We start from the raw sequence: 72,089 nt of genomic DNA on the forward strand, positions 1-72,089 counted from the left end.
GACATCAACGGCTCATCCATTGTCAACCGTTTTTGTCACCTCCTCAAAAAATTCTACCAGATTCGTAAGGCAAGACCTCCCCTGAACAAAGCCATGCTGCGTATCCCTGATCAGATCGCAACGCTCCAAATGTTCATACATCCTATCCTTAAGAATTTTTTCCAACAACTTTCCTACCACTGAAGTCAAACTCACCGGCCTATAATTACCAGGGTTATCCCTACTGCCCTTTTTAAACAGCAGTACCACATTAGCTATCCTCCAGTCCTCTGGGACCTCACCTGTGTCCAAAGAAGAGACAAAGATTTGCATCAGAGGCCCAGCAATTTCATCTCTCGCCTCCCTAAGCAGCCTGGGATAAATACCATCAGGCCCCGGAGCTTTATCAGTTTTTATGCTGCCTAGAAACCCTAACACTCCCTCATAATGGATATTTCCTTCATCTGGTCTACAGCTCCCTCCAAGACATTACAAGACACCAAGCCCCTCTCCTTCATGAGTACCGACGCAAAGTATTCATTCAGGATCTCCCCCATTCCCCCAGACTCTATGCACAGTTCACCTCCTTTGTCCCTAAGAGGACTGATTTTCCCTCTAACCACCCTTTTGTTCCTAATATAAGAGTAAAATGCCTTCAGATTTTCCTTAATCCTATCAGCCAAAGCAATTTCATGCCCCCTTTTCGCCCTCCTAACTCCCCTTTTGAGCTCCCTCCTGCTCTGTCTATATTCCTCCAGTGCTCTCTCCATTCCCAGTTGCTTAGACCTAACATATGCCTCTGTCTTCTTCCTGACCAAGTCCTCAATATCCCCTGTCATCCACAGCTCTCTAATCCTGCCTTTCCCATCCTTCCTCTTTACTGGCACATGTCTTTCCTGCAACCTTTTCAGTTTGCCCTTGAGAGCTCCCACTTGCCAACCGTGGACTTATCCGCTAACACCCTCTCCCAATCAGTGTCCTTCAGCTCCTTCCTAATCCGGCTATAGCTCGCCTTCCCCCAGTTCAGCACCCTCCCCTTTGGACAGCACTCATTCTTTTCCATTTTTATCCTAAAGTAGACAGACTTGTGGTCACTGTTAGCCACATGTTCACCTACTGCAACCTCAACCACCTTACATGACTGAGGACTGATGAAGATTGGGTCACACTAATTGACTTATATTGATTTTTACTGGCATGAAAAATAATTTGGACAATAATCGTGCCACATTCAAAAGCAAACGCTTTTCAGATCCAATCTTAACTTCTGTACTCAGAACAACTTATGTTAACTTCTCCAGTTTCTTTCATCAACTTCATCAAGTCATCCACATACAAAGGATAATATCAGTGCTCCTTAACAGTACACACTAACTGGAAGAAAGCATAAGTTTTATTTGGCATTTAGTTTCGACATCAGCACCAAGCTTATTTCTGGATTTTTCAAAAGAAGTCAACAATTTCATTAAGGTCCCTTTCGAATACAGAGATAATAATCCATTTATCTTCTTGGGAGATTCAACTGACACACCAGCTTGATTGACCCTTCTGCTATTAGTTTCCTGTTAAACTATAGATATTTTGGGCAAGATTGGTGAATATCATCAAGTGTGGGATAGGAAAATGGATCTCCAAATTTTCCTGTCCCGCCCCAACAGTGCCTGTCAGTGCCAGGGTGGGATAATCCCACCCAACATTTCTCAGTTATGATATTAAAGTTTATTTATTAGTGTCACAAGTAGGCTTATATTAACACTGCAATTAAGTTACTGTGAAAATCCCCTCCGGCACCTGTAAATCAAAATGGAGAATGTGTGCATCAATCCCACAACAATGCAAAGCGAGCGCTCTACCATTTGAGCTAATTCTCCTTGAAACATCGTGGCATCAGCCAGGAATCGAACCCAGACCTCTTGCATGGTGGGCAAGAATTCTACCACTGAACCACCGATATGGAACTGCAATTACCCTTTCTATGATTAATAGTTAATTACGTTGTATTAAAAATTGTTCATGATGCTCCCCAGAAAGAATCAGCTGTTGCAAGTATTCATTCATGTAATACTCTTACATAAAGATTATCATAATTATTTCAGACACATATGGACAAAGAGAAAATGTTATTCCTCAACCAATAATAAAATAAAGACAAAGGAAAGTTTTAACAGGTAAAATTGGTTGTGGTCTTTCTAGTAGAGGCAACTTGAGATCTATGTTGTGATAAATCATGATATTGAGGTTAGGGGTTTTTGTTCTAATTGTGACCTACTTGGGTACAAACTAAAAAAATGTAAATGTAAATTGGAGTTATTTGCCTGTTCATGGTCTGAAAACATTTTTTTTTGATGGGGGGTAGGGCTGATAAAAGGTGATCATGACTGTGTTGTGGGAGGATGAAAATGAATCGGAAATCCTTTCTGGTTGGAGCTTTACGTCACTTCAGTTCTCTTGAAGAAAATTCCTTTTCATAAATTTCCCCAAGATGCTGTGAGAGAATGATATAAAAGCAGATTGCAATCTCCTCAAATCAGATCAGCTGTACGGTCTCCTGCGTGCTGACACTTGTTGCGATAAATTGCTAAAATGACTCAGGCAGTCTACACCTGCAGGAATCTGACCCTGGCGACGTTAATGGGACTGTTCATGCTCAATATGATGGGCACATCCCCATTTGCAGGTGACTATGTGCTACTCTTTTTGTTAATCTTTCACCTGAAATCATAGCACCTGTTTTATGTTGACAAGTCATTTCTTTTCTAACCAATCTTTCTCATTATTGTCCTTTTTTTTAAAACACAGATGCCCAGTCTCCAGTAGATTGCTGTCTTTCATACTCAAAGAAACCCATACCTTCGAGACTCATTACAGGCTATGTGAGGCAGTTTGCAAATGAACTCTGCACCATCAATGCAGTCATGTAAGTGCAACTTGTTAAAGAGAGAAAGATGTTTTAAAGTTATCCTTCTGCTTTGTAAATATATTTAAAAATACACAACATATACAGCAATCTAACAATTTAACCATGGCTCTTTTAAAAATAATTCTTTACAGATTTTATACAGTAAAAGGCCGAAAAATTTGTGCAAATTCAAATGAGAATTGGGTGCAGAGGATTATCATTGGTTTTCTGAAGTAAGTAAATAGGTTATTTCTGTCTATGTACAAATTTTTATTTCACTATTAAGTGCATGAATATCTTTTTTGAAAATAATAAGCTGTGATGTGTTAATTTTATTTGTCTAAGAAAATCCTATAAATTTGAATATGCTAAAATGCAAAACTTTACCAATTATTCATTTTTGTCAAATATATTTACCAAATGAAAAACACAAATGAAACTTGAACTAATGTAGAAGTGCTGGCAGGACACTCTAGAACTTCCTCTCTTCTATATCAGTATTGTTTTTAAAGAGCATGGGGAATATTTTACCATATCGAGCATGGGGAATATTTTACCATATATCAGTGTTGTAAGGCATGGGATCAACACATCTTACCTTACTATTTACATTATTTTAAAGCATGTTCACCAAGAACAAGCCATGACAACTGAAGGAAAAAGCTGAAGTAATCAATTTACTGAACTTGAATGTTGAAACTGTCTTTGCTTTGATTTTAAAAGCAACTGTAGCTCATTCCCTTTTCATGTTTGTTTTCAAGGAAAGAAATGAAAAAGAACTGAAAGACTCAACTCTCTTAAACCCATGGTTAAAGGACAACATTGCTTCTTTATAATGTGGAAAAATACATTTTTGTTAAGTTGTTGCTCACTTAAATGTTATGGTTGATGCACGTCTTACCAATTGCTCAAAAAGCATTCAGCTGTTAAGCTATTACATTCTCCAAAATTAATTTTATATTTCTACATATATTGACAGGTGAATTGTAACTCGTTGTGAATGTTTTTGTAAATTATGAATATTCAGAAACAAATGCATTAGACAGATCAATAAACAATGCTTTTGAAACAACATTTTTGATCTCGGTTCAATATTTATCTGTTCATATACATATTAAAGCTGTTTTTTAACTGAGGTTGAACTGTCGTGATCTTTGCACCAAATGGCTAAAGATCCATGTATAGGCACACAAAACTTATTTGGAACAGATTTTCTGGTAGGACAATGATGTTAGCATAGGATCCATCAGTGAAACAACTGCCTCACCAAAGTAAAATCTGATTTTCTCTCCCACCAAATTTGTTGGTTAACATTTTTTCTACTAATCCTTTTCTCCTCTTAACCAAATAAAACAATTATAGGACAGGAATAGGCCATATCACCCTTTGAGTCTGTTCCACATGAGATCATGGCAGCCTAATTCTATATACTCATCTTTGCTACATATCCCTAACTACTATTGCTAAACAGGAATTGAACGATCACAGTTATAAATTTAACAAATGGTCTGACTTCAAATACTGTTTATGGAAGATAGTTCCAAATTTCTACCACACTGTGCATGTAAATGTGTTCCCTACTTTTACTTATGTAAAGTCTCTCTAAATTTTTTACTATGTCCCTTAGTCCTACCCTTCCCAACAGGTAGAAATAGTTTCTCTCTATCTACTCTTTCTGTTCTCATGAATAGCTTGACAACCTTGAGTAAATGATTGGGCCTTCTAAGATGCAAGGAATGCCACATTAGTTTGTGTAATCTTCCATCAGAATTTAGCACCTATGGTAAATCTACACGATGCTCTCTCCAAGTATCTTAATTACGTTCTTCCTATGTGATGACTGGAACTGCTGATGCTACTCCACATGTGGTTTGACTAGACCAATTGTGTAATCCCTTGCATTCTAGTCCTCTGGACATAAAGCCCAGCATTCCATTAATCTTTTTGATTATTTTCTGTACCTATTCATGACATTTTAATAATCGATGTACCTGGACTCCCAAGTGTCTTTCAACCCCCACTATTTCTAGCTTTTCACTGTGAGAAATAACCCAATTCTAACCTTTGAAGTTCCAAAGGCTTCAATTAGCTTTATTTGCCCCAGTTTTGCCTAGTCATTTAATCCATTAGTAGTTCCTTATAATTGTATGCTTTCATCTGCACTGCTTACAAGGCTTAGCTATCAGCAAGTTTGAATATGTGGCATTCTATCAAGCCTCTAATTTGTAAATAAATAAGATTAAACCTGGGGGGGTGGGGAGTGGTTGTGCGTTTGTTTTGATAGTTTGGAGAGATAAGGTATCTCTTTGGAATGGTCGCAGGACACCTTGGGGAAGGTAGGGTGCCCTTTGGGACAGGTTTGGTGCCACTTGTGATTGCTAAAAGTATTGGAATGAAACAAAAAGGAGAACAGGAGAAAAGATTAAGTTTAAATCAGAGTTGTACTTTGGGAACTACAGTTCCAGTTTGTCCTTAGGACTTCTGTGCATGCGTTGGCTAGGAAAGAACCACACATGTGCAGTTTGTCCATTTTCACATCTTTGGGCCAGGAATTGTTCACATGTGCAGAAGAAAAGGAAGTAACAAAGTGAAACGGTGTGAAACAGGTAAGGTGACATGAACTGGAGTGCCATTCGAGAGGTGTCCCAGAGGGAAGGACATGGGGAGGAGGACAGGGGTACCGTCTCAAATCAAGAAGACGGACCCAAACCAGACAGGGACAAAGACAGGGATTTAAGATAGATCCCACTGAATCAAAATGAATGACAGTAGCAGAGAAAAAGGCTCCTAGTTAAAGGAAGAGCTTGGGGAGCCGATTTCAAGCTAAGCAGGCTTGAGAGAAGCCTTGTAGATCTAAAAGGACAGCTGAATGTTGGTGACTCTGTGCTGTGGGCCATTAGGGCAAAGGTATCCTTTGGCTGTTCTTCTTGGCATGACTTAACATCTTAAAATGTGTTTGGAAGGTGAAACTTGAGTGTGAGCAGAGATCCAGAGAAAAGGAATCGCAGAAATCAAAACCAAAACCCTGGAGGGTAACCCTTACTGAAACCGTCTGAGTAGGGGCAATGTTTTGGAGGAAATTTCAAGGTCTGACCTTCAAATACATAAGAAAGATAGAGGGGTTGATCTTATCAGCTCGTCATGCCGATCGATGGGCAGGCTGAGCCAGTAAGGTCACACGAAAGACAAAAGATCAGGTTCATGCCCAGTTTCTCATCTCTGGCAATGTTACTGGCCCCAGATTTCAGGTGTGATCAGCCTCATGTAAGCGATCGCGAGCTCACTTGCCTTAAAGGTCCTCATCGATGAGGACCATTTATAGCCCCCATCAATACGGAATTGGCGTGATGGTCTTGCCAGTAAGATAGGAGACCATTGAGGTCTCCTCATTGGTCGAGGGAAGGGATGCAGTGCCTCTTAGGCTATGCCACTGGCACTGTCAGCCTGGCACTGCCTATCGGGCACTGGCAGTGTCAAGGAGCGGGGCCATGATGGGAGCTGGGCCTAAGGGGAGGGGCAGAACCACGATCGGGTGGAGTTGGATGGGAGGAGGGTGGGGGAAGTTATGCATTCTGCAAGCAGGGATTGGCTTGGAGGTGGGGGTTTGGGGGATGGTGGAGAGGGGCAGCTGCGCACTCTGCAATTGCTGATTGGCCAAGGCAGTGATCAACTGGGCAAGGGGGGGTTGATATCCAGGGGTGTGGGGACTTGATTGGCCAGGGATGCTAGCAATCGGAGGGGATTGGGCAATATCTGATGGAGTGGGGGAGGGTGCGAGCAGTAACTGACACATCATTCTGTTTTATTGCGCAGAATAAAAAGATCTGTGCACGCATGAAGGCACTCTTTAGTGTGAGTAATCTACTTTCTGGCAAGCGTAGGCTTCTCCCCCTCCTGGCAGGGATCAGGTTGTGCACCATTTTTTGTATTAACTGGTGTAAGATTTCATTTGTGGCCTCACCAAAAAAAATTCTAAAATTCTCCCATTTTCATATTTGTTTGATACTTAGAATTTGTTTGGTAAGATTGCCCCCAAAGTTTCAGGGAGACCGGGTGGCTCACAGTATTACATGCAACTGGATGGGTTCTTGAAAAATCCATAGAAGCTGCTTTGGCTGCATGTGTCATTTATTGTGGCATGCCTGATCATAATTCGCAAATTTGTCCACATGTACTTTACACTTACATTCAAGTGTAAGATAAATGTGGTAAATTGTTTTTTTTTCTGAATTTCTATGTGTCTGTAAATATATTGCTGGGGTGAAGAAATCTTGAATATTTGAATCATTTTCTTGCATTTATATTAATACCTTTTTAATCTTTTTGCTTGATGTAATATAGCTCAATTTTCATATTTAATTTTTTTTTGTTAAATGTTAATCTGCAAATTCCTGTGAATTTATTCAGTAACTTACCTCTATGGTTTCTTTAAAAAAACTAAAGCTAGAATCTATCAAGCAAGGTTTCACTCTGAGATTTGACTTATTCAGTAGTAACATCTGCTGATATGGTAACGGTAGGCAGGAATCAGCATAATAAGTGCCTAATGGAACTATGAAGCTCATTGGAAGTGTCAAGATGAACTGTCAAGAGGAGCTGTCAAACTATTTTAAATTCCAGACTTTTAACTCTGAAGAAACTGTCTGGAGTGTTAAAAGAGTGTTAAAAGAGTTTGTGAGTTTACTATCAAATAAACTGGTTGGACTTAAACCTGGTGTTGTCAGACTTCTTATTGTGTTAAAAGAGAATATTGCTTGCTATTTCACTCTGTCAGCTTTCAAGTTAGTATTAGTGGATCAGAGCTGCCTGACTGATTTCCCTATGCTCAATCTTTGCCAGTTCACAGTTTGGCTGATTGCTGCCAGTGGTAATAGATTCTTTGAAGGAAAGCTGTGAATTGCAATGTTGTTTCATGAAGGATTATGCAACTAGATGAAATGTTTGTTTTAGGAGACAATGTCATTGAAGGAATGTAAACACATTAAGTGGGTTTTTACGAACAAGGGCGCTTTTTGAAAATAAAATCTGCAATAGACACTTGGAATTTTATTTAATCTCAGCATAAATTCTGAAGTCTGTCCCAGGTGGATACTGAGTGAGTTGACATGGTAGCTGACCAGCCAGCAATGACTTAAGGTAAGCGGCAGGAGATTTAGAGGGGATGTGAGGAAAAATATTTTCACCCAGAGAGTGCCAGGAGTCCGGAACTCGCTATCTGAAAGGGTGATGGAGGCAGAGACCCTAATAACATTTAAGAAGAGTTTAGATGTGCACTTGAGATGCCAAGGCATACAAGGATATGAACCAAGTGCTGAAAAATGGGATTAGAATAGCTGGGTGTTTTGCCTTTGACTGACACAGACATGATGGGCAGAAGGGCCTTTTTCATAGAATCATAGAATCCAAACAGTACAGAACAAGATGGTTTAGCCCGTCGAGTCTGTACTGACCACAATCCAACCCAGGCCGTATTCCCATAACCCTCATTTACCCTGCTAATCCCCCTGACATTAAGGTCAATTTATCATGGCCAATAAATCTAATCCACACATCTTTGGACTGTGGGAGCAAACCGACCACCTGGAGAAAACCTACACAGACAGGGAAGAAAGTGCAAACTCCACACAGACAGTGACCTGAGGCTGGAATTGAATCTGGGTCCCTGGCACTATGAGGCAGCAGTGCTAACAACCGTGCCACTGTGCCGTCCCACTGCTGAAAACCTCTACAACACCAGGTTAAAGTCCAACAGGTTTATTTGGTAGTAAACGCCGCTAGCTTTCGGGGTTTCCCGTTTGTGGGAGTGGGAGTTCTGACTTTAACTTTAATCTGGTGTTCTGAGACTTCTTACTGTGCTTACCCAGTTCAACGCTGGCATCTCCACATCATGTAAACCTCAACGGGCAGGATTTTATAGCTTCGCTCATCCCGAAGCCTAAAACCCCACCCAAGGTCAACGGGTCTTTCCATGATGTGACTCCCATGATGGGCGGGATGGTAAAATTCCAGCCAATGACTCTATGACTTGTATTGCAGACACCCAGGGTAACACTCCTTGGATCTGAGTTTGAATCACACCATGACAAATGTTGGAATTAACAGTCTTCAGATAACCATGAAACCACTGTTGATTAACATAAAAATCCACCTGATTCAGTAGTGTCCTTTACGGAAGGAAAACTGTCATCCTTCCATTGTCTGGCCTACTTGTGACTCCAGATTCACAGCAAAATGGTTGACTCTTAACTGCCCTCTGAAATGGCCTAGCAAGCCATTCATGTCAAGGGCAATTAGGGAAGGGTAACAAATGCCCTTGCTTGTGATGCCCACATCTCGTGAAAGAATAAAACACCTCAGATGGGATTTTTGTGGAGGCAGAGGGCAACTTATCAGTGGCCACTGGCAGGATCTCCTAGCCCTGATGTTGTCAAGGAGGTTTCCCATTGAATTCACCCCTTACTGTTGCGAAACCCGTGGTGGCGGTGTGCTATTAGTGGACCATAAGATCCAGCTGGCTATAAAATGCCATTGCTCAATTTTAAAATTTCGTCACTGTTTTCAAAACCATGGTCTTGCACCTCCTCCCAATCTCTGTAACCTCCTCCAGTCCTACAACTCTTCATGATGTCTGTTCTCCTCCAGTTCTGACATCTTGCACATTCCCAATTTTAATTACTTCATCACTGGCAGCTATGCCATCAGCTTCTAAGGCCCTAAGTTCTGGAATTCCTATTTTTCTTTCATAGACTCCTGTGACCTACTGAGGAAGTCCTGCACTGCTGAAGGTGGCACCTTTCAGCTGAGAGATAAAACCAAGATGATATCTGCCCTCTCAAGTGGAAGTATAACATTCTAAGGTACTACTTGAAGAAGAGCAGGGAAGTTGAGGAGAGGCCAATATTTATCCCTCGGTCAACATAAAAAGTAGATTTATGTTTCCTCTCCTAATGCAAAACTGAGCTAGCTGCATTTCCCTGCATTACAGCTGTACTGTTGTAATTTTGGACTTGCTGAAGTCATAAAATATGCTAAATAAATACAAATCTTTTCTTTGCGATATCTTAATGGAACTATTGTTTTCTTTGGGTCACATGTGTCCCCTAATGAAGCATCCAAAAAAAGCCACTGTCCACCCACTCGCAAGTAACTCAAGCAATCAGCACCTCTCAACAAAACTAAATGTAAGCGTAGATATATGCACTCAGTTCCACTGCCAGTTGTCGGAGAAATCGTTTGCTAATGGTCAGAGAATGAGTAAGGAGGAGCGAGTCAAGATGGCAGTGGAAATGCATGCTGGGACAGCTTGAGCACTCCTCAGATGCAACACAGCTTTGGTCAGAATTATGTCAGCGCTGTATGAAGTAACAATTGGAAAACCAGCAGCAAGGCGGTTCCCAGAAAGTGGGAAAGCTGATCAAAGTGGGAGCAAGAATGAAAAAAACAGGATTGTCATGAGAAAATTTAGAATCACAGAATAGAAGGTGGCCATTCGACCCATCTAACCTGCACCAACACAATCCCACCCAGGTGGGATAACCCCATAACCTTACGCATTTACTCCAGCTAATCCCCTAACATTAAGAGACAATTTAGCATAGCCAATCCACCTAACCTGCACATCTTTGAACAGTGGGAGAAAACCAGAGCACCCAGAGGAAATCCATGCAGACATGGGGAGAATATACTAACTCCACACAGAGAGTAATCCAAGTCAGGATTTGAACCTGGGTCTCTGGAGCTGCAAGGCAGCAGTGCTAACCACTGTGCCACCGTGCTGAGAATCTGCAAAGTAACCACCATTGAAAGCTAACAGAACTTGACAGAATGGAGAGAAACCTATTAGTTTGGCAGTTTTGTGAATGAGTATGCAATGGACATACATTCATTTTCTGTTGCCCTGATGCTGGTTCCATTTTGTTAAGTTCTATTCTGCATTTTAGATGAGACCTGTAAAAGTGCACTATGTTTCTTTAGTCACAAGTTCTGCTGGGATGCATTGTGGAAGCAGCTCCCGTATTCAGTTGTTAGTTCCTGTTAAGAAACCATTTTTGAGGTGAAGAAACTCTTGTTGCTGAGACGTTGCATTCATTCTTGTAGTGTTAATAGAACCTATATCCTCTGAGTGTTTGGGGGGCATTAATTAACATGACAAAGTAGGTTTATTCTTCTTTGGAGACAGGCAGAAATAAACAAAATCACACACAGGTTTATGTTATTTTATCATGCCAGAAATATCATATTGTAATTCAAAGGTACAAAACCAAGTAACCTCCTCACACTTACTGGAACCCTTTTTGACAATACACAGTAATACATAGTTATAATTCATTATATAGGAACATAAAAAAGCATCAAAATGAAATGGCTTAGCAAGCCACACGAGTATATTAAACTGCTACAGAAAAGTTGAATCAACGTAAAACCAGACACACCACTGGCATCAAACTAGGCACTGAAAATGACAAAGACACATGTTGCCCAGTCAATTCTACAAACTCCTCCTTACTAGCACCTGGGGACTTTGCCAAAATTGGAAGAGCTGCCCCAGAGATCAGTCAAGCAACAGCCTGACATAGTAATTCTCATCGACGTACAGACTGTAGTCTCAGACACCATCACCATCCCTGTATATGTGCTATTCCACCAGCAGGAGAAACCCATAAGAAGTGGTGGTATAATTTGGAGGGAGTGGCCCAGGAGTCCTCAACAATGGGAAGAATTTAATGCCCTTCCCCATGGCAGCTTTAATGCCACAGGAAGCATCCCAGCGCCTTGCAATCTCCATTGAAATTAAGTCCAGGGTGGGAAGGATCATGGACTGCCTTTGCTCCCTGCTGCCAACTGAGACCTGCAATTAAGTGGGCAATTAATACCCAGTTAAAGGCCTCAACCTGCCACCTAGCAGTGGTCAGGGAGTTTGCCATGCACTGAGAGCCACCCCCTCACTCCTGCATTTGCTGCTGACCCCTCCCTCCTGCCATCACTTAGCTGTGGCTTCAAACCAGCAATGATAGTAGGCCTCAGTGAATGTAGCAGCAGCCACCAACTCACTGTGGTGCTACCATTTAATAGAACAGCTGGTCTCTGATTAGCTGGCAGTTCTCAGTGGGCATTGATCCCAGGAAAGGTTCAGTATTATCCACTAAAGTACCTGAGTGGCATTTTATTCAGAGAGCCATTCCTAAAAAAGGCAATGCAGGGCTCTCTCTGTGCAGGTGAGATTCATGTTGCCTCCATTAAATACTGCTCAATGATTCCAGAACGCATGAAGTCTCATGGAATCAGGTCAAACACAGGCAAGAAAACATTTCATTGATTACTACTCATCGGCCTCCCTAGATCAGATTTTGGGATGCTTGTACATAGTTCAGCATCCTTGCAGCAATTGAGATGCTGAAGCAGTTCATGCCTACATGCAGCAAGAGCTGGTCAACATTCAGGTTTGTGATGATAGGCAAGTACTATCTCCAACAAGAAAAACTATTACCATCTCCCCTGTCATTCAGTGGTGCTACCATCACTGAAGCCCCAACCTCAACTCCTGGGGTTAATGCAAACTAAATTCTTTGAAGGTAACATTTCCAAAGTTAATTCCAAATATAACCACACATCTTCAGAAACATGCTATTAATCAGATTAATATAGATGCAGTTTGAACAACAGCGAAGACTATAGAATGGCTTTTATTAATTCTAAGTACTTAAGATTTTGCAGTAAAGAGAAGCTATACAATATCTTCATAGAATGACAATAAAGACATCAGTTAATTCTTGCTGGTGTAGTTTGAACAGTTTTGTTTTTCTGGGACATTTTTTCCAGCTTCCAACTGCAAATCAAAAAATATTCCATCTTAATAATACTACCTTCAAAATATTATTGCACCACCTATCCCACCTTGACCCCTATGTATGGATAAGACATTATATTCCTCACTGATTGGAATTTTTGGCAACATATTCATTCTACGCAGCAAATGATTAACTAAAAGCTGAAGTCAGCAGACTTAACATAAATTACATCCAAAGGGTGTACTGATTTAAATAGTACTGACATTGGGAGAAGGCATTGAAATACCTAGATAATCAAAGATCCTATTGATTGGTCTTTGGGAGGAAGAAATCAAAGTTTATGCTTTTACCTTATATAGTGAAGTACACGTTTCACCCACAGATTTTGTGGATCTGCACAAATCCACCGACCTTTCACAGTGTACAGTCTGTTAAAGAAGGAAAATATTAACTTCTGATTTGCTTTAAATGAAATGGCGGCATTCAGGAATGATTTGTCTTGTGGGTCGTTAATTCTACTCACACAATTGCATCTATCTGGCAAACCTCATTGGACTTCTGTTCCACATAGCCAGCAATGCGCTGAAATGGTAGAGTTCCTTTTGAATATTTGAGGCAGCAGTCTTTCATTGATAGGCTTACTGCAAAAAAGAAATCCACAGAAGTGTTACAACTCTGCATATACAAAGTAACACATTACTATTAACAGTTTACACTATGGATTGCAGATGACCTATGCCCCATCTCTCCATTCAGTCTCCGCCAGCTCTACTTGGTTGCGCTTCTTTATTCCTTGACTGCCATCTTTGGATCCCCTTTCCCTATTCAAGCAGCAAGAACACCAACCAAAATGTTTTTACTGGATGCACATAACATTCCCAAATGTAACATTAACACATGGCTTGAGTGGAAAACTTGCATTGAGTTTCCTGCCAGGCCAACTAAGTGAAGAAACAGATCACAGAATGCACATAAGTGTATGCTTTAACCATAGAATCCCTATGGTGCAGGAGAGGCCATTTGGCCATTGAGTCTGCACCAACACTCTGACAGAGTATCTACCCAGGCCCTCTCCCTGTAACCCCACATATTTATCATGGCTAAACCTTTAACCTACACACTTTTGGACACTAAGGGGCCATTTTAGCTTGACCAATCCACCTCACTTGCAAATCTGTGGACTGTGGGAGGAAATCAGAGCACCCGGAGGAAACCCACACAGACACAGGGAAAATGTGACAGTCAGCCAAAGCCGGAATTGAACCCGGGACCCGGGAGCTATGAGGCAGCAGGGTTAACTGTTGTGCCACTGTACTGTACGTTTCTATAAACATTTTTTCTTACTTCCCTTGTGGGGTCAATAGCAACAAGACTGAATAGGAACTCAGGCTTCTATTGCTGCAGACTCTCTGACCCCTAATTGTGAAACTCTCAATGGAGCTGGCAGCCAGTCCCATTCCCTAAGTATTCTAAATGGGTAACATCTAGAATTTAAGAGGGATGAAACTGGCCAATAGCATTTAAAGAAGTCAAGGAGTTAAAATTCCCCAGATTCAATTTCTGGATTTTCTAACCCACAACATGCCGAAAACTGACCACACAAACCTTTGGAGTGTATTACTGACATTCTTTAATAAATGAGGTGAGCATCACTGCTCCCGTAACTCTAAAGGAAGATGATTATGTGTGAAATTAAAGTTTAGTTTTTTCAGTGCTCTGCCTTAATAAGTTGATGCCAGTTGGTGAAAGGGACTTATCCCAAGTGATCCTTGGCCTTGGAAGACAGAAATAATCAGCTGGGATTTCCACTTGCTGTTCAGGGATCCATCTTGAGTTTATTTATTAATGTCACAGGTAGGCTTATATTAACACTGCAATGAAGTTAACTGTGAGAATCCCCAAGTCACCACACTCTTGAAATCAATTGAAGTAGTTCAATGCTCAATTGACCCAGATGAAGTGCACAGTGGAAAGTGAAGAAAAGTGAATGGACGTATAAATCTAAATGGAAAGAAAAGTGGGTGGATGTGTCAGGGGCATTGGATTCTCTCCAACCAAATTTTGGCTGCCGAGCTGAGAAAGTAAATTTAACTGCAAAAGACTATCTTCAGGATAGGAAAGGAAAAAAAAGATCTGTACCTTTCATGACCTGTAGATTTCCTAAAGTACTTTTGAAGTGCAGTCACGGTTTTAATGTAGGAAACACAGCAGCCAATATTTGCATAGCAAGCTCTCACAAACAACAACGAGATAATGGCCTGATGTGTTTGTTATGATACTGATTGAGAGATAAATATTTAACGAGGACACTAGAAATCTGCCCTTCTTCAAAATATTGCCAAGGCATCTAATATGGCCACCTTCACAAACTGGTGGGACCTCATTTTAGCACCTCCTCTGAATACTGGCACTTCCAACAGTGCAGCACTCCCTCAGTGCGTCACAGGCGTATTAGCCTGGAATTTGGTGCGCAATGCTCTGAATTGGCCTTTAAATCCACAACCTTGTGCCACAGAGGTAAGAGTGCTACTACTTGAACTATGACTGAAAATTCAGATTTCTGTCACTTATTTTCATTGCAGTCATTATCCAGCAAGTATTCTCGAGTGATTGCATTTTAAGTTCAAAACATGATCTCTTTTCAATTGTTAAATGATAATTCACTGAGACAATAATTATAACTTTTTATCTTAATATTATGTGACTAGATGATGAAATAAAAACCTACACAGAATGAAATGAAGGGTATTATGGGACTTACTTGCAGAAGATCCATAAATCCAGAGCATGCTTAGAATCACCAGAGATTTCCAATGAACCAAAACTGATGTGTTGTGATCCATTATTTTCTCTCACTCCTTGGCTCTTGATTGATCAGTTCAGGAGGATGAAGTTGAAGTCTATTGTTAGCTTCTGACATAGTATTTGTTTTCCAGCGAGTCATTTATAGATACTTGCTCAATGCAGCATTCACCACAACAAGACATATCAGTGACGAAATGTTGCCTCTGTAATTGCGAAAAGTATGTACTGATTTCCTGTTCAATTTTCCTCTCTTTGCACCTTATAGTTCAATGTAGGTCACAAAGTCAAAGTGTGAAAAGAAAATTACAAACATATTATTTCACACCTAATCAAACTTCCTCTGAGTTTTCTGCTGTTTGCAGAACATGGAAACTTTCTGCAATTTACCAGCCCAAAGTAGCACAAGCTGAAAGATACGGGGTGGCACGATGGGCGAAATGGCCTTCTTCTGCACTGTTAGAATTCTGCGATTCTGTGCTGAAATAAAAATGTGCAAGCTGCATTGAAAGATTCTACACTGGCAAGGTGAGGACTCTTCTGGTACATTGTGAATGTATCTCCAGTAAAATCAGAATCTTGAGAGCTAAATTTTCTTGGGGCCTCAATGTCAAAGTAATTTCAATGGGGCAGTAGGCTAAAGGATATCAATGCACAGCCAATGAGTTTCAACGGGACATTTTCCTCTGTAATCTTGTGCTCCTTGGAATTTTTTTTTGTTACTTGCTCAATTTACATAAGAAATTAAGATTGTCAGGCTGATACTGCTGACAGTGCTGGGTGAGGGCTAAGTCGGCTTGTTTGTGAGTTAAAGAACTGAAAGAGGTTTAAATGGAAGCCACCTTCTTTTATTTTTAAACTTAGCAGCTGTTTCATAAAATTAGACTGCAATCCATATAGTGCGTACAAAATAATATGGCTATTGCATACTGTCTCTGTGCCTTTCATAGACTAGAGAGGACTGTTGTAGTTCCCCAGCTCTTTACCTCTGAATTCAGGTAAATCTGCATCAGTCAAGGATCAAAAGCCTATTATGGGGCCTGTGTTTACCCACTTGACGTGTTTTTGAAATATTTTAAAATCTGTCTGAAGGTGTTTAATAAAATGCATGTGCAATTGATGTATGTGCAGACCACATGCACTCACACAGACAGTTTTGTCCCTGACTGCAATGTATCTATATTGTACTATATCAGTTTATTACTTACATTGAAATTACATATGCAAGTCTAACACATCACATACACAGAGAAATTAATTTACCTGCTGCAGCTGGAGCAAGTCAAGTTGTCTTCAGTGTATATGAAGTGTAACGGGATGTATAAGAATCGACAATGGGCTGGATTTTATGGTCCTCCATAGGCATGTTTGAAAGACAGGGTAGCTCATAAAATACAGCTCAAGGTCTGCCCACCATCCTCGTGCTCACCCTCAGGCCTATTACAGATGATTAATTGCCAGTTAAGTGCCTTATCCCATCCCATCCCCAAGGTATTTTTCCTGCATTTGGGTGATGCTCAGGCCAATCAGATAGCCCGGAAGGTATCACTGGGTAAGTTCAGGGGACCTCCTTTGGGGCAGTCCTGTGCCACCATTAAAGTCATTAATCCCCTCACACTTCACCTTAACCCTCTCTTCCTCATCCTCTCAAATCTGGCCACCCAACCCCTCACCCGTCACAGGGGTCTGCCAGCCAGGCCCTACTAATACCTCAAACTTAGCCTACTCTTCTTTGGGGATAGCCTTTAATCAAAGAGTGGCCACCACTTAAACCTGATGCTGCTGGGAAAACATAACTGTAGGCCCATTAGATTAGCCGGTAATTAACTATGGCAGGAATTCTTCTCCAAATGGGTGCAGAAGCCTTGCTTTTTGCCAATTACCAGCTCAGCAAGGGTAATATAGTTACCGGACAGCTGCCATTTTTGTGGGCACACTCCTGACTGACTTTTTAGTCAGGGAGGCAACAAAAAACATGATACTTTATAAAATCCAGACCAATGTGATTGAACTGGCCCATAGTTACCCACCTTTTGTCTACTTCCTTTTCCAATCTGCCAGAACCACACAAGTGTCCAGTGAACTTTGGTAAATTACTACAAGCACTTTAGCTATTTCCCCTGCCATTTCTTTTAGTATGCATTCCATCAGGGCCAGGAGACTTGTCTACCTTTAGCCCCATTAACTTGACCAACACTATCTCTTTAGTAAGAATGATCATTTCTAGATCCTCACCTAACATTGCCTCCTTCTTATCAATGTTTGACATGTTATTTATGTCTTCCACTGTGAGTACTGACACAAAATACATGTTCAATGCCTCGGCCATTTCCTCATTTCCCATTGTTATGGTTCAGGTCGAAAACTCCACAATGTTTTATTAAGCCTGTCTGGATCATAAGTTTTGCACCTTGAAATTGCATGATATGGTTCACCTCCGGTATGATTCAAATAACCCACCAGGGAGCTTTTATCAAATGAAGTTTATTTAAGAATATAGTTAACATGTATGGAAAGAAAATTAGTAGTAACCTTTATCAAGTACAAACAAAAACAAAACAATCACAATAATGTATAACCCTTAATGAGTATATCTAAGATGTTCCAATCAAAACCAAAACTTCCTTTAGAAAAGAGTAAAACTCTTTTCACAGGTTTAACACAGCACAGACTAATGCTCACATGGTACTAGAATTGAGTTCTTTAGATGAATTCTGTGGTTCTCTTGATAGACTCAGAACAGCTTGAAGTGAGAACAGCTTCCCATAACAGCAGAGATAGACTCAAGGCAAGCCATCACCAGCAGATTTTCTACTCCAGAAAGGCTTTCAGCTAATCAGCAGAATTTCCAAATCAAACAGGGAGAGAGAGAAACACTTCTTTTCAGTTTGCTGTCCCTTCTAAAATTTCAAACCTGCAGCTCCAAACTGAAAATGAAAGTGTTCCTGTCACCTGACCTGCAATCCTCTTGACAATGCAGAGTCATAAACATCCCAGTAAAAATAAACAAACCGCCATTTAAGCAGTAATTGAAGGACATCTCCAGACTAGCCGGCAACCATGACATCATATGAGGCTGTGAGCATGATTTTAAAAAAAACACTAAAGTCACACCATTATTAAATCCCCATTCTCATCCTCTAAAGAACCAGTGGACTTCAGCCACTCTTTTTCATTTTATATATTTGTAGAAACTTTTTCTGTTTTTATATTCTGAGTGAGTTTATTTTCATTATTATCTTACTTTTCTTTAGAGCTTTTTTCGTGGCTCTCTGTTGACCTTTAAAGACTTCCCAAACCTCCAGTTTCCATGTAGATGAATCCTTCTCCCCACATAACCTGCTGCTTTGCTTCCTAATAACCATTATACTTCCCATAGGTTTACCCTTCCCTTTCCCCTCTTGCTAGTTTAATGTCCTTGTGATCACTCTATTTATTCTTTCCGCTAGAACACCGGTCCCAGATTGGTTCAGATGAAGCCCATCCCAATGGTACCGATCCCTCCTGTTCCAATACTGACACCGGTGCCCCATGAAATGGAACCCCTCTTTCTTGCACCATTGCTTTAGTCACATGTTTACTTCCCTAATTTTCTTATCTCTATGACAATCCACACATGGCTCAGGTAGTAATCCAGAAATTATAACCTTTGAGGACCTGTTCTTTAATTTAGTTCCTAGTGCCTAATAATCCCTAAAGAAATCCTCTTTCTTAGCCTTGCCTATGTTGTTGTAAGACGACCACAACTGGATCCTTCCTCTCACACGCCAACATCCTTTCAAGCTAGTCTGATGTCCCTCATCATGATACCGGGCAAGCAACATACCATGCAAGACTTTCAATCCTGTTTACGAATGATGCTATCAACTCCCCCTAATTGCAGAATCCCTAAGAAGTACACTTGTCTTTTTGCTCCCTCCCCCCTTGAATGGCCTCCTGTACCTTGGTGCAGTGGTCGGCCAGCTCATCCTTCTTACAGCTCTTTTTCTCATACTTGTTGGACAAGTCAACAACTGAGGCTCTTCCATTCCTGAATTCAGGATCCCTCCAACTACCTCAATTGCAGTCACTCATGCTGTCTCTGACCACTGACCAAATTGGAGGTTTTTAATCTACCAGGTGTGACTGCCTCCTGAAACAAAGCATCCCCCTCTCTGAACTGGTCGCTACAGTTCACAATGCTATCTGCCAGCTCCCACATCTTACAATGACAGCACGTCATCTGCTCAGCCATCTCGGCTTAGTTATTAATTTATTAATTAGTTTAGCAATGTTTTTTGGAATTTCGCATAGACTTTCTATCAGCCAATCAGGTCACAATGTATACTCACAGTGCTCTGCACAGCCCTCCAACTGCTCCCTGGAGACTAGGCCATGGATCCCTGAGATAAGTTAGCTTATATACTCACAGTGCCCTGCATCGCCCTCCAACTGCTCCATGGAGACTAGGCCGCAGATCCCCAAGGTAAGTTAGTTTATGTACTCATAGCACCCTGCACCACCCTCTGATCGCTCCCTGGAGACTAGGCCACAGATCCCCGAGGTAAGATAATCTATATACTCACAGTGCTCTGCACCACCCTCCGACGCTCTCTGGACACTAAGCTGCAGATCCCCGAGGTAAGTTAGTTTATATGCTAACAGTGTTCTGTACCACCCACCGAGTGCTCTCTGGAGACTAGGCCACAGATCTCCAAAGTAAGTTAGTTTATAAACTCACAGTGCTCTGCAACGCCCTCTGACTGCTCCCTAGAGACTAGCCCATGAATCCCCAAGATAAGTTAGTTTATATACTCACAGTGCTCTGCACTGCCCTCTGACTGCTCCCTGGCGAGTAGGCTGCAGATCCCTGAGGTAAATTAGTTTATAGGCTCACAGTGCTCTGCACCATCCTCCAACCGCTCCCTGGAGACTAGGCCGCAGATCCCCAAGGTAAGTTAGTTTATATACTCACAGTGCTTTGCACTGCCCTCTGGCTACTCCCTGAAAACTAGGCTGTGGATCCCCGAGGTAAGATAGTCTATATATTCACAATGCCCTGCATTGTCCTCCGATCGCTCCCTGGAATCTAGGCCACAGATCCATGAGGCAAGTTAGTTTATATATTCATAGTGTCATGTATCACCCTCCGACTGCTCCCTGGAAATGAGGCCGTGGATCCCCGAGGTATGTTAGTTTACATACTCACAGTGCTTGGCACTGCCCTCCGACTGCTCCCTGGAGACGAGGCTGCAAATGTCCAAGGTAAGTTAGTTTATATACTCACAGTGCTCTGCACCACCCTCAGACTGCTCCCTGGAGACTAGCCCATGGATCCCCAAGGTGAGTTAGTTTATATACTCAGAGTGCTCTTCACTACTCTCCGACTGCTCCATGGAGACTAGGCTGCTGATCCCTGAGGTAAGTTAGTTTATACACTCACAGTGCTCTGCACCACTGTCCGATCGCTCCCTGGAGATTAGGCCGCAGATCCCCAAGGTAAGTTAGCTTATATACTCACAGTGCTCTGCACTGCTCTCCGACTGCTCCATGGAGACTAGACAAATGTTCTAGCCCTGACCTCATCAATAGGGAAGGCGGTAAAAGAGGTGGAGGAATAGCATTGTTAATCAAGGATAGTTTATTGGCTGCTGAAAGGCATTTCGAGGGGGGGTCTGTCTACTGAGGTAATATGGATTGAAGTTAGAAATAGGAAAGGATCGGTCATGTTGTTAGGAGTTTTCTATAAGCCCCCAAATATTATTAGAGATGTGGAGGAGGAAATGGCAAAGTAGATTATCGATCGATGTGGAGGTCACAGGGTAGTTATCACGGGTGACTTTAACTTTCCAAATATTGATTGGAACCTTTATATGTCGAATAGTTCGGATGGGACACTTTTTGTACAGGAGGGTTTCCTGACACAATATGTGGATAAGCTGACAAGAGGTGGGGCCACATTGGACTTGATACTGGGTAATGAACTGGGCCAAGTATTAGATTTGTTTGTGGGAGAGCACTTTAGAGATAGTGACCACAGTTCGGTGTCCTTCATTATTGCAATGGAGAGGGATAGGGCCATACAGCAGGACAAAGTCTATAATTGGTGTAGGGGTAATTATGATGCGATTAGGCAAGAATTAGGGAGCGTAAGATGGGAACAGAAACTGTCAGGTGTGGGCACAAATGAAAAGTGGACCTTGTTCAAGGAACAAATACTGCGCATCCTTGATAGGTATGTCCCTGTCAGGCAGGGAGGAAATAGCCGAGTGAGGGAATTGTGGTTCACAGAGGAAGTTGAATGTGCTGTCAAGAGGAAAAAGGAAGTGTATGTAAGGATGAGAAAACAAGGTTCAGTTGGGTCACTTGTGGGTTACAAGGTAGCTAGGAATTACTTTTAAAAAAGGGCTTCGGAGAGCTAGGACGGGGGCATGAGGAATCTTTGGCAGGTTGGATAAAGGAAAACCCCAAGGCTTTTTACTCTTATGTAAGAAATAAAAGAATGACCAGGGTGAGGTTAGGGCCGGTGAATGATAGTAAAGGGAACTTGTGCATGGAGTCAGAAGGGATAGGTGAGCTGTTGAGTGAATACTTTTCTTCAGTGTTCACTAAGGAAAGGGACCATGTTTTTTGAGGATGAGTGTGATACAGGCTGATAGGATGAAGGAAGTAGATGTTCTGAGAGAGGATGTATCAACAATTTTGAAAAACCTGAGGGTCAGTAAGTCTCCTGGGCCAGATGGGATAATTCATAGGCCATTTTGGGAGACAAGGGATGAGATGGTGAAGCCTTTAGCTTTGATCTTTGGGTCCTCACTGTCCACAGGGATTGTGCCAGAGGACTGGAGAGTGGCAAATGTTGTTCCTCTCTTCAAGAAAGGAAATAGGAATGATCCTGGTAATTGTAGGCCAGTTAGTCTTACTTTGGTGGTCGGTAAGTTAATGGAAAGGGTCCTGAGAGATAGGATTTATGACCATTTGAAAAGATGCAGTTTAATCCGGGATAGTCAGCACGGTTTCATGAGGGATAAGCCCTGCTTCACAAATTTGATTGAATTCTTTGAGGAGGTAACTATGTGTGTAGATGAAGATGGAGCAGTTGATGTCGTATACATGGATTTTAGTAAGGCATTTCATAAGGTTCTCCATGGTAGACTCATGAGAGAAAAAGTTGTTGGTTAGAAGGAAATTTGGCCAATTGGATAAGTAACTGGCTATCTCATAGAAGACAGAGGGTGGTGATGGAGGGAAAATTTTCAGACTGGAGGCCAGTTTCCAGCAGTGTTCCACAGGGATCAGTGCTGGGTCCTCTGCTACTTGTGATTTTTATCAATGACTTGGAAGAGGGGGCTGAAGGGTGGGTTAGTAAATTTGCTGATGATACTGAGATCGGTGAAGTAGTGGATGAGGTGGAGGGCTGTTGTAGGCTACAAAGAGGCATTGATAGGATGCACAGCTGGGCTGAAAAATGGCAGATGGAGTTTAACCCTGATAAGTGCGAGGTGATTCATTTTGGTAGGACAAACTTGAATGTGGAATACAGGGTCAATGTGGAGGAATGTCGAGGAACAGAGAGATCTTGGGGTTCATATCCACAGATCTCTGAAGGTTGCTGCTCAGGTGGATAGAGCTGTGAAGAAGGTTTATAGTGTGTTAGTGTTTATTAACAGGGGGGGTTTGAGTTTAAGAGTTGTGGAGTTATGTTGCAACTATATAGGACCTTGGTAAGAACACATTTGGAATATTGTGTTCAGTTCTGATCACCTCACTATAAGAAGAATGTGGAAGCATTAGAGAGAGTGCAGAGGAGATTTACCAGGATGTTGCTTGGTTTGGAGGGTAGGTCTTATGAGGAAATGTTGAGGGAGCTGGGGCTTTTGTCTTTAGAGTGGAGGAGGATGAGAGGCGACTTAATAGAGGTTTATAAGATGATGAGACAGATAGATAGAGTTGATGTGCAGAGACTATTTCCTCGGGTGAATGTAGCTGTTACTGGGGGCATAACTATAAAGTTCATGGTGGGAGATATAGGAGGGATGACAGAGTTAGATTCTTTACTCAGAGAGTGGTTGGAGTGAGGAATGGACTGCCTGCTGTGGTAGTGGAACTTTAGGAACTTTCAAGCGATTATTGGATAGGCACATGGAACACACCAGAGTGATAGAGAGTGGGATAGCTTGATCTTGAATTCAGACATAGCTCGGCACAACATCGAGGGCTGAAGGGCCTGTATTGTGTTGTAATGTTCTATGTTCTAATTATGCACCCATGGATTTTGTACAGTTTTCTGTGATAGGGCAGGCCTGATTCATGTAGTCCACCTCCCATCCAGGCACCATACTGAAAAGGCACCCAACATATCTGTTAAAATAGATAACATTTGGTTAATGCATTTCTCCTTTAAAACTGCACATAAATATAAGCCTAGAACAGTACATAGATAAGGGATGGCACGACAGTACAGTGGTTAGCACTGCTGCCTGATAGCTCCAAAGATCTAGGTTCGATTCTTGGTTTGGATCTCTGTTTGTGTGGAGTTCGCATATTCTTTCTGTGTCTGCGTGGATTTCTTCTGGGTGCTCCAGTTCCCTACCAGAATCCAAAGATATGCAGGTTAGGTACATAGGCCATGCTAAATTGCCCCTTTGTGTCCCGGGATGTGTAAGTTAGAGGGATTAGTGGGGTAACTATGTGGGGTTATGGGTATAAGGCCTGGGTGGGATTGTTGTTGGTGCAGACTCCATGGGCCAAATGGCCTCCTCCTGCACTGTAGGGATTCCATGATCCTGGAGCTGGGTTTAAATCTATATTCCTCTGCCTCACATGCAAGGATGCTATCACTGAGACAATGCTGCCTCTTGAATTACATTTTGTTTTCAGTTATTCAATGTTAATCCTCAACTTGAGTAATGTTATGGAATTATGGATTGAGACAGGGACAGGCAAACTGTAGTATTTACTCTCAAAAGCTGAAGGTGCTTTGGATTCTTCTTAAAGCGTGCTGTAATATATTTTCCCACTGGTTTGTCAGGTTCAATTTATTAAAATCATACAACAAAGTTACGTTATGATTAACTCAGAATGTTTATTTCACATTCAAAACCCAAGGGGGAAGTTTTTGCAACTCCCTGCTCCACTGCACACATACACAGTAACGGGGTCAGGGCAGTGGGGAGGGTGGGGGAGGGGGTTTGTAAAAGGAATTTTACAACTATGGGTAGTAATAATAAAAAACAAACTACCGAAGGGAATGTTAGTACACTTGATTTCCAGAGTCCAATAAGTGCAGAGGTGTTTACTTGTTGGCTGTTTGCAATCTGATGACTTTCTGATTGAAGACAATCAGCGTATCTTTGAAACAAATCGCACTGCAACGTAACAGGCGTTCAGCTTTGACCACTTGGCAGATGTTGATTAGAGACTTTAAAAAAATCAAGTCACTTTCATGAAGTTGAGAGATGGTAACCAATTGCTTGCTCAGCTGTGCTGCTTGACTCCTTTCCAGTTGATTTTGAAACAGCTGTCTGCCTGTGAGACCAAAGATGTCATGCTGAAACTGTCAAAAAGGCCCAAGGTTTTGGTCACACTACATGGCCCATTAACAGCTCATTGCAGCTTCGCAATCTGTTTCTGTGCTTCTGGCCAGAATGCCATTGCTGCTCCCTGTGGTCGAAACAAAGTGGCTATTAACATCTCTACCGATATAGTAAGTTTCCGTCTCTTTCTTTTATGATAGTTTCAGTTGGGGAGCCCGTTGGTCTGCATTTCCTCTGCTTTCATTGATTACAAGATGTGAAACTCCATAGCCTGAGGGAGGATTCATTTTTCGTGTGACTCTTGTTGGTAGTCTCCAGAGCAAAGGACTAATCCTGTAATCATGTGACTTATAATAGCCATCTTGAATGTTTCAGCAGCAAGTCAGTTTTGTTAAACATGACAGAGGAATAAACTTTTGGATTTCTTATCTTGTCATATGGACCCGACAGAGGATATGTGATTATTTTTGCTATCTGTAATTGCTGGGATGAATTAATTCCATATTAAGGCACTTTGAACTTTTCACCACAATGAAATATGGTCACCTCCACACTTCAGCTCTATGTTAATACCTTTAAGATCATCAGTGTGAATGTGTTTAAAGTGCCTTAATTCTCACAAGTTTGGATACTGTATATCATCTACTTCATTATTTTGTTTTTTCTTGCTTTTTTAACAGGTTTAGGTTTTTAGCTGAGGCTAAAGCATCATATTCTTGCAAATATAGTGAGTTAATATATTCTATATTGTAATCAGGTTTTCTGCTCATATTTCAAAATAAAATACCTTCCACCATTGTTTTTTTCTGCTGCGGCAATTGAGGACATGCTCTATAATTTTGTATCTACATGCTTGTTTCATTGTTTCTTTGGTTTCTGCAGCAAAATAATGCACCAGAGGTTGACCTGTGGTCATGCGGTGTGGCATTCAGTTCAAGAATATGGAAAGTAGCCATTATTTATTTACCTGATATCTCCTTGAACTGCAACCGCTGCACAAATCCCTTCCTGTTATGTTAAGTAGGATGCAGTCTGATACTATTGCCTGAAAACCCAAAGCCTCAGTAATACTGCAGAGACCTCCCTCAGCCAGTTCTGTCGGCTGTGGTTCACTGGCAGCATGCTCTCACCTTCCAATCGGACACTTGTGGGTTTAAGTCCCACTTCAGAAACTTGAGCAAACAATCCTGATTCTGCCTGACACTTCTGTACAGAGGTGGGATGGCACCTCACCACATACTCGCCCCCACCATCGCACCATCCCTAGCAAGCAGCCAGTCAACTTCAAATGAGATTCAGACCACCCAACCAGTTCCAATGGTACATGAATTTAGTGCCTGCCTTATCATTTAACTGAGACCTGATACCAGGAATGTGGCTCCACCAACTTTGCACCTCTTTTGGGAGACAGAGCTTTTTTCAGTCAGAAATGTTACCAAGTCAAGAAAACTTAAGTTAAAATAACGAGGAGAAAAGTTGCTCATTTGTAACAACACAGATCTCCCTTTATGACGAGATGCTATGCCTGTGCATGTTGAAAAGGTGACATCCTACATCTTGCACATCAGTGTTCTAGGCAGTTCAGTGCTTAAGGATTGTTCTGTATTCCAATACATTACAGCAATAATGTATCCTCCAGTGAGGGCACATTATTAGACTATTATATTTAGACTCACTGGTATTGCAGGAAAGAAATTGGTGAATATTTGACAGAATGTAGATAGTGCATTATACAACATTGGGTATGATGCTGTGTGCAGCCCATGGCTGCTTCCTATTATAGCTCTTAGCCTTAATAAAATGTTAATTGATGTACCTGTGTTTGTTATTTTCAAGCACATCAAAAGTATAACATCTATATAAATGTAAAGATGTAAAGCTCTAAACTCCAAATTCTTTTAGCTCAGTGCAGATATGTTTTATTTGGGTCATATCACATTTTAGCACTGAGTCATTAGAATCCACCTACAAGTTTAACTGTTTCACTTTACAATTACCATGTTTGAATAGTGAGGAGTGTTGAACATTACTGATAAAAGTACTTAAGAAATGAGCAATGCTGTTTTCAAACTAAACGCAGTTGGCTGATTCAATAAATCTTTTGTCATGAGAGTTTCCATTACGTGTTGGAAATTTAACAAGTCTCCCCCAAACTATAAATGTCCCCATCGTTCTCTGGGGGAGAAGAAATTTAGGTTTTCGAATGCTATTGATAAAACATTTGTGAATGAATGACACCGTATTGGTACCACGAGTGAATTAGATTCTCAATTAGAAAATCCAGTTTTGAACAGGACATTTACATGTGGGTATCCCTAAAGGATTCAATTTGCACACCTTGGTCAGGAATACTGGGATGAGTAAAATAAACTCTTCCATGGAGAGATCCCTAGCATTGCAGAGAAGCCTAAATGAAGACTACTGTACACAGTGAGGATGCCTCCAAAGTTGAAGAGAATAATGGAGAGAAGGAAATGAATCAAGAAATAGCATTCGAGGGAAGTGGTCAGTTTTGCAGCTACTGGAGGTTCAAGGAAGAAATAGTTCATGAGTCATAATTATAACAAATTGAGGAAGCAGGGAGGAGGATGGTATAGTTGAAGAATGGAGGAACAAAAGTTTAATGTTCCAAGCACCAGTGTAGTATTTATAAAAACAGAGACAAACAAGAGATTGAGAGAGAAAGAAGGAGATTAGATCAAGAGATGAGGCATGGACTATCAGAATAAAAGCTGTAACAGCTCCTAATTGCACAAATGACATTTGATTAATAAGTTTACGGATGACACAAGATTGATGGATTTGCGAATAGCGTTGAAGACCATCAGAGGATACAGCAGGATATAGATCAGTTGGAGGCTTGGGCAGAGAGATGGCAGATGGAGTTTAATCTGGACAAATGTGAGGTAATGCATTTTGAAAGGCCTAATACAGATAGGAAATATACAGTCAGTGGCAGAACCCTTAAGAGTATTGATAGGCACAGGGATCTGAGTGTACAGGTATGCAGGTCACTCACTGAAAGTGACAATGCAAGTGGAGAAGGTAGTCAAGAAGGCATACAGCATGCTTGCCTTCATCAGCCGGGGCACTGAGTTTAAAAATTGGCGAGTCATGTTGCAGCTTTACAGAACTTTATAGTGTTCTTTAGCAGCTTTATAGAACTTATAGAATATAATGTTCAATTCTGGTCGCTGCACTACCAGAAGGATGTGGAGGCTTGGGGGACAGTACAGGAAAGATCTATCAGGATGTTGCCTGGTATGGAGGGCATTAGATATGAGGGGAGGTTGAAGAAATTTGGTTTGTTCTCACTGGAATGATGGAAGTTGAGGGGCAATCTGATAGAAGTCCATAAGATTATGAGAGGCACAGACAGAGTGGATAGTCAGAAGCTTTTTCCCAGGGTGGAAGAGTAAATTACTAGGGGACACAGGTTTAAAGTGCGAGGGGCAAGATTTAAAGGAGATGTAGAGGCAGAGTTTTTACAAAGAGGGTTGTGGGTGCCTGGAACTCGTTATCAGGGGAGATAGTAGAAGCGGATACGGCAGTGATTTTTAAGTAGCATCTTAACAAATACATGAATAGGATGGGAATGGAGGGATGGGGATTTTAGTTAAGTCGGGCAGCATGGCGGGTGAAGGCTTGGAGGGCTGAAGGGCTTGTTCCTGTCCTGTAATTTTCTTTGTTCTTTGAGATAGAGACAGTTATTCTTCCTTATCAAATATTGCATCCATATTTGTAGATCTAATCTCATTATCAAAGTCATCAATGGCTCTAACGAACATAAGTCCTAGGGTGATTGGATCTAACTCATCTCCAGGACACAATTAGTACAACAACATAAAGGCAAAATATTGTTGATGCTGGAATCTGAAACAGAAACAGAAAATGCTGGGAAACTCAACAGGTCTGACAGCTTCTGTTGGAGAGAATAGAAGTGGAGATGACGGCGTTGGATGGGGGTAAACACAGTAAGAAGTCTCACAACACCAGGTTAAAGTCCAAGAGGTTTATTTGATAGTAAACGCTGATCAGAGTTCTGATCAGAACTCTTCACTCACCTGACGAAGGAACAGCGTTCCAAAAGCTGTGGCGCTTACTATCAAATAAACCTGTTGGACTTTAACCTGGTGTTGTGAGACTTCTTACTGAGAGAGAATAGAGCCAAGGGTTTGAGTCTGGATGACCTTTTGTCAGGGCTAATTAGTACAATGCTCAGTTTGAACACTGTCGCTCTCTGACATTAAACTAATTGTGAAGTTTGCTCACTCTGCCTTTCATCTACTGGACCACAACATGAACAAAAGCTCTCTCCTGGTAGTGGAATTCTTCCATTTTGAAACTACGTGCTGATGCAGGGGTAGAAATGTGGACTGTTTCCCTTTTGGAAGCCAATAGGAAACACAGCAAATCTTCCAGCCCCAACCTAATTAATTATGCACTCAGCTGTTTCACACTGTATTCAGTGGCAGGGCAGGCCTTGATAGCATGGAGCCCACCATGGTGTCCAGGTGCCCGAGTCAAAAAGCACCCAAAGTCACTGACCCACTATTGAAGAAAGAAGGTGGACCACTGAACATGAAGTTAGATCTCCGTGAGCACTCTGACACCAGATGATGGACTCCAGAGAGAGAATACAGATCATCAGTAACATTCTGAGGCTGGAAGATGGACCCCTTCCCCGATACTGAACCTGGAATATCCACCAGCAAAAACACCACTGACCCACTGGTGTGATATTCCAGGGTCCAGGGTTGCGGGCGGCCTCCATCTTGGACTCTGGAGGCAGCCCCAGGCACTGTTCGGATGAGCCCTGACATCTGCATGCGACCTTGTTCAAATGTGTTTGACACTGGCATGCTCTCCTGTTGGCATCACGGTGAACCTGGCATGGAAAGATGGGCCTTCAATGGTGATTGAGGTTCACACCAGTCTTTGGTAGATTTTCCAAATCACAGTGGTAGGTACCAATGGAAGATGCCACTGTAAATTCACGCCGGCATGAAATTGATTTCTTGGCCTCTGGCCACATTTTCGCCCAATGCCCACCATTGAACATGGCAGCGAGGGAATGGGAGAATACTGCCCTACAGGGCAGAATTTTCCATCCTGCACCCCCCACCTCCCCCGAGACATGTTTTGAAACGGTGGAGGCAGCCCGCTAATGGACAGCAGTGCGATTTTCCAGAATCGCTGCTGTCAATGCGGTTTCCCTTTGTTCACATTCTTTGCCACTGGAGAATCCATGAAGATCCATGAAGCAGGAATGGCTGGAAAATCCCATTGTCGGCACCCCCACGTCATGTTTCGCAGTAGCAGAGGCAGCCTGCCATTGGCCAACAGGAGGATCTTCCAGTTCTACAATTATCATTGGGATTTTACCATTGTTTGAATCCTAGTACGACAACATAAAGGCAAAATATTGTGGATGCTGGAATCTGAAACAGAAACAGAAAATGCTGGGAAACTCAACAAGTCCAACAGCTTCTGTGCAGAGAATAGAAGTGGAGATGACAGCATTGGACGGGGGTAAACACAGTAAGAAGTCTCACAACACCAAGTTAAAGTCCAAGAGGTTTATTTGATAGTAAACGTTGATCAGAGTTCTGATCAGAACTCTTCACTCACCTGACGAAGGAATCGAAGGGGGTTGCCATTGACAGAACTGGAATATCCCCCCATCTGGAACAACCAGAAAATCCCACCCTATGCATTTGTAAACACAATTTAGTGTGTCCTAATGCCACAAATGTTATAATTTTCAGCTGTTGGTTTCACAAGTTAGAGCTGGTTAACCTCTAAATATAGGTATGTAGGATGTGTTAACCTCCAAATCTACACCATGAAGCACACTTAAATGTTCTTCAGATGAGTCAGTGAAATAAAACTTCTCCTTCAACAACAACAACTTTGTGAATTACTGTATTGGAGAAAAAAATTACAGAAATACAGGCCAATGTCAGCACATTATTTTTGCTGTTGAAAATAAAGGAACAAAGTGGCTTGATAAAAATGAAAGGCAGAATTAAAAAGGGGAAAATCAAGAAATGACGTCCGAACATATAGAAATGGAGGTTAAAAAAGGATCAGTTGGTCCATCAAACCTCTTTTGCACAGGGTGAAACTCACTGAGCTCAAGTTTTATTTCAACTCATAGCTAGTTTCAACTTTTTGCCTTTCCTTCCATCCCCCCACCCCACTCCACCCTCCCCAGCCCATTCTCCACAACAAATAATTGCACAATCTCTTGAGAGAGGGAGGCATTTAGGAACCTTCAACACATTTAGAGAAGGAATAAGTTGAAAATGTCTCTGCGCCCCTCAAAGCTAATCAAGGGACCAATACCCCACCTACCTCAATGCACAGTGGTGTCAGTGGTGAGGAACTTGGCCAGTTCCCTTTTGAGAGTTTACAGTAAATCAGCACTCACTGAACAAAGTGAGATGTTTTTGAAATGAACTTTGGTAAATCCAAATCTGAGTTAAACAATCCCAATCCACTTCCATTTATTGCAAAATAAAGTATACCTTCTAACTTAACTCTGGAAAGGTCCTGTTTATATTTTAACCAAGGATAACTTTAGATTCAATTTCTTTCCAATTGGCCAATATTACAATTATATGCAGGTTAAATCATTAAAAGTTGCTGTGCAGCAGCGATTAGTGGCTTTGACACTTCTCAATTGCTCCAAAGTCAAACCACAGGAGCTATTTCTCGCTGAACATAGTGTGGAAGTGTGAAAGCATTTACTGCTGTGTTCCAAAACCTTAACCATTCTTTGCATTACTAAACATTAGTCTTAGTACCGAGTTATAATTTTTTAACATATTAATTTTAATCCTTTTCACCCTTTATTGTTCCAAGAATTGTTTCATGTCTAATGTGGAAGTATTTTAATAGTTCGATCTTTCTTTGATATAAATATGTTGAAGTTTGTGTTGGAACATTGCCTCCCTATCATCATTAAATGATTTGTGATATATTTTGGGGGTGATTTTCTGACTCAAGATAATTTTAAATTAGCACATGATACATTCTACTTAGTTTGGATAAGGTTGTAATCCGTGCAATTGAGCTAAATTTATTAATAAATAACATTTTCATTTACATAGTGTTTTATCATGTTGAAACGTCACAAAGCACATCACACACTGAAGTATGCCTTGAAGTGTAATTACTGGTGTTCTGTGTTAGACAAACACAAACAGAGCAGCCATTCTAATCCCTTTAGGTACAATAGAGCAAATTAAATAATGCCTTAATGTATTTTATACAAAAAAGCATGTATTCAATGCTAATATTTGTCATTGGATCATGCACTACATCCAGCTAGAGACTTCAATATGTGCACAAGCTCTCTTAATATTGCATTCCATTCTGAATACATGCAGTGAAAATTAATGCAAAGGCAACATTGACTTGGAGGAAGTAATTACTCACTTCTACCTCTTAGAAGCAGAGACAGCCTCCATCCCAATAGGAAACAACAATTTGGAGCTGTATTCTCATTTCCCAGTTTTTACTGTTTTTTTTTCCTTCTGGGATGTAATTAACAATGTCAGGACTCACAGGACTGGTCATTCCATAAAGTGCACTGAGGGAGTTAACATGTTGAAAGGAACATTCCATGTTTGAGTTGTTGGTAAGACTAATGAGAGGTGAAAAGACACAGCTAAGAATGAATGCTGAGGAAAATACCATAAATAATTGAAACCTTAACCCACAGCACAAATGTTGATAGATCTTTTGTGCTATTCATCCTTTATATATGCCTGCTAAATATTATTAAGTAGAATTACATTTGTATAACTAATATTGCATACATAAATGTAAACCATAATAGAAAACAACCTAATTATATCCATTACAATTTGAGATAATGAATATAAAGGGAAGGATGTTATGTATTTATACAATATTCTTAATACTGCATTAACTCTGACCAGTAATTTAAAAATACATGCAAAGGTTCATAGCAAATAAAATCAGTGGTATTTTTATATACCATTGCTTGTTCTAAAATTATGCCTCATTTTTATTCTCAGATTTGGAGAGCTTTGAATCACTTATCAGTGGAAAGACCTGCCAGAGGGATTGGAAGTCACCTCATACAATGAAAAGTGAATACAGGCCCCAGAACTAGCTCCAGAAGAACCTTCTTGGAGGGGGGACGATTTAAGTGAAGAAGGTTGATTGCCTAGAACAATGTGGATATGAGTTGCTGACCATTTTTTTCCCAGTCTATAAATGTTTTTGGAACATCACATTATCCTTTCACAGTAACTTCATTGCAGAGAATGTAAGCCTACTTGTGACAATAATAAATAAACTTAACTGGTTCAGTAATTATGCCATTTTAATACTGCTTCTGAAAGCCCATATACAATAGTATGGCCCTCTATGAGGGCAAGGAATGTAATATATTAATTGTTTATAGTCTGGGCTAGAGGAATTTCCAGCAGATATCCAATATGAAAGTACAGGCAAATGTGTTCAGAAAGTTCATATTTATTTATCTGCACTATTGGAATGCAGACTAATTTCTAGGTCACTGACTTCTGTAACTTCAGACTTCACCCGTCGTTAAAGTACTCGAGTTGAACTATTTGTTTGAACTGTCTGTGTGGAGTCTGCACATTCTCCCTGTGTCTGCATGAGTTTCCTCTGGGTGCTCTGGGTCCTCCCACAGTCTGAGAGATGTGCTGATTAGATGCACTGGTCATGCTAAATTCTCCCTCAGTGTACCTGAACAGGTACTGGAGTGTGGCGACTAGGGGATTTTCATAGTAGCTTCATTGCAGTGTTACTGTAAGCCAACTTGTGACAATAATAAATTAACTTAAAATCTTAAATAAACTTAAAAACTATTGTATCTCTTACTATCCTTACCATTGTAAATGTTATTATACCAGACTAATTAAGATTGCCTTTGCTTCAAATTTCCCCGAATGTGTGCTCATGATTTTATCGGAAACAGTTGATCGCTGCGTTAAATTTGTCTTCCATTTCTGCCTTGTTTCTTCTGTACATATTTATCCTTTTATGTTAAACATTATTGATACAGTATTCCTCTTCCACATTGTAATGCAACCTTTGATTAAATTTAGGATTAATACATAAATTGTATTAGCTGCCAGGATGGGTGTGAACATATTCTAGTGCGGGATTGAATGGTTTAATGTGTTGGTTGAAGAATATTGCAATTTTGAACACATATTGCATATTGGCATGGAACATCTTGAAAATTTGTGTACCAGTTTAAAGTGTTGACCATCAGTCATAAACTGAATCAAATTCCAAACCCAAGTACTGAAATGACATTCTGAGCTAAGTTATAAATTACTGAATTTTGTCCAATTCAGACTTTATTAATCATGACAGCCCCAGTTTAAATCAGTCAAACATAAAACTTCCCATGATTACTGTTGGTGTGCTGTTTAATTAGAACTGAATCCTTCTATTAAATGAATATATTAAATGAACAAATACATTCTAAGCTTTCTTTTGCAATTTTTATTTAGAGTATTGCAATTTGTGTAATCAACCCATAAACACACATGAAAAATCATTAAATGCAAACAGATGGTTTTTTTTAGTGAAATGCATAAAAGCCATAACATTCAGTATCTAAGTTCACTATCTAATGTGTATTAATTTATATACAGATCACGTGGTATCAAATCAATAGTTCAATTTATTCCAGTAATATATCTTCTCAAGACTAATTAGGGATATGCAATAAATGCTGTCCTTTCCAATAACTCTCATGTCCCAAGAATACAACCATTATATAGATCATAATTTACTGTGCTATTTCAAACAATCAATAGATATTCAACCTGATGTTAAATGTATTTTTTTGCTGCTTCTTATGGAATAGGTCATAATATTGGTGTACTTGTTTTTTTCTGCTGTTGATTAGGCACATGAAGCAAAGACAAATATAGGGAGTTACATTGCCAGATCAGCCATAATCTCATTGAATGGTGAAACAGACTTGAGAATGGAATTGCTTATTCCTGTTCCTGAAAGATACATCTTAACACAAATCTTTATAGAGTAAAAATCTTAAATCATTAGCTTTTCACTCCAAGGTTCTGTGCAATATCATTACCTTTTATATCGACCAAAATCTTAATGGCACCATTGACAAAACAGAAATCATGAAATATAACCCAAGGACAATATCTTATCTTCTGCACACAAAGTTGAACTCAAATCAATTGCACAGTATTGTGTCCGGTTTTTGACTTTTTTTCCCTCCAATTTTCTCTGAATTTTAATCCTGAATTTAATGTCCAAATGGTGGAATATTGATCTATTGGTGACACAAATATATGAACATATATATGAATTAGGAGCACGAGTAGGCCACCCACTCCCTCAGGCCTGCTCTGCCATTTGGTCAGATTATGGCTAACCTGAGCGTGGCCTCAACTTGACATTCTGCCTGCCCCCAATAATGTTTGACTCCCTTTTTAGTCATGAATCCATCTACCTCTGTCATAAAAATATTCATTTACCTTGCCCCCACCGCTCTCAGGGGAGAGTTCCAAGACACACATCCCTCTGAAAGAAAAACATTTTTTGTCATTTCCGTCTTAAATGAGAGACCTCTTGAGGGCGATATTCACAAAAAAAATTGAAATGTTACAAAAGTCTGCTGGTTTTCTCAGCAAGCTGGCCTGCGCAATTTTCCCACTGTCAATTTTTTTTGGCAGTCGGATGTTTCAGCTAGGCATGTGCCCTGATCTCCTATATACTGTGTACAAGTGAACACAGTATATGCAAGATCTGTGAACCTGCCCTCTCCCCACAGACATGGGGCACTCCCCACGGACAGGGGGGTGGGGAGGGAGGTGGGGGCTTCAATAGTTTCTGGTCCTATTGGCGAGGCCATCACACCTGAAGCCTATTGGTGGGGACCATCTGTGATCCTCACTGGTGAGGATATCCACTGGCGAGGTGGGAAAGCTCAGTGAGCCTGGACCATTACGTCCCAGGCTCAGTAATGATGTTAAAATAAGCTAATACATATTAAAATCAGCCTCACATGAAGCTGATTACACTGGCAAGCCAGGACCGATAATATGACGAGAGGCAAGAAATTGGGCACGAACCCAATTGCCTCTCGCTCATATTTCCTGCTATTTAACCAGTGCAGTGAGGCAGAAAGGTCATGCCCCTTCTTTTGAACTGTGTTAAATTGTAAACCAGCTGACTTGTTGCCTGCTCTAAGGCAGAGGTTAATGAATTGTGCTCTGGAATAAGAACCTCCCTTACTTTTACCTTTTTCTAGTCCAGAGACGCAGAAAAGCCAACAGCCTAAAGAGCAATCTCATCCAATTTAAACAACCACAGTATAGGCCAAAAATTGTGGTGGGGATTGAATTTGTTTTTATCCCTGCGTATAGTGTTTAACTGGAAACCATTAAACCATTGGGTCCTTTCCTCATTAATGATTTTTCTCACGTGAAAATCCTTTCAAACTACGAACTGGGGGTGAGGGTATGATGAAGGGGGTGGGTGTTCAGGCTCAGGGGTAATGCTCGTGCAAAAATATCCGTGCACTAAAATGCTATGCCATAAAATGGTAGGAATTTTCCTCTGAAGTGAATTTCCATACGGTAAGTGAGGTTGAATGGAATTAAGGGCATGTTCCCCACACAGAGAACAAAGACCAAGTGTAGCATTCGTAGCACCAAATAAGGCATCAGATTAACCAGCTTCCTGCAGCCTGTGCCAGTCATTAGTATTTCTTTTCTTAGAAGATTGCGAACATGGTGGTACTGGTTAAACGGGTAATAAATTGGAACTGTCATGAAAATGAATGCTTTTTATAGATTCCTGGTGGAATTTTCTTAAACCCACGTTTACTTCTCTTTCCGTAAGCTGCAATCATTCTTTTCAAAATACTAATGAAATTTCCACCCATTGTGACCTATTTTTCTACCCCTCTTTCACTGCAAACTTAAAAGGCCTTTGCTCCAGAATTTTTATCTTAACTTTGCTCTTAGTAAGAGGTGTTCATGTCTTGTGGGGGGTGCAAGTATTTTTTACTGTCAAATATTTATTCGAAAAAGTGTTACACAAGATGAAAAATGCCTTTTTAACGGGATATGAATGGCAAAGAAGCCAGAGAAAAACTAAGAGCCTATTTTTATACATCTTCTTAAGATGAGGGGGCATGGTGGCACAGTGGTTAGCGCTGTTTCTTCATGGCACCAGGGACCCGGATTCAATTCCACACAGCCATGGATCACTGTCTGTGTGGAGTTTGCACATTCTCTCCATGTCTGCATGGGGTTCCTCTGGGTGCTCCAATTTCCTCCCACAGTTCAAAAAATGTGCAGGTTAAGTTGATTGGCCATGCTAAATTGACCTCAGTGTCAGAGGGTTAGCAGGGTAAATGATGGTGATGGGAATAGGGCCAGGGTGGGATTGTGGTCAGTACAGACTCAATGGGCCAAATGGCCTCCTTCTGTACTGTAGGGATTCTATGATTTTATGAAAAACCCAACTAATTATAAGCATAGAGAAAACAAAAGTGTTTTAAAGAATGTGGTTAAAAAACGGAATGATAAAATGCAGGCAGGTGATTTTCACACAATATTTAGGTGAAACATAACTAAGCAAACAGATCCAGAAAATATCAGAACACTATGTCATATTTGTCAAACTCAACATTGACAACATTTCTAGTTTCTTCTTTATCTCTGTAATCATTGCAGGTTGTTGAATGAAGTTCTCAGAGTTGACCTATTACGTAGTTTAGAGTTGACTAATCCAATCCAAAATCAAGTTGATTTAGTGGAAAGGATCAAAATGATCTGCATAGACATATTTTTTAAGGTATTTGATCCTGGGTTGTAGACATTGCTGAAACTGCTGCTTTTATTACCTATTCTTCGTAACCCTCAGAAGGCTATGGTGAATTACTACCTTGAACCAACAGACCTATAGTGATGGTGTTCATACAATAGTTGTTAATTAGGAAATCACGCAACCTTGACCCAGTACCAATGAGAGAATGGCAATATGCATCCAAGTCAGGATAGTGTGTGACTTTTTTAAAAATTTGTTCATGGAATGTGGGCGTTGCTGGCTAAGCCAGCATTTATTGCCCACCCCTTGTTGCCCTTGAGAAGCTGGTGGTGAGTTGCCTTCTTGAATTGCTGCAGTACATGTTGTGTAGATTCACACACAGTGAAGTTAGGAAGGGCAATCTAGGATTTTGACCCAGCGACAGTTAAGGAATAGCGATATATTTCCAAGTCAGCATGGTTAGTGACTTGGAGAGGAATCTCCAACTGGTGGTGTTCCTCGGTATCTGTTGCTCTTGTCCTTCTAGATGGTAATGGTTATGGGTTTGGAAGGTGCTGCCCCGGTAAGTTCCTGTAGGGAATTGTAGATGGTGCACAAGGCTACGCAAGGTGAAGAGAGTTTTACATCCATTAGGAGTGTTTGATACCGTCATGATGGAATGTTTTCGTCTCATTGCACTTTTTTCAACTTGATAATCAAAGACATTTCGGGCATGATGGGAAAATTTGGAAAGCCATTAAAAGTTAATTATGGCTCTCCAAATTTTCTCTTCCCTCCCACAATGATGCCCATCAGTGTTGGGCCGGAAAATTCTGCCTAAAAGCAATTAGTCAGAAGATGCTTGTGTTTCCAGTTCTTGTATTTGGCCATATATGCAGAGCAAGAATTTTAGAAATGCTTCAGTATTACACCACTCTGTACCATGAGAAGCTGTGCCAGTATCAGATCTAAGGTCACTGGAGACAGTCCCTTCACTCTATTTTGTTGATGTGTTGCCCTTAACTGATCTTTTAGCTCTTTAAACTAAACTTTCAACTTCCTAAAGTTAGACATTTTACGAACAGCTGGAGATCAGTGAGCGAAGTTCTGGTTTCCTAAGCAGGGCTAAGGCAGCAGAACCTGACAATATCTGCTACACCAATCACACAATAGTGCCAGTTCCCAAGAAGCAGAAGCTGCAATATGAAACACACAATCCTAACTATCTGATTTTTCATCACGTGCATCAGTGGTAAGAAGAAGCAACAGGAAATTTGAGCCAATTTTTAAATAACAGTACAACATTTTTTAGAATGGGGAATAACGTCTTAACAATAAAAAGTCTGACAACACCAGGTTTAAGTCCAACCGATTTATTTGATAGTAAACTCACTATCTTTCAGGTTTGTCCCTTTGTCAGGTGAATGGAGAGTTCACCATTTTTACTGTGTTTACCCCAGTCCAACGCTGGCATATCCACATCATGAATAACGTCTTGCCAGCCATGTATTACCATATCCTGGGAGGCCTCCAGAACAGGTCAGAGTACAGTTCAACATAAAGACAATTTATTTTATTAATTGAGGCACTTGTGTTTCTCAGTATTTTCATGGTGAATAATAGTACAGATCACTGAATTGAACCATTACTGTACAGAAGACCATTTAGCCCATTTTTTGTGTTCTGGCTTTCCAAAGGAACAATTCACATAACTGCCACTCCCCTGTCCTCTCCCTACATCACGACACATTCCACCTTTTCAGACATATAGAAAGTCCAGAAAATGTTGAAAAATTTCTGGTATGGAGGAAGCCACTTTGCCCAGCATGTCTCTGCCAGTCGAAAAATGAGCCATTCAGCCTAATCCCATTGTCCAGCACTTTGGATGTGTCTTTGGAAGTTACTGGACTTCTGGTGCATATCCACACATCTTTTAAATGAGTTAAAGGTTTCTACTTCCCCTACCCTGTCAGGGAGTGACTCTCACTGCCCTCTGGGTGAAAAATGTTTTCCTCAACTCCCCTCTAATCCTTCAACCAATCACTTTAAATCAATGACACCCTAATCACTGACCTCTCTGCAAAGGAAATAAGACATTCCTGTTCCCTGCATCTAGACCCCTCACAATCTTGTACACCTTAATCATTTCTCCCCTCAACTTCCTCTGTTCCAGCCAATCAAACCTTTCCTCATAATTTTTCAAATCTGGAAACATTTCTCGTACATCTCTTCTGCGCCCTCTCTTGTGCAATTGCATCCTTTCTGGACTCTTCAGGTGGAATTTTCCCATCCCCACCCGTCACAGGAATCGTAGCGGGCAGGACAGAAAATTCAGCGGACCGTACAAAGTTCCGTTGACCTTGGGCAGGACCTTCAGGTCTTGGGGCGAGCGAGGCCAGAAAATCCAGCCCTATGAGTATTGCTGTTTCTAAGTAATTCTCCATCTTTGATATTAGGTAGGCCTAATGGAGGCGTTGAATTTCCTCTTTGCATCAACTAATATTTGAGCAGCACTGAGACACCAGGACCTGTAATCCAAAAAATAGGCTGGATATATTTATAATGAGGTAGTATAGTTGTATGATAACCTATATTCACTTTTCATCATTACACTGCAGATAAATGACTCCCACATAAAACAGGTGTTCAGTGTCACTAGGCACGAACTGAATGGCAGATGTATATTTAAAGATCTCAGTTGCTGTAATAAATGATGCATGAAACTTTACAGCTTAGTCAATTGCATAGTATTTTTATTTGCTGATAACAGCTACTTCACCATCTAGTTTTGTGTCATCAGTTCTGAATCACTCAAGTGTGCTCCTTCCTCTAACTGGAACCAAAGAAATATCAATAGTTTGGACAGGAGCAAAGAACAGCCCCTTGTCAGTTGTAAGAGACATTTATGTCTAAACAATAAGGACTTTCCTTGACTACTGCCATCATGAGATGCAGATACAAGGTTAAAAGATGTCCAGAAGGAAAAAACAGGGAAATAAGAATATTAGTTTAAACTAGTCATTTATGATCTAAAATAGAACACCGGTGTAAACTAGAAAATAAGAACACTGGTCCAAACTCTTTTTTTTATTGGGTGGCAGAAGAAAGTTCATTTCAAGTGAGGCTATGGAATTGCCTTCCATGGCACACGAGTTCACAAGGATTGGGAGCTGAAGTTGAATTCATTGGGTACAGGAGCTTAAGATTACGATCAGGAATAAGCCATTTGACCCTTTGAGATTGCTCCTCCAGTCAATAGAATCATGGCTGATCCAGTTGTGGCCTCAACTCCACTTTTCTGTCTGTCCTCCATAGCCCTTGACCCCCTGATCTATCAAAAACCTATCCAACTCTGCCTTGAATAAATTCAATGACCTAAGCTCTATTGCATTCTCGGAAAGAGAATTTCACATATTCATACCGTCTGAGAGAAAAAGTCTTATCATCATTGTAAAATGGAGTGCTCTTATAAACATGTGTCCCAGAGTTCTATTCTGCCCACAAGAGGCAATATCCTTCTGATAGCCACTCAATTAAGTCTCCTCAGGATCTTACAAGTTTCAGTGAGATCACCTCTTGTTCTTCTAAACTCCAACTGGTATAGGCCCAATCTGCTCAACCTTTCTTTATAAGACAAGCCTTTCATCTCAGGAATAAGTCAAGTGAACCCTTTTTGAACTGCTTTCAATGCAATGCTGTATTTTTTTCAAATAAGAAGACCAAATTCTCCATAGTACCCACATTTGGTCTTACAGCTGCAATAAAGCTTTCCTACTGTTATATTCAATTTCCCCTTACAATAAATGCCAATGTCCCATCTCCCTTCTTGGTCATTTGCTGTACCTGCATGCTGACATTTTGTGATTCACATATCAGGATACCCAGATCCGTCTGTATCACCAAATCTGCAATACCTTTCTGCCTAAACAATGCACTGTTTTTCCATTCTTCCTGCCAAAGTGAACAAGTTCACATTTTCCCACATTACACTCCTATATCCCAAATTTCTGCCCGCTCATTTAACCTGTCTAGATCTTTTTTCAGACTCTCTGGCTGCAATTCTCCTGGAAAAGTTCTAAGTGTCAAATTCACGGGAAAACTGGTGTAAATAACACAGTTTTTTTCAATACGACTTCAGACAAGAATTTCCCACACTCCGTGCAATGCAGAGGTCACAATCAGGAAATCATTAAAAGCTCAGGGGAGGGGGGGGGATGTGGGCAGAGCTGACAATTCCAGAACTCAGCGTACGTGCAGTGGTCCCAATCTGTCAGCCTGTAGTTTGCTGGCCAGCTTAATTGCTAGCCAGCCCACATCCTCGCACTGCTGTCCCTCCAACCTCCCTCCCTCCCCCATGGCACGACCACAGCCCCCAACAATTTCCAGTCCAGCCCCAACACACTGCCCATTCCAGAGTGCCCTGATCTCCAGCACCTCCCCACCCCAATAGCAGTGACAATCCCCCCCACCTCCCTCTCAGACAGACACGCCCCCAGCACACCCCCTGGCTGACCATCACCCTGACCCCCCAGGCCACCCTGATTGCTGGCCTCCCTCAAGCCCCAAGCGATTCCCATGCAGAGCGGCAGCAGGACTCCCCACCCCCATGGATTGCCCCTAGGCCCCAGCCCCAGCTGGCTTTGGTCCCTTGGCCCTGTCCCCAGATACCCTGCTCCCAATGTGCCCTGCCCCCACCTACTGTGGAAGAGGCAGAAGAGAGGGGCATACTGGAGGCGATGCCTATTGGGGGGATGCTCAGTGGAGGGTGGGGGCCCGCTGTCACTCTGCATCTGGGACTGGCGGGGGAGGGAATGAGGGGCAATCAGAGCTGATATCAGGGAGCGGCCTCTGGGCTAGCCATTGGTGGGAGGGGGGGAATAGATTGGGGATGGCGCAGTGGGGGGTGGTGGGGGGGGCAGATCAGAGCTGGCCTGGGCAGGTCCAGTAGGCCAGCAATAAGAGGGGTTGGGAAGGCTGACGATGGGGAAGGGGGATGGGAGGCCAGCGATCAGGGTGGGTCTTTGGGGAATAACAGGAGGCCAGCGATCGGGAGGCCAGTGATGGGGGTTCCATACACATGCACCTATCTCCTCACTGACAAATCGGCGCACACACAGTAGTCCACTCAGTTCTATGCTGCTGGCCTCTCAGGCTGGATGAAGCCCCCCGAACCCCCATTGCACAGACTGTCAAAGATTCGTGGAGTACTGTGTGCAGTTTTGGGCGCCGCACCTGCGCAAAGATATTTTGGCCTTGGAGGGAGTGCAGAGGAGGTTTACTAGGCTGATACCGGAGTTGAGGGGGTTGAGCTATGAGGGAAGGCTGAATAAACTAGGCTTGTACTCGTTGGAGTTTAGAAGAATGAGGGGAGATCTCATTGAGACGTATAAGATGATGAATGGGATGGATAGGATAGAGGTGGAGAGACTCTTCCCGCTCAAAAAAGACAGTAGAACTAGGGGGCACAGCCTCAAGATAAAGGGGGGGCGGTTTAGAACGGAGTTGAGGAGGAACTTCTTCACTCAAAGGGTGGTGAATCTCTGGAATTCTCTACCCGTTGAAGTGGTGGAGGCTGCCTCGCTAAATATTTTCAAGAAGTGGGTTGATGGGTTTTTGATAAGAGAGGGGATTAAGGGTTATGGGGAGAGGGCCGGAAAGTGGAACTGAGCCACGACAGATCAGCCATGATCTTATTGAATGGCGGGGCAGGCTCGAAGGGCCAGATGGCCTACTCCTGCTCCTATTTCTTATGTTCTTATGTTCCATTAAGTATGCCCAAAAATGGGCAGGAAATTCTCCTGTTTTCCTACCCATTGGCAGTTACTTTTGTTTTGGGAGAATCCAGGCTAATATCCTTTCTTAAGTAAAGCAATTAAAACAATGAACATTATTCCAGCTCTAGTCTCACCAATGCCCTGTACAACTGTAGTAAAACTTCTCATTAGCCTTGACCAACTTTTCCAACAGTTTTTAGCACAATTTTGTTCAACTCAGTAGAAAGATTTATGGCAAAACAATTTGTGTTAACTGTAACTCATGTTTGAAATTCCACCATTTTTAGGGCTCGTTCAGACAATTTCAGGCAGGGCGCATTAAAAAGAAAACAGTGAAATGAACATGGCACAATATGAGGTTTGTTAACGTGTAAAGAGGTTACAATAGGCTGCAAAGGAAGTGAGGTTTCATAGTTAATTTGTAACTAGCAGATGCCCTCCATTTTCCCATTTCAGGACTGCAACTTGTTGACTGTTTCCTCATCGTGAGAGTGAGAGGGCAGAGGTTATTATGTTCAGCACCTGTGGCAAGTCACTCAAGAAAAATGCAAAACACAAGAATGCCCCTCAAATTACCGCACGATACAGTGAAAAGCAACTGTTAACACAGAGGAAATAAGAATGATAGCAGATGCATGCAGGCAACGTCATATCAAGAGAAGTTTTCTGTGACTGTTATGCATTCATGTGAATAAAGTGAAGGTTGGGGGTGCAAAGCAGCCTACAATATTTTCAAATGACTAATGGTAAGCTTTTGAAACATTTTCACTCATTGAGTAGGAGTGGATTGTAAGTGACATATTACATAACTCTGTGGCCACCTAGGGTGAACTTGACCTCCTTTGGTCTTGACCTCATTAGGCCAGTGAAATTCTAGTAGCTATGAGTTGTCAGGTGTAGGATCAAGACACAACAGGAAATATAGGTTTCTGTAACACATGGAATGGCTGAAATGCACATGATAGACAACATAGATATCTGTGAGGTGTATAATACAGAACATGCGCATCTAGCTATCTAATTTTGAATGTTGATCACTAATCCTGGAAGTTAAGCCCACCAAATCCTCAACCTTCTCAGGAGACTAAGGAAATTTAGCATGTCAGTCAAGACTCTCACCAACTTTTACAGATACACCATAGACAGCATTCCTTCTGGTTGTATCACAGCTTGGTATGGCTCCTGTTCTGCCCAAGACCACAAGGAACTACAAAAGATTGTGAATGTAGCCCAATCCATCATGCAAACCAGCCACTGACTCTGTCTACACTTCCCATTGTCTCAGCAAAGCAGCCAGCATAATTAAGGACCCCACGCACCCCGGACATTCTCTCTTCCACCTTCTTCCTTTGGGAAAGGATACAAAAGTCTGAGGTCACGTACCAACCAACTCAAGAACAGCTTCTTCCCTGTTGCTGTAAGACTTCTGAATGGACTCACCTTGCATTCAGTTGATCTTTCTCTACACCCTAGCTATGACTGTAACATTACATTCTGCACTCCCTCGTTTCCTTCTCTGTGAACAGTATGTTTTGTCTGTATAGCGCGCAAGACACAATACCTTTCATTGTGTGTTAATACATGTGACAATAATAAATCAAATCAAATGAAAATCAAATCACTGTCGTAAACTTGTCATTCCCTTACGTTATTAACACCCCTTAGAAGGACATGTATCGAAACACGTAGAGGAGAGATTAATGGCAAATGTCCGATGCAGCAGCAATGGCCCCTGCTTTCCGACTGTTTTCCTGCTGGTAGCAGGTCTCTAGGGCATTTTATTTGCTGGGCTTGCAAGAACAAATAACTAACCAGCAGCAGCTCAGAGGAAGTCGTGGCCAGCCACCTTTTGGAATTTCCAGTCTGAGGGGGCTGGGTGTAACCTTTAAGGGCCATTTGCTGCATTTGGTCTTCCACCATGTGGAGATAAAGGCAGATAAGGGAAGTAGTGTGCTTGCCTGTCATCAAAGCATTTGAATGATCAAAGCGACCAAAGGCACCATGGTGCCAGGCAAAGAGTTGAAGCTGGGTGCGGGGCTTGTGGTTTTGATATACTCATTAATTATAGCAAACAGACTCAATTTACTCAGCAAACAGTTTGCAAAATATGATAGGCTATGAAAATCAGTGTGGGTATAGTCATCCAGATTAACCTGCATGAAATCCTTCTGAAGTCGAGAGTACAAAGTTTTCTGACTATTTGACCATTTAAATGATAGTAATGTGCAACCCTGTGCTGATTGTGCAGTTGAGTGGCTGCATGCCTCAGCAGGAGCAAGGCCCAGGATCACGCAAGGCTAGTACTGCTAGGCTGCATCTCTTAAAGGGGAGGTGCATTCTGGCTGCAGCAGCTCATACAAGTGACTGGGGAGGAGTTTCTGACCTCTAAGAAGAGTGACAAGGCACCACAGGGCAGAATATATGCTCCAAGGTTCTCTGATCAGTGCTGAAAGCCTCGATACATGTGATGGACTAGCAAAGAATGGTACTTTACCCATTAAGAGGCCAGGAGTCTCTCCACACAAACTTCGCCAAGGTTGGACCAGAACGCCATCATTGTTAATGCAAGCATTGTAACTGCACATCTGGATACAACACAGAAAGAGGGTTTAATAACTTCTCACAAATGGTCAATGAAATCACCCTTAAATGCAATGTCTTCACAACTAAATCACTAGCCTCGCACAGTACTCAATTCATCATCCCCTCTGCGCTCACATAAAATCACAGAATTGTTAAGGTGCAAGCCCATCATGTCTGGACTGGTTCTCCAAATGAGCATCTCGACACAGTGCCATTCCCCTGCTTTCTCCCCATACTCCTGCACATTGTTTCTATTCAGATAATTATCTAATGCCCTCTTGAATGCTCGATTGAATCTGCCTCCACCACACTTCCAACAATCTCTGCCTTGAGAATCTCATGTGAACGCTTTGAAGGAACTCTTTGAAAACCATGAGGCTTAGTAACGCCGATGCAAGATTAGGCTAAACTGTGAGTACTAAAGAATACCCTCCTGTCAAAATACCATCAACATGTCTTCCACATCACCTCAAATGCAGGACATTGTTCACTTCACTGCCATGTTATTCTGCAATTGAAGTCAACTTTTCAAAGATGAAATAAACAAATGTGCTTCCTTATTTGTGTGTTTTGTTTGAGTGTGATGTTCATTGTCTGGTGTGTTTCCTGTGTGGTGTTTACTTTTCAAACTCAATTTACTCCTTCGCCACGCCAGGGATTGAGTTTGTTGGCTTGTAACTAGGTCTCATCAGAAGCTGTTCAAAGCACATCACTGTATGTTTGACAATAGAATCTGAATCCAGCTCCCACTGAGAAATCACTGCAATTGCCTCTACTGTATGAATGGAAATGTTGGCTAGCAAGTGTTGCCTGCTTCTAGCACATCGCTGACATTTGGGTAAGGGGCTGGATGGACTAGATGTTGTCTTGAGAGAGAGCTGCCCCAAGTATACCTCCAGTGCATTGCAGTTAGGGCATTAACTTGCATTAGAGTATGTACTTGGATTGCAGTGAAGGTGCCATAACTATCTCCTTTGGACCTGATAGTATGTCAGAGCTGCTCATGAATGTCACTATAAATTGTTAGGCCAAGATCTCTCACACAGCAGACTCAACATTCATGCAAGTGTGACTGTGCTTAGGATCTCTGCCACAAGGGGATGCTATTGGAGTTGCCAATGTCCGAAGCTGACTGCTGTGTTAGGGCTGGAATGTTATCAAGAGGCAGGAAGTCCTGCTGCCAGGTCAGAAAGTGAGCCCTAGAACCCACATGGGCAGATGGTGCGACTCCAAATAGTGTGAGCAATGAAAAGGCTGCTGCCAGGATCACTATCCAATTGAGAAAATTAGCCCACTGCTCATAACTGCTAGTCCAATTAGACTGCTGGCAGCTTGGTGGCCTTGGCAGTGCTATCGACGGTGCAGTCCTCTGCTGAGGCTGCAGGGAGGCTCCATGTTGAGACATTCTTGAAGATCAGGTTTTTTTTTAACTATGCTGGGGCAATCATTGGCCATTGGGTAGAAAGGAGGGTGGTGGGGGGAGGAGGGGTTGGAGGTGGGAAGAGGGACTGCATGGATGCTGGGGTTCTACTCAAGCACGCAGGAAAAAAGGCCTCACCCACGAGTCCCAGAAGCCTGTTGGAGGCCGCAGTTGTTTACCTGGCAATGTCCCCAAGTAGCGGGGACTCATCCCAAAGCTATTAAAATGCTATTAGGGGAGGAATTTGCTAATTGGTCAATTAGTTGTTTTCATTCAATGCCTACCTGTGTCGCCAGTTTGCCAGGCCACTGATGTTCCCATCATTGAGAATACCCTGTGAGCAGCTGGGCTCCTTGAAAGCTTCTGTCACCATTTTATAAAATTTCCTGGTGCCTTGTGAATCTCCAGAGGACTGCTAGATTTCAATCCAAGATGGCTCCTTGCAGGATTGAAGGCATCCTGCAACTAGTCTATTTCTCTACATTGTTACCATACCGTTATCCAAACCTTGTGAGATACTTTGTGAAATAACTCCTCAGAGGCCGATGTCTCTTCACCAGATTCCCTTTATTTACAAACTCAATTTCCTATAATAGAGTCACATAGGACAAGGGGCCATGGACTTAAGGTGAGGGGGGAGAGGTACAACACAGATATTAGAGGGAGGTTTTTCACACAGAGGGTAGTGGGGGTATGGAATGCTCTGCCAAGTAAGGTGGTGGAAGCAAACACGCTAGAGTCCTTTAAGAGTAACTTAGACAGGCACATGACTGAGTTGGAGATGGGTGGATATAGGAGATCCTTTTAAATAAGGGTCATTAGCATTGGGGTGTCCCTAGAAATGTAAACGGGTATAGTATGATAATGTTTTTCTCTTTTCATTCACAGGTTTTAAGTCGGTCCACCTCGTGTCCAATGAGGGGCATACACGCGATGGGTCGTACTGGGGCTGCTCTTGGTTGTTTGAGATTGGCCTAGTGCTTCATGTCGTTAGTGTGTGCCTAAACTGGGCAATATACTGGGAAAGATGACAGCTCAGTGACTATCGCTGATTGCTGTGCAGACACATGGATTTGGGCCGGTGTCTGTGGGAGTTTGTGCATTCTCCCCGTGTTTGCGTGGGTTTTCTCCGGGTGCTCCGGTTTCCTCCCACACCTCAAAGATGTGCTGTTAGGCTGATTGGCAGGAATAAATTGTCCCTAAATCAGTTTTCCCTCAATCTGGATGGCCATAAAACATTCGATAGGGGTCATGGGTAGAGAGGTGGTGTTGAGATGGCAGCGTGGGCTCGTTGGGCCGAAGGGCCTGTTTCCCAGGCTGATTTTGTTCTTTGTTCTTTGTTCTTTGTTCAATTCCACTCCTCAGAGTGCTTCAGACTATTGACTTGGACTGTATCAGGAGGTGATGGTATTATTGCTAGACTATTAATCCAGAAACCCAGCAAATGTTCTGGGGACCCAGGTTTGAATCCTGCCACAGCAGATGGTGAATTCAATAAAAAATATCTGAAATTAAGAATCTACTGATGACCATGAAATCATTGCTGATTGTTGATAAAACCCATCTGGTTCACTAACGTCCTTTAGAGAAGGAAATTGCTATCCTTACTTGGTCTGGCCAACATGTGACTCCTGAGTCATAGCAATGTGCTTGACTGTCAATTACCCTCCAAGGGCAATCAGGGATGGACAATAAATGCTGGCCAGCCAGCAATGCCCATATCCCATGAATAGATTAAAAAAAACCTCCCAATATACATGCCAAACAAATACAATGGATTGCTATAAATAAATAGAAATGTTGGAATATTACAAACAATAACAAATACAATAAAGTGATTTCAAGTCAGTAACATGGCCTCACCTTTTAGATTCAAAGTTGTTTGAGCTTCACTCATTTTTTGACGATACAATTAAAAAAATCATCAGCTTATGATGATTTCATATAAACCTCTCTATCATCGGTCCACTGTTTAAGAAATTTGGTGATGAACGAAAGGAAAATCTATAGCAAACTAAGTATGCTGTCATACATCTGCTACAGGTAAGGTGGTTTTTTTGTGCGACAGAAAGGAAAACAACAAGGGAAGCCACTGCAATGCACTTCCGACCTCACATTATGGTACAAGCTGCTGTTATCAGCTCTTTGTGGTTGTTCGATATCTCCAATGATTGATTGCCATTACTTCTGACTCTTGTACAGTGCTTGCTGAACATGTTTGAAATATTTTTACATCTTTACCTAGATCACTGAAAGCTTAAGATGAATGCAAGTAATGTGATTGTGAACTTGGTGTAGATGTTCATATTCCTTTGCCTGTCATAGTGATATAGGGGAAATTTCTTCACGCAGTTTGCAATGAATAGAAAATATTTTAGTGTTGCTAACACTCATTTTAAATGCAAGTTTTATTGGTGCACAGAATGTTGACAGGTTTGTGGGATTTGCAAACCACCAGCTTTTTGTTGATGTACGCATTTAATGTAATACTGTCTTGGCTACTATGTTTTGAATTTCAGTGATCAAACAGACATATTTTAACCGTTACATGTTCTCCAGCCCATTTTGTATATTACTTCTGCTCTTTTCAAGCCAATATCACTCATTATTTGTACTACTCTGAGGTTTTGGGAGTGACTTTCCCACATTCTCTTTCACAATGCTGCTCATTGAACCAAGCTCGAGGTCATATGTGAAGAAGAGGGGAGAATGTGGATCAATTTTAATGATTTGTAAGGGGATAAGCACAAATTGACTGAAGAAAAAGATTGGGTGGAAAAATCAGTAAATGAGCCATGGTAGGCTTTCAAGGAGCAGATTGTTCATCCAAAGACCAAACACTTCCCAAAGAGGAGGAAAGACTATGTATCAAAATCTTCTGTAAACATGTAAAAAGAGAAAGAATAATTAGTTAAATTGTGGGGCCAGTTAGGGATGAAAAAGGAAATCACCTTGTGGTGGTAAACAACATGACTGAGGTACTGAATTATTACACAACTTTTGTTTCAGAAATAAAGAAGATGAAGTCAATGTCCATACAGTGGAGGGGGAGTAAATCAATTAGGAAGAAATTAATTTCTCTGGGAAGTGGGCCAATAATCAGAGGTCATAGGTGTTAAATAATTGGCAAAGAGCAAAAGGGAAAATGTCTTCTTGCAGTTGGATTTTTAAGATCTGGACTACATTAGCTGAAAGGGTGGCAAAATCAGATTCCATAGGAACTTTAAAAAAAAATTGGACGTACACTTGAAGAGAACACTTTGTACACTTGAAGAGAGCAAATTTGCAGGGGAAACGGATGCGACATTAGACTAAATTGGGCATGTCTACAGCCCTTCCAAAGAGCCAGCACAGGCACAATAGGACAAATGGCCTCTTCCTTTGTGGTACGATTCTTTGAGTCTATGATTTTAACCCTTTTCCTAAAGCCCTCTGTCTTTTTAACAGTCTTTTTACCTTCAAGCATATGATCGAAAACATTTGTTTTCTTCAGGTTTTTGGTCAGCCTCTTTAACCGGGTTTTCTGTGTGATGATAAATGTTATCAATGTCATCTCAATTTCTGAGGAGAAATGAATAGCACTTGATTGGGTTTCACTTGTCTTTTCTGTTCCTAGATCATTTCCTCTTCAGGAAAGTATTCTTTGGCAAGAACTAGTATCATTACTTATTGCATTGGTTTATATATGTCCGTCTGTGCTGCTAGCTGAAACAGCCCGAAATAATCATCAATAGACTTTGACATCAGTGAGAGGAGATCTAGATGTGTGAACCATCTTCAGACATGTTAGGTGAACATGATTCTTCCCAGGTTAATAAATGTGGCACATAAGGTATGATTGAAACGTGTTACATCATTTCACACTTCTGGTCTCTTAAGATGAATATGATTAATCTCAGAACAGCTCCAGTCTATAAAACTCACAATTTTCATAATGAATTGCTCTCACCAGTTACCTGACCCCAACAGTTAGCTCCTGGACTCTGTAGTTTTCTGCAGCTTTTTTCTGGCCAGTGGGAATTAAAGAAGTAAACCAATGACCTTATCCCCGGCCTGGTTTTTAACTCACACCATGTTCATCTGCCCAAACCAGAGTTAAATTCAGGACCATGAATGAACTCTTGGCTTCACATCTCACCAGAAAGAAGAACCTGATGGCTTTTTTATACAAGAATAGCCATTTCAGAAGCAAAAAGAACCCAACTAAATACTTTAAAGACTTTTCTCTACAACATTCCCTCAAGTCAAGTGCTATCATATAGAGTTATAGAATCTTACAGTGCAGAAGGAGGTCATTCGGCCCATCAAGACTGCACTGACCACAATCCCACCCAGGCCTTATTCCCATAACCCCATGTATTTACCTTAGCTAGTCCCCCTGACACTATGGGGCAATTTAGCATTGCCAGTCCACCTAACCCGCACATCAATTCAGTATGGTTACTTACCTTAATGGCTTGCATAGCAAGCTAGTGACAGATGCAGTTGGATTGGGGGAAAGGCAAATTGTGCGGAGGGTGTGGAGAGTCTGCAGAAGGATCTAGATAGGCTGGGCGAATGGGCCAGGAAATGGCAAATGGAATTTAATGTTGGCAAGTGTGAGGTGGTCCACTTTGGTAGGAAGAATGGTAGGAAGGACTATTACTTACGTGGCGAAAAACTGCAGCAGGCGACGGTGCAGAGGGACCTCGGGGTCCTTGTGCATGAGTCGCAAAAACCCAGCTTGCAGGTGCAGCAGGTGGTCAGGAAGGCGAATGGGATGCTGGCCTTCATAGCGAGGGGGATTGAATATAAAAGTAGGGAGGTCTTGCTGCAGCTGTATAGGGCATTGGTGAGGCCGCAGCTGGAGTACTGTGTGCAGTTTTGGGCGCCGCACCTGCGCAAGGATATTTTGGCCCTGGAGGGAGTGCAGAGGAGGTTTACTAGGCTGATACCGGAGTTGAGGGGATTGAGCTATGAGGAGAGGCTGAATAAACTAGGCTTGTACTCGTTAGAGTTTAGAAGAATGAGGGGAGATCTCATTGAGACGTATAAGATGATGAATGGGATGGATAGGATAGAGGTGGAGAGACTCTTCCCGCTCAAAAAAGACAGTAGGACTAGGGGGCACAGCCTCAAGATAAAGGGGAGGCGGTTTAGAACGGAGTTGAGGAGGAACTTCTTCACTCAAAGGGTGGTGAATCTCTGGAATTCTCTGCCCGTTGAAGTGGTGGAGGCTGCCTCGCTAAATATTTTTAAGAAGCGGGTTGATGGGTTCTTGATAAGAGAGGGGATTAAGGGTTATGGGAGAGGGCGGGAAAGTGGAACTGAGCTACAACAGATCAGCCATGATCTTATTGAATGGCGGGGCAGGCTCGAAGGGCTAGATGGCCTACTCCTGCTCCTATTTCTTATGTTCTTATGTTCTTATGAGTGCTACATTTGTCTTACTTCCTCTAAAACCAGTCATTCAATAAAAATAGTAACTTCTATTAATTTATCAACATCCTGGGGGTTACCATTGACCAGAAACTGAACTGGAACTGGCATATACATACTGTGGCTGCAAGAACCAGTCAAAGACTGAGAATTTTGTGGAGAATAACTCACCTCCTGACTCCCGCAAAGTATATCCACCATTTATAATGCACAAGCAGAAGATTAATGATACTTGATTGTGTTTCACTTGCTTTCCTGTTCCTAGATGATTTCCACTTCAGGAAAGCATTATTTGGCAGAAATGGTATCATTATGTATTGCATTAGTTTATCTACATCCATCAGTGCTGTTAGTGGATAGAATACACACCATTTGCCTGGCTGAGTGCAGCTCCAATATTCAAGAAATTCAACATCATCCAGGACAAAGCAACCCACTTGATTGGCATCCCATCCAGCACTCTCAACATCCACACCACTGACACACAGTGATTATAGTGTCTATCATCCACAATATACACTGCAACAACTCAACAATCAGCACCACGGTGACACAAAGGTTAGCACTGCTGCCTCAGCGCCAAGGTCCTGGGTTTAATTCCAGCCCTGGGTGACTGCATGGAGTTTAAACACTCTCCCCATATCTGCATAAGTTTCCTCCAGGAGCTCCGGTTTCCTCCCGTTCCAACAATGTGCAGGTTAGATAGATTGGCCATGCTAAATTGCCCCTTAGTGCCTGAGGATATGCAAATAGGCAGATTGACCATGGTAAATGTGCAGGATTATGAGGGGTGGGAGTTTGAGTTGGGTGGAATGGCATGGGAGGGACTGGATAAGATGCCCTTTTGGAGACTCACTGCAGACTTGATGGGCCAGATGGCCTCCTTTTGCACTGCAGGGGTTCTATGGATTCTGCACAATTAGAGCAATTAGAGATGGCCTATAAATGAGAGATGTTGGAAAGATCAGAAGGAGCACAGATGTTTCTGCAATATTAAATGAAATTACATAACAGGGCGGTTGAGACCATGGAGGGATTTGAAAACTAGGTCAAGATTTTAAAAATTAGTTGTTGTTTAACCAGAAGCTAATGTGGGTCAGAAAGCACAGACATGATGGGGAACTTGGGGTGAGTTAGAACAAACAGGAAGCAGGGTTTTTGAATTATACCATTGGATTTACACTGGGTAAAAAAGTGAAGGAACAGCCAGGCATTGAAATAGTCAAGATTAGAAATTACAAACATTTGTGTGAGGGTTTCAACAGCTGAAGCAGGGTGAGAGGCACTGTTATAGAGGTGGGAAGAGTGTCTTGGGGATGGAGTAGATAAGTAGTCAGAATTTAATCTCCTGTGCTGCAAAATTTACCAATAATCTGCTTTAGCGTCAGAGAGTTGTCAGGAAGTGAGATGGATTTGATAGTTGGGGAATGGAATTTGGAGTGGGGACCAGGGATGGGAGATTTGAACATGGTGGAAGTGAATGTGGGTCAGTGCCATGGGAGGTGCTTCATTGGGCAAGTAGGTAGCTCCCTTTAACCTAGTTTATTGCCAAGTTTCATTCTGGTAAGGCATGGGACGCGAAGCCAATCTGCTCTCAGTATGTGGGCTTGGTTTTGAATATGTTAATGAGGCTGTAAACTTTGGATTTATCCAGTTTTGCTGATTTAACTGTGCCCAGCTGGGTTTCCCAGAGCCTGGGCACCTCGACAACTACAATGAAGCAAGCACAGTCTCAGAGAGTGGTCCTTCTGGATCAGGAGGAACAGGAGAGCTTACCCCTGCACCACCAACACCCCATCCTGTCACCTGTCCTCCAACCCCCCATCTCCCACCCCTTCCACCACATCATCAAACCCTTTTCCCATGCCAGCCTTCAGTTCCAACAGGATCCGACACCCCTCTCCCCATTATCTCCTCCCAATCTTTGGGGTCAGGGGAAATTGGGAACATTAGGATCAAGCCGCACCGCAGATGGTGGATTGAAAGCTCTCACATGCGTGCACACACATGCGAACACACACCTCTCCACATCAGGTTGCGAGACCCAAACTTTAATTTTCCGCTGTGCTACCTTTTCTTGCTTCATTCATTCATGAGATGTGGACATCACTGGCTGGTCCAGCATTTATTGCCCATCCCTAATTATGGTTGAACTGAGTGTCTTGTTAGGCTATTTCAGAGGACGTATAAGGGTCAACCACATTGCTGTGGGTCTGGAGGCACATGTAGGCCAGACCAGTTAAGGACGGCAGGTTTCCTTCTCTGTAGGGCACAAGTGAACTGATGGGTTTTCACAACAGTCAACGACAGCTTCATAGTACTATGAAGTTACCTAAGACTCGCTTTAAATTTCAGATTTATTAGTTGAATTGAACTTTGCTGTGATGGGATTTGAATCCGTGTCTCCAGGCATTGACTTGAACCTTTACATTACTGGTCCTGTTATGCTCAGTCATTACTAGATGTTGGACAAGCAGACCAGAACTTTCTGGCCCCTTCCACCAGTGGGATTTTCCTGTCACACTGATGTCAACAGACATTTGAATGTCTCATTGCATCTGCCAAGGGGAACCTGCTGTGATGGAGCTAGAAAATCCCATCAGCAGTATGCCAATTCAGAGAGAGTAGGAGGGTGAGGCGGTTGGCAGAGGGATAGAGACTTGCCTGTGGAAACTTCAGTTTTGCATGATGTCACCAGGGGCCACACATAGATGAGAAATAAGATATATTCTTGGGGGTCACCAGAGGAAATGATAATGACCCACTGCAGCGTGTTAATCTGGTATTTGTTCAGAGTTATCTCTCTATGTAGGTCACAAAAGCAGCCACAGGATTAGGTCTCATCATCTGAAGTAGGGTGGGAAAGTAAAACACAAAAAATGCCACATCAGTTGTTTTTATCAACCATCAGTTTTATGTGAATCTAAGATAATAGGTGAAATTTAATACTCCAGGGAGACAAATTTGGAACATGGGGGATGGGGTGCATTTGATCAGAAGAGAGGGGGAAAGGTAAGGACCCCACTGCCACCTGATTAAGTCCTTGCAGGCAGCCTTTCCACCCGGATACTAATTAAGGCACTTAAGTGGATAATTAATGCCCACTTAAGTACCTCATCCCATTGCTGGTGTTTAACCAGCGGCAGGCGGACAGGGGATTGACCAAGTTGGAAACCAAGGAAGCAAACCCTATCAAGTTTGCTCCTGGTCTCACAGCGGGAGTCCCTTGTTCAAAGGCACTCACTGCCTGATGAAGGTACCTGACTTCAGGAAGAAGGAGCCTCCTGAAAGCCAATCCAGACTACCGCCCTCTCCCTGGCCAGCAATACCCTTCCCACGATCCCCCTTCTACTTTCATTCGCCTGTGACCTGGATCCCAACTCAAACTAAGGTCTTGGTGGGTGCAGTACCGGTGGCAGTCACTGCCTCCCAACTGCTGAGTGCAGAGGATTGGTCTCTGAATGGCTAACAGCTCTCGACAGGCAAGATTTCCACCACTGGAGTCTTTGATCTCAAGGAAAGGCTCACCATTGGCCTGTCAGGTGCCTGAGTGATGCAACCAATGGGGGAGACCTCCTCACCAGGATTAAATTTTATCAAATAACATTTTATTGTTAGTAGAAGATACTTTAGTTTAAATATAGGAACATCTATAGCAATGAAAGATCATTCAGTCAATTAAATTCACTCCATTAAGAAACCATAGGTAACTTTTCAAACTGGGTGTAAAACCAGTGACTATGGCAGATTGACAAATCACCCAATTCTCATTTCCAATAATCACAAGAATGCTGCCCTTCAATTTCTATCCAGGAGCTGAATGAACAGCCTTCCCATTGGCAATGCAAACTCAAAAATTAGGCCATAACTTATATTCCTCATTGCCGTAGACAGAAAGCTGGCAGTGCTATTAATATTTCTCAAATCTTTTATACTTTTCTCAAAAAAACATTGATCCCTTTCAAAGTTTGTCAGTTGGTCCCAAATTAACTACCTTTTCTAAGAGTCTGCCCCCTTATCTCTATTCTACAGCTGGAAGTTGTAAAGGATATAAACTATTGCAGGAATATAATCTGTTAACTGTGATGGTGACCTATTATTACAAGCGAATTCGTTGCTAAAAATCAGCTGTCCGTATCATAGGTAACAGTAAAATTTTACACTTTTAGCATTTTGGGGTTTGGTGAACATCTATGCAGTTATTTAACCTCAGGCTGCATAATTAAATCAATCCTTACTGGGCTCTGTCTTTAGTCTGATGTCTGCCTGCTCCACAGGAAGCTTGATCTACTTTAGATAGTACTGTTTAAGAATTAATCAATTTAAAACCTATCTCTGAAATGGAAAGGGTATTTACAAACTAACTTAACAATCAATGTCAAAAGGCATATTGACATTTGAAACTTGCCTCCCAGCCCATTGTGCTACTCGTGTAGCACAAGAGGCTGGGAGAATTCTGGCCTAGATGTCTCCTGTTAGACAACAGCCAACAATTAGGCACAAGTGGCTGTGGGGTTGCAAACTGGAAAGCTGCTTCAAGCTTTGACTGGGAAATGACAGCAACACAGCATTTGAAAGAAGCCAATAAGGACTGCACAGAGCAGGGCTTCTAATGTTAGTGTACTATAGTTAGTCACATTACTAGCAGCTTGAGGCAGGAAGGGCAGGACTCTTTGGCATGCAGAGAAAGAGTCCAAATTAAGCTGCTGTATGAGTAAACAGTTAGTGTCATCTATACAACCTCAAAGTGAGCAATGCAATGCAAGATAAAAATGTAATCTGGATCTTGCGCACCTCACAATTATATCTGGGCACCATCTTTAAAAGGACAGCAACTTCCTAACAAGGCGAGGGGATTAAGGGTTATGGGGGGAGGGTGGGAAAGTGGAACTGAGCCACGACAGATCAGCCATGATCTTATTGAATGGTGGGCCTACTCCTGCTCCTATTTCTTATGTTCTTATGTTCTTATATGGCAAGAAGGGGCAGGAACCTACAGCGTCAAAGTTTAATGACTTATCTCTGGGTGTCCTCCTCAACCAGGTAAAGGACAGGAGGGACATCCTGTATCCAGCTGATCAGAGGAAGGGGCCAATCAGGAAGTCAAACCCTTCATGGGAACAGGTTGGCACCACAGTTAGTGCCCAGGGCCCCCAGAAGAGGATGAAAAGCCTCATCAGTATCACCAGAATAAGTGAACCCTCAGTTGCTCACACTAATCATAATGAATGGTACAGTGCACATGGTCTCAGTGGCAATGCTAAAAGGCCATGCCCACCCCACTGTAGTCGATCCATTGTACAAGTGGAAAGGCCTCCCTCACCCTTCTACACTGACCGGTCATGCTCTCTAGAAGTGTGGCAGAGAAAAGAAGTGCTCAGTCATCGAGGACACCAGCAAGCTCTGTTTCTCTGAACTTTATCCTTTTGTATGGATGGGCTCACCACTTCTGCACAACGCACTGTGCATTAATCAGATGCCATACAATCCAATGGATTATACCTAAGACTGGAAACATGAGAAAGAAAGTGCCATGTACAAATGGATGTTAAATATAATTCATCTCAATCTGATCTTCTCTATTCTAGGAGACGTTAATCCATAAGCATCAAGAGGAGTGACATGGGCCACCCGGAAGAGAACAAGGGCCGAGCCACAAGAAGCCCTGTCCAGCTCCAACACAGGCCCAAACCTAGAGAGGAGTGAGGACAACACAGAAGAGCGAAGAACAACTGTAAAGGCACCAGCACCTTCCACCAGCCTGGGAACACACACCTCAGTGGGTATTAGCTCTATTGGAGAAAGGATCGCATGTCCTGGTGATCACTATACAAACCCTTTTCGGAGGAAACACCCTCAGTCGAGCTTACCGGCATTTGGAGGAGGGCTGGGGAAGAGGCAAAGTAAGCCAGCACTTTTCAGGCCTCGGATCTCAGGATGACGGCCACCAAGTTCATCCAAGGCAACAGGGGATGTTGAGGGAGCAGGAAAGGAAACTCAAGACATACTGAAATCACAATTGGTTGCACAGATGCACTATTGAATTTCACAAATATCAAACTTTTGTACATATGGATGTTTTCACTTGAATAATGCTTAATGTGTTGTTTTAACTGTTGACCTTAAGACTCAGCACTATCCACAGCCCCTCCGCCCAATCCCTCCACCCTCCAACTTCATCTTCCTGGGGCACCCTATGCCCTGAATTGAGGCATCTGCAGGGTGGCTCCACTCACCCAGTGCTGCATGTGGTGTTGCAGGGTCCAGCTGCTGGGGGCCTGGGAAAATCCCATCCACAATCATTTATGGCAATCATATGGCAATTTATGCATTAACCAGTGACCACAGGTGACGTAAAAGAAAATAACCATTAGGCACATTTGCCAAGCTTTCCCACGGTATGTGAAAGATGATATGACCACATTGCTTCCAAAACTGTTGCTCTACCAGTTTGGCAGACAGGAAAGCTTGTTTTTAAAATGAATGCTTCTCCCATCATTGCATAAGCATTAAAACACAATTACCTTCAACCAAATTCAGAAAAGCTGGCAAAATTTTCATCACTAAATTACATCCAATTATTCTTCTCTTTTACCAGTCACAACAGTAAACAATCAAAACTAGTAAATATTAATATCTTCAAAGCAGGAGGACCAGCCTCTGTTTAAAGATGTTGCTCTATTTTTGTTAATTTAATCTACAATTCTAATTAAGTTACTCACTGGAAAATAAAGAAATACTGATTAAATACCACAGACACTCAATAAGAACTCTCCACTTATGCTGCCTAACCTGCTGAGTTCATGCTTTAAATTTTTCAGCAACTGTAGTATTTTATTTTACCTTTCAGATGACTATCATTATGAAGGTTTTCCTTAACAGACCATAGTTCAATGCCAGCAATCAGCAAATTGATAAGATAATTCAAAATTCCCCCTGAAAATTATAAACTGGTTGGGAATTTGTGGTGTCATGGGTCATTATTCACAAGAAAAGTACCATAAAATGTCACCAGCAACTTCCTGACTCAGCTCTCAAACAATGTTCTTTAGTAAATATAAGGACAGCACCAAGAAATTCATGATTCCCCTGGAAAGTACAGACAGTGTCAATATCAATGTACTGTGGAGAACTTGATTTTACCTATGACAGTTTTTATCTTTCCCCTAATAGTGAAACTCCAAGTAATCTGGAATATTTGCATGAACTCCCTTTATTTGACACTGTAACTTTATACAATTTTCTTGTGACTAGTTTAGAAGCACATGAATCCTTGGCCTGCGCTTAATTCAATGTCCAGGCGCTTCAGAGACTACAAGTTTGAATCGGTCGGTCAGTTCCCAAGCTGTATGCTACAGAGGTCAGTTTAAACTCAGCCAGCTTTGCTGAAGTGAGGATCAGCTTAAAACATCTCAGTGTTTAGCCTTGTGTTTAAATCCTTCCAAATCCTCACCCCTTCCTACATCAGTCCGTATAACCATACAATCCTCAGGAACCACTGCACTTCTCCTATTCTGCAATATGTGTATTCCTGATTTCTGTTCAGTTTGCCTTCGGCTGCAAAGGTTGTAAGCCTGGAAGTCCCCTGCTAAGCCTTCCTATCTCTTTACCCTCATTTATCCTTTAAAACTCTCCTTAAAGCCGCCTCTTATCTTTGGCTACACTTCTTGTCATCTGACCTAATATCACTTTATGTAGTCCAGATTTGTGATATAATACTCCTGTGAAGTGTTCTTGGGACATTTTATTATGCTAATAGCACTATATTAATATAAGTTGTTATTGAAGAAAGTTTTCCCACCAGTAGTAAACTTAATGAAAACTGCCGGAGGATCAATGAAAGATACACCACAAACACAAAGACCTTTATATAATTAAGTGAATAAATAATTAGTTTGGGTACCTCCTGTCATCCATTGTGCAACAGGTATATACATATTTCTAAGTCAATTTAGTCCAATAAAATAACCTGGCATTCTGATATTAAATGTAAGATTGTTGATTCACAGAGCAGGATTAGGTGGAAGATTCAGTATGAGGATCCCAAGAATCAAGGGTTATGAAGAAGTCAAGGATGATAGCACAAAGTGGGCATTTGGCAATTGGCAGCCCCTTTTAGACTCCAGAGAATTTTATTTTCCATTGACTTCAGCGATTCACTTCCTATCACACTCCACCATCACACAAGACCAACATATACCTCCAAGTCTGTAATAAGGCTGCTAAAAATAGTGCATGGGGATATAAAGCTAAGGGAAAGAGAATTTCACAAACATGACATAGTGATCTGCAACATTGTCCACCAATTAAGGATGGATACAGGGCAAAGCAAAGCCATATATGAATTTGAAAGTAAATTTATTGGGTCACAGTGGAGTTTGGTAAGAATGAGTGCTGAAATGTGGTACTGCAAGTGAAGAGAATGCACATCACAAAATTCAAACCACAGTGCTAAATATTTTGTAAAAAGCTAAACTTGTAAGGGGTAAACTTTTCTCTGACATACCACCCAGATTCAGACAAAATATTGTGGACTTCTAACCACATTGTCATTGTTCTTTGAAGATTTTTTTATTTATATTCTTCAAAGAATAAAGACATACAAATAAAAAATAATCAGCAGGTATTTTCTCAGCAGTTATGTTGATTGTTGCTGCAATGTTTTTAGCAAAAGCCCTGATTTAATGATTAAACAAGGATTACAGTGATCCCCACATGCACCTGTCAGTTAGCATATTTGTTAAGATTCCCTCTGTTTGGTGTTTCCAGAAACATTGTGGGCATCTTCTGGAAGAAGCCTTTTAATAACTTCACAGATTTATTTATTTACCAACGGATTTACAATTGTCCTCACAAATATTTGCAATCCCCATCCCAATATGAGAACAATTTGATAATACCGTGACAAATTCAGTTTCAACCCTGAGTCTGAAGCTAGATAAATTTCAAATCATTTTAAATTTTAACCTGCTTATTTGAAATTCTTTTTAAATTTCAGTTTCATATAATTTTGTTCGGCGCAATTTAATTGAAGAATTTTTCTGTGATGACTGCAGGGGAAAACAGAGAGGAAATTCACCACAAAGAGGCTGTTCCACTTCCTTCTTCGTGCGTTTTTTCCAGTGACTTCTACCTGTCCTCAAAATCCTCGCTATATATATAAGACGACAGAATGGGTAAGGTCACCACTTGGCTGAAGATTGTTAGAGTAACTTACAAGGAGAGAACAACTTGTTTCAGTCAGCGATACAATGAGTGCTCTGAGGAAGCTAGTGGTAACACTGTTGTTCTCGATGTTAATGTTGAACATGCTCGATGACTCAGCCTTTGCGTGTAAGTATTGCATCGATTATTAATTACAACTCAAGATATATTGTAAGGTTCAAATACATTGTTGCACATCAGGCACATATGTTGTAAAATGATTTGAGTCCAATGGGACGATAGACTGATGCAGTGAATGGCGTGTCATAATTTATGTAAAACAGGGTATGAGAAGCTAACGAAAGGTCACACTGGATTTTCACTGTAATTTTGCACACACAGTGGAATTTTAATTCATTACGATTACATAATTTGTCAGATTACAAAGATTTATATTATATACTCTCAAAACAGATGACTTTTTAAAATTAACATCATGTCTCTATCTTGCTCTTTTTTAAACCCTCTGTTTTAATCTTTGCAGTGGACTGCTGTCTCCGCTATTCAAACAAACGCTTGCCATTCAGATTAATCTCCGGCTATGTGCAGCAACAGTCCAATGAGATCTGTGACATCGATGCAATCATGTAAGTACACGGTTCTTGACGTATCACACGGAATGATTGAGAGTAATTGCTTTTGGTGATGACCATTCACTGACAATCTCTATTTAAATACGCCTTACAGATTCTACACTGTTGGAGATCGGGCAGTCTGCGCAAATCCCGAAAGTCGTTGGGTGAAAGTTGCACTGAAATTGCTGAGGTAGGAGCAATTGATTTGCGCAATTGACTATGATTTGTACCGTGTCCTGAGGGGGTGACTGAGTTTGTGGGATAACGTAAAACGGGCGGCAACGAATGGACAAAAGGAATAAAGATTTGGAGAGAGCTACAAAACTGAGTGTGCATCCGGGATTAATTGTTTTACATTATCACACAAAGTCAAAGTAACCCTATTAGTGTCCGATGATACTGAGTCCAATAATGGCACAATTTAATCCTTGAATTTTAGAGTAATATTTTCCTGTCAACAAATGACACAATAAGAAATTCAATTTCGCAAAGCTAAGACTGATTCAAAAGTGGTTACTAAAGGTTATATTGTGTTAGTCTTATGTGTCCTCAACTGAAAATAATATGTACAATTACAAAAAAACTAATGATGAACACTTGAAATGTTTGATAACCCACAAATCTGCCGGTTATTGAAGAAAAATTAACAGACCAAGTTCAATTTGTGAAAATGTCTTTGTTTCCCATTGGCAATTTAGTTATAACTAGGACTTCTAACTATAAAAAGCTTAACAGAATTCAAGAGCATGATCTTTACCAATAAATAAGATTGTGGAGTTTGTACATTCTCCCTGAGTTTGTGTGGGTTTCCTCTGGGTAATCCGATGTCCTCCCAAACTCCAAAAATGTGCAGGTTAGGTTGATTGACCATGCTAAATTACCCCTTAGTGTCAGGGGCATTAGCAAAGTAAATATGTGGGGTTATACGGATACGGTCTTGTTATTGGTGCAGTCCTGCTGGGTTGAATGGCCTCCTTCTGCACTATAGGGATTCTATGAATACCTTTTCCCTGCTTTTGCTTGTCTTCCTATTAAATAAACATAATTCTTAAAACAGGGCATAGCTTTTGCTAGTCATCTTATTCAAGAAACATTTTTCAAAACAGAAAATCCTGGAAATACTCAACAGGTCAGGCAGCATCTGTGGAGAGAAACAGAGTTGACATCTCAGATCAATAACCTTTCAATAGTGTTCTAATAAAAGGTCTGAAACAATAACTCAAGTTTTCTCTCTCCACAGATGCTACCTGACCTACAGAGTATTTCTAGCATTCTCTGATTCTAATTTCTGATTTCCAGCAACTGCAGTATTTTGTTTTATAGTCAGTATAACATTGGCAATCTAATGCAAGGTGGACTGAGGTAGAAAGCAAAAAGTGAATGTCACAAATTGTGTAATCAAGATGCTGGTGTTGTGATTTCGTCAGAGACCCATTTGGCCTGACTTTACTTCCCTGTGAGTAGATGCTCTTTCGTGAGTTAAAATTAGGGTCAGACTAGCAAGAAGGTAATATATTGCATCTAACTATGCAATCCTTGGCCTGGGATTGTTGATACTGTGTCGTTGAAAAAGAAAATAGTTCTCTTCACCATGCTAACAACATCCCTCACCTTAATGAACATTCAATTCAAACAAATAAGTTTTAATAATATCAGCAACTTGCATGTATATACAAAACATAGGTCAAATAAAGCTAAACACTGCAAAAATAAAAGTACAAAATGCTGGAAACAAGTCAGTTAGTACCCATGGTGACAATGAAAACATATAAATCAGTGTATTGTGTGTGGACCTATCTACAAAGCCACAATGCAGGAGTTGGATGTGCATATTAATAGAATCAGAACCTCTCTGCTCCATAGGTGTTGACTGATCTTCCATGAATTTTCAGCATTTTCTGTCTGTGTTTTGGTTGCGTGTTGTTTTTATTGTTAAGAGTTAAAGTGACCTGAAACTTAATTCTCATTGTCTTTCCTACAGCAAAAAACTGGAAGAAATGTCCCTTGATTGATGAGTTCCTTCTTCACAAGTATACTGTCTGCTTTGCTTAAGCAATTATGTCTGCATAGCATCTATGTACTTATGTATAGTTGGTGACAATAATGCTACTATCAGTTAGCTACACTGGTTGAAATGTTCAACTGAATATGGCCATGTTATTTTGTTACAATTATTATTTGTAACACAATAAAACATTTTTCTGTACATCTTCCAATGTTTTGATGCATCATCTACAAAATAAAAGAGTAAAAGTTCACCAATTTCAGCTTCCCATGTGTTTATTTTGCATCTACAGTAAGTGCATTTTAATGCATAATTAATATTTGCATTGGTTATTGTGTCAAATTAGTAGCATATATATCCAGGAACTGTTAGAATTCCTCATGCCTGAATTAAGGGAATATTTTAAGAAAATGATCCAGTGGTAAACAATGACTTTTTACTTTGGCTGTAAGCAATTAGGTGATGAGGTTAACAAGATCACTAAATCAATCAGAAAAGAAGAGAGAAATTTCCATCTGTAGAAAGGGACGTGGTAAAGAAGAAAAGGATAAAATAAATTTGAAGTAAAAAATGGCCACAGCTACTGGGGCCACCATATTGGAGATATGGCCTGCAGCTTTATCTGAGACTAGGTGGATAGGGAAAGAGGCCTTTAAAGAGACCCTCGAGGTTCCCCCTGCCAGCTCCTGTCTGCTGCTGAGAGCCAACTGAGACTAATTTGTGTTCTCCTGACACCTGAGAGACCACACAATGGTTGTAAAATTTCATTTGGCTTCTGATCAATGCCCTTAATTGACCTTTTAATGAACTTAAACTATGGTCTGCTTGCAAGCGGTAGTACTTTCATGATGATCTGCCATTGCTAAAACATTTCTTGGGAGTGGAATGGCAAACTGACACACCAGCCAGCATTGTGAAATGATGAGTAATCCCACTTCCATTTTTGGTGCTCTTGGCTTCCAAAAATCTTGCCCAAAGTGTTAATGCAAGCATGATGAGCTGAATAGTTGTTCTCTGCTTGTACAAAGTTATGGGGTGAAATTTACAGGTGGTGAGGATATATTGCTTCCCCCCTTTACACCCCCCTCCCCCACAACCTTCATAATACAAAAAATGGAGCATTTGACCACACAGCATGATAACATGCTGCCATTAGGCAAGGAGGGGGAATCCCTCCCCCTCACAGTCCCTCTATCTAATTCCCCAGCAGTTCCTAAGATCCTAAGTGCCAGAATATAATAGTGGATGCTGCCGGCACTGCAAGCAGGCCCACAAAGAAAACTGCATGGGTACTGAAGACAGGTAAATTGGGTCTTTTTGAGTGGGAAGGGATTGAACACCCCAGTGAAGGAGTAGAGATGGGTTTTGGAGCCAGATGGGGATGAACAAAGTAAGGGTATCATCTTGGTTGGGTGGGGAAAGTGGGGATATTGTCCATAATGCGCACAGAGCAATCCACTCCTCCCAACTCTTTCACCAAAATTGGTGGAAAAAAGGACTCTCCAATTTCACCCTCTACCCATGCCAGCAATGTTACAATGTGGGCAGCAAAATTCTCAGGGCAATAGGCTTGTTAACCAATCCACTTGTTCTTTCTTTCAGATGGCAGGCAGGCTGCTGACTTTATTGCCATCATGTCAGTTTTATGCATTCAACAATCCCAATCTCAGTCTATAATTCTTTGAGCTAGACAAAGTGGTTTGTATATTATCCTGAATAGGAACAGCAGCTTCAACTGTGGCAACTTCCTTAGCCGCATTGGAAAATGCCAGTCTTTGTCCCTTGCCCATCCACTTTTGGTCTAGGTGGTGGATCCCCTGCCGCCTACATAAAATGCATCCGTTGGTTATGGTATTTTGGTTTGTAGCTAGGTAAAGTATTTTAAATGTGTTTTAACCACATCTTTGGTACAACTGTCTGTTTGATGCTGCCTCGTGGGCACAGTGGCACAGTGGTTAACACTGCTGCCTCTCAGCACCAGGGACCTGGGTTCAATTCCAGCCTTGGGTGACTATCTGTGTGGAGTTTGTACCTTCTCTCCGTGTCTGCGTAGGTTTCGTCTGGGTGCTCCAGTTTCCTCCCATACTCCAAAGATGTGTGGGTTAGGTGGATTGGCCATGATAAGTTGCCCCTTGGTGTCCAAAAATGTGTAAGTTGGGTGGATTCACCATAGTGGATGCAGGGAGTTGTGGGGATAGGGTGGGGAAGATAGGCCTGCGTGAGATACTGTTTCAGAGAGTTGATGCATATTTGATGGGCTGAATGGCCTCTTTCAGGGCTGTAGGGATCCTATAAAAATAAATGTAACAATTTGCAGTATTGTATTGTGTATGATTATCATAATTTCAGTGATTTTTTTCAGTCACTGCTGCTAACTACAAATACTTGACAGTTTATAGGAACGCCATTCATGAAATCAGTGATAGTTTAAAAATTGAATTCATTGTTGACTCTTCTGTGTGAAAAAATTGCTCCGCTGGACACTTTTGTATCTCTTCACTATCACCTTAAACCTATGCCCTCTAGTTTTAGACTCCCCTACCTTTGGAAACAGATATTGACTATCTACCTTGTCTATGCCCCTCATTATTTTATAGACCTCTATAAGGTCACCCTTTAGTCTCCTACGCTCCAGAGAAAAAAGTCCCAGTCTATCCAACCTCTCCTTATAACTCAATCCATCAAGTCCCGGTAGCATCCTAGTAAATCTTTTCTGCACTCTTTCTAGTTCAACAATATCCTTTCTATAATAGGGTGACCAGAATTGCACACAGTATTCCAAGTGTGGCCTTACCAATGTCTTGTACAACTTTAACAAGACATTCCAGCTCCTGTATTCAATGTTTTGACTGATACCATCATACCGCCCTGACCCTAACATTGTACTTTGTAATATTAGTGCAGAATAATACATAGCCATATAGACAGAAATCCAATCTAACTCTCTAATATAGATATAACTTTGCAAATGTGGGGCATTATCATATCACACATGGATCGGAAAGAAATTACTTTCGGTGATGGCCCATTCACTGACATAGATTCCACACTGTCAGAGGATGGGTGCTATGAATATATATCTGAAAGGTAGTTGGGTTAAAACGAAACTGCTTCTTGAAGTGATTCAACAAATTCCATCCATCTCTGCTAAACAGAATAGATTACCTTAAGAGGAAAAACAGTTTGATTCCAGAGATTTTGAGCTGAACAGGTCTGAGTGAAAACTGTTCATATTAGAAATTGAGCATTCTACACCGTAACAGAATTGAAACGTTGTATCGAATGCTGCATTGGTTTATTGCCTTCTCTGACCTCACTCGGTTTGGGTGGTTGGACATGTATGATTACACAATAATAAATAAGTAAATTTTGTTCAAAAACAAGGGCCTCTGTTATCAAATTTAAATGACACTCTTTTGTAAACTGGATACTGCACCATACCCATCTAAATGTTTAAGAATTTTTACTATCTTCAATAATAATATCATTTTGACTGGTATTAATGAGGGATTGTGTGAGAAGAATGTTCAGTGCAAAGAACAAAAACAGAAAATGCCGGAAAATCTCAGCAGGTCTGACAGCACCTGTGGAGAGAGAATAATGCTAATGTCTTGAATCTGGTCGCCCCCGAAGGGTCGTCTAGACTTGAAATGCTAACTCTATTCTCTCTCCACAGATGCTGTCAGACCTGCTGAGATTTTCCAGCGTTTTCTGTTTTAGTTTCCAATTTCATCATCCACAGTAATTTATTTTTCTTTCTGTACAGAGAAGGTAGGGTACCTTAGATCACAAAAGAATATACTATATTAATTGAACAGTAGCATTGTGAGCTAAGCAATATTAAGCATGATTTTATAAAAGAGCTGAAAGCAAAGTTTCATTGCCACATTGTACAGGTAACAATCTGAGACCAGTAACTGGCTTTGTAAAGCAATTTGAGATGAAGCAATTTACAACACTAAATACTGATTGGCAAAGACAATGGACATATGCTATTTGATAGCTTGCAAACTGTCCAAACAATACAACAAATGGTATATCAACGACTAACTTATATGCAGGGAAGCTTACACTAGTGAAAGGAATGAGTGACACAACAGCAAAGCGAAACATGCGCCAAGGACACAGAACAAGATAGCCAAAGACTGACATGAAGGAATGCAAATACTGTTGAATAAACAAAGGAGTCACTGAACTGTACGCAAAGAAATGAGCTGGCAGTAGTTCCAAATATTCCTCAGAAAGTACCACCAGATCCCCACAGAGCCAGGAGTTTCCTCTGATTATCAGGATTAAATATTAAGCAATCAGTTAAACATTACTTGAGAAGAGAAGCAGTACAGACAAAGAAATGTAAAATTCCTGTGGTGCTTGACTGTGGTCTGGCCTTCTACCAACTATTGCTGTGCCAATCAATCAGCGGGCAGAGGGTAGTATACAGTTGCAGTTTTTTATTGGCCTGGATCTTGTGGATCGCCACTGACCTCTAAAAAATGCTGAACACAAAGATCCAGCAATTTCCTGTGTTGGGAGTTTCCCCTTTCACAACAGCAGCTGAAGTCAGAGTTTGACATCACAGAATCATAGAACACTATAGTGCAGAAGAGGCCCTTTGGCCCATCATTTCTGCCCCGATGCATGAAAAGCCCTGATCTGCCCACCTAATCCCACTTGCCAGCATTTGGCCTTAAATATTATGGTGTGTCATGTATTCATCCAGGTACATTTTAAAGAATGTGACATTGTTGGGGGTGAGGGAATAAAAATAACAATGGTTGAGATTTTAATACAATTGTATAGTGAGATTTAAGAATGAATGATAAATCAGAATAATAGAAAAATGCTTACATATTCCTTTGTTAGAAAAATCCAGTTTCCTCACTGTTACAAAGGTTAGCATCTTAAAGTCAGCAGAATTTCAAACTGCAAGAGCTGTACAAACTGACCTTCTTTAGCAGTAATGAAGTTTTGGAGTCAGATAGCAAGAGCTAGCGGGGGTAGACATACCAAAATAAGTTTGAATTCTCTGCAATACAGACAAGGTTAAATGTGACAAAAACAAGATGTGCCTGCTTTGGTAAATCCTATGTGTTGTTAGACCAAAATTTAAACAATGCCTGTGTGTGTGTGAAGCATGGCCTAAATATTTACAGCCTTCATGTAAACTTCAGAGTCTGCTTCAGAATTCTCTGAAGTAGCGCTCTCCTGGCAAATGCTTGAATAAAGGTGATGCTAAGCTATTCTGAGTCTCCTGTAATTAGCTGATAAGAAACCAGCAATAACAAGATAAATAAACTTTTCAAAAATAAAAGTAAAATGTTCTTTAAAATCTGTGGCTTTTGTTTTGATCATTCTGGAGACAATTGACATTCATTTGTCCTCCCTCTCTGACTCCCCTGGCCCCCACACCTCTGACCCCCAATCTCTGATTCCCCATGCCCAACAAATCCCCAATCACTATAAAGCCTGACCAACCCCCTGACCTCCCACCACCCTCTTCCAGATCAAGCCTTCCAATCATCCTGATCTCTGACTCCCAACCTCCAATCCTCCCAACCCCTCCCCCATTGCCAACATCCACCCTGAACAACCCCTCCAATTTCCCACCTCCAAATCCCGTGATCACTCCCAGCCCTCTGTTCTTTCAAAGACCACCCCTTCCCAAACGCCCGAATCACCTCCCACATCCTACCTCTGACTCCCTGACCTTTGACTAACACCCCCGACCTTCCTCCAACTCCACATTGCTGCTGATTGCCACTTTGAAAAAGGTCAGGTCACTGAGTATTTCCCAATAATTCTCAAGTAAGTGTATAACTCAAGTAAATGTGTCAAAAACGTGTAACTTTTTCAGATTTGTTAACTCATGATTTCAATGATGATTGCAGTCTATGGGAACCTTTACAGTGCATCCAATGGAGAGGGTAAAGAAGTTGCTACCAGTTTCAATGCAATAAGTGCATCAGAGTACACCAAAGCTGAGCTGTTTCTCAATTTTATTATTGTTTTTAAATTACATCTGATTATTCTTTCTCTTTGCTTAATTCATTGTTTCTAAACTTCCTCTCTCTCTCTCTGCTCCTCATGTGATCAACATTCCTTCCTGTTTGTGGGGTTTCCAAGGTGGCCGATACAACACAATACAATCTCACAAAGCCAGTGTCTCAGTTTAAAGGCATAACTTTTATTTAGACCAGTGGCCGCTAGGAGAGATTATCAAAGAGTCAGGACCGCTCCGAGATAGAGCAGCGAGACCTCTCTGATGAAAATCTAACATATACAATTAAAAACAGGTCAATTTTAGATTGTTCTTATCAATTACTCCTGCCTTTCATTAACTTTAAACCAATTATCTTCAATTTACATAAATTAGCAATAAAATCTGTCATATAACTTAGCCAATCACATCTCATCCTCTAGCATAATGGCATTTTATTAGTCTATAGAATCTGGAAGCTAACTCCTATCTTGACTGGGCCCCTTCCCACGTTGCCTAGTAACATAAAACACTAGCTCAAAGTTCAAATGAATGTTCCCACAAGTTTCCCTGTAGGTCACTGCCAAACTAGATTAAGTAAGAAGTATCACAACACCTTGTTAAATCCAACAGGTTTATTTGGAATCATGGGCTTTCAGAACACTGCTCCTTCATCAGATGATGAAGGCGCAGCATTTCGAAAACTCATGATTCCAAATAAACCTGTTGGACTTTAACCAAGTGTTGTGATATTTCTTATTGTGCCCAGCCCAGTCCAATGCCAGCATCTCCACGTCATGGAATCTAGATTAACACGTGACTCCATGACTGGGCATGCATCTATCTTATCCGGACAGTGAATAAACCCTATTCATAAAATATGATTAAGTGTTCTAAATGTTCTCTACATCCAAAACTTTACTAATAAATCTTGCATATTCTCAAGGTCTAAACATTCTCTTAGAATATGGCATTGCCCTAATGCCCTTGACCATAATGCTTTACAGCTATTTGCTCTTGGCTAAAGTGAATAGTATATCTTAAAAATACATTAATACATTCAAAATATCAACATACGTATTTGAAAATCATAATCATTTGTTTAAATCTCTTACTGCAACTTATATGTGTACAGTGCTTTCTCAATAGCTCATAAGCCTGTTTAAAAGTCCTTTAGCTTAATGCTGGTAATTCTATCGGTGCCTTAATGTCTAATGGTTTAAAAATCTTACTAACTCATTAGGATCCTCTCTCTTACACTTCTATTACTTCAATCACAGAGGTGCACTGGAACGTCCAATGTGACTCAACTGATGAACTTTCCTGTTTCTCTGTCGGAAATT

General features: G+C 41.4%; 3 protein-coding genes across 4 annotated transcripts; 2 read left to right on the plus strand and 1 right to left on the minus strand.

The window, feature by feature from the left end:
* Window positions 1–2,499: 2,499 nt before the first annotated feature.
* On the plus strand, window positions 2,500–3,950 carry LOC145341427 (C-C motif chemokine 20-like). The gene is made up of 4 exons (XM_080186371.1): window positions 2,500–2,656; window positions 2,779–2,896; window positions 3,031–3,111; window positions 3,640–3,950. The coding sequence occupies exons 1-4, from the start codon at window positions 2,563–2,565 to the stop codon at window positions 3,659–3,661; spliced, it is 315 nt and encodes a 104-aa protein (XP_080042497.1). The 5' UTR covers window positions 2,500–2,562; the 3' UTR covers window positions 3,662–3,950.
* A 7,140-nt stretch (window positions 3,951–11,090) lies between these two features.
* LOC145340900 (C-C motif chemokine 20-like) lies at window positions 11,091–51,113 on the minus strand. Of its 2 annotated transcripts, XM_080185447.1 has the most exons (6): window positions 51,024–51,113; window positions 46,059–46,149; window positions 15,428–15,674; window positions 13,190–13,307; window positions 13,017–13,094; window positions 11,091–12,704 (listed from the first exon to the last, which is right to left on the minus strand). In XM_080185447.1, exons 3-6 carry the CDS (start codon window positions 15,507–15,509, stop codon window positions 12,638–12,640), a joined length of 345 nt encoding a protein of 114 aa, XP_080041573.1. In that variant the 5' UTR covers window positions 15,510–15,674; window positions 46,059–46,149; window positions 51,024–51,113; the 3' UTR covers window positions 11,091–12,637. The 2 variants fall into 2 exon arrangements, with proteins under 2 accessions (XP_080041573.1, XP_080041574.1); XM_080185448.1 differs by lacking the exons at window positions 46,059–46,149; window positions 51,024–51,113 and having other exon boundaries at window positions 15,428–15,971.
* Window positions 51,114–62,137: 11,024 nt separating this feature from the next.
* Window positions 62,138–65,027, plus strand: LOC145341428 (C-C motif chemokine 20-like). The gene is made up of 4 exons (XM_080186372.1): window positions 62,138–62,318; window positions 62,674–62,776; window positions 62,877–62,954; window positions 64,746–65,027. Exons 1-4 carry the CDS (start codon window positions 62,237–62,239, stop codon window positions 64,774–64,776), a joined length of 294 nt encoding a protein of 97 aa, XP_080042498.1. The 5' UTR covers window positions 62,138–62,236; the 3' UTR covers window positions 64,777–65,027.
* The last annotated feature ends 7,062 nt before the right edge of the window (window positions 65,028–72,089 follow it).

This window comes from Carcharhinus amblyrhynchos, chromosome 3, assembly GCF_965287045.1.
Source record: "Carcharhinus amblyrhynchos chromosome 3, sCarAmb.v2.hapA, whole genome shotgun sequence".
Taxonomy (NCBI): Eukaryota; Metazoa; Chordata; class Chondrichthyes; order Carcharhiniformes; family Carcharhinidae; genus Carcharhinus; species Carcharhinus amblyrhynchos.

What these genes read in the sequence shown, in the direction of transcription:
- LOC145341428 (XM_080186372.1), top strand. Translation starts at nt 62,237, where the DNA reads ATGAGTGCTCTGAGGAAGCTAGTGGTAACACTGTTGTTCTCGATGTTA. An exon ending in CGATGACTCAGCCTTTGCGT is followed by an intron (nt 62,319 to 62,673) that starts GTAAGTATTGCA and finishes TAATCTTTGCAG; the next exon opens with TGGACTGCTGTCTCCGCTAT. An exon ending in GTTGCACTGAAATTGCTGAG is followed by an intron (nt 62,955 to 64,745) that starts GTAGGAGCAATT and finishes TCTTTCCTACAG; the next exon opens with CAAAAAACTGGAAGAAATGT.
- LOC145340900 (XM_080185447.1), bottom strand. Translation starts at nt 15,509, where the DNA reads ATGGATCACAACACATCAGTTTTGGTTCATTGGAAATCTCTGGTGATT. An exon ending in GATTTATGGATCTTCTGCAA is followed by an intron (nt 13,308 to 15,427) that starts GTAAGTCCCATA and finishes TCTTTTTTGCAG; the next exon opens with TAAGCCTATCAATGAAAGAC. An exon ending in TGCCAGATAGATGCAATTGT is followed by an intron (nt 13,095 to 13,189) that starts GTGAGTAGAATT and finishes CTTCTTTAACAG; the next exon opens with ACTGTACACTGTGAAAGGTC.
- LOC145341427 (XM_080186371.1), top strand. Translation starts at nt 2,563, where the DNA reads ATGACTCAGGCAGTCTACACCTGCAGGAATCTGACCCTGGCGACGTTA. An exon ending in GGGCACATCCCCATTTGCAG is followed by an intron (nt 2,657 to 2,778) that starts GTGACTATGTGC and finishes TTTAAAACACAG; the next exon opens with ATGCCCAGTCTCCAGTAGAT. An exon ending in ATTATCATTGGTTTTCTGAA is followed by an intron (nt 3,112 to 3,639) that starts GTAAGTAAATAG and finishes TTTGTTTTCAAG; the next exon opens with GAAAGAAATGAAAAAGAACT.